This window comes from Asparagus officinalis, chromosome 6 (assembly GCF_001876935.1).
Source record: "Asparagus officinalis chromosome 6, Aspof.V1, whole genome shotgun sequence".
NCBI lineage: Eukaryota > Viridiplantae > Streptophyta > Magnoliopsida > Asparagales > Asparagaceae > Asparagus > Asparagus officinalis.
In genome coordinates, this window is record NC_033799.1 from 35,311,842 (window position 1) to 35,383,930 (window position 72,089).

Genomic DNA, 72,089 nt, shown 5'->3' on the forward strand with positions numbered 1-72,089 from the left:
CTCCTTTGGTAATCTTCCATTCATGACCTGAGAAAGTTATACAGTAACCCTCTCTATCAAGCTGTCCTACGGAGATCAAATTTCTTTTAAGGCCAGGAATATGTCTCACTCCTTGCAGCTTCCATGTGGTCTGATTTGGCAATTTTAATCGGATGTCTCCCTTACCAACGATCTTCAAGGTTTCATCATCTACTAGATGTACCTTTTCGAAATCACCGCTGACGTAGTTCTCCATGATTTCCCGGCAAGGCGTAGCATGGTAGGATGCTCCTAAATTAAGAATCCATGATCAATCGGACCATTGACGCTTAGAATCATAGCATCACCTCCTTCCTCGGTCACGTTGGAAAACTTCTATGCGCCGGTATTTTTCTTCGATGCCCGACACTCCCTTTTGAAATAACCCTTCTTGCCACAATTGTAGCACTTAAAATCTTTCTTTCCCGATCTAGATTTGCTTGTTCTAGAATTTGATTTGCCGTGATTTGAACTTCTTTCTGAAAGCCAATCTAGAAAATGTTACTTTTACGGTGAAGTGAACCACACAATAATACTGAAGCAGAGACGTGAAGCTGAAATTGGCACGAGGAAAGTGAAAGAAAGGGAATGAGCGCCCAAATGAAAACTCGTACTCTGAAAGTTTTGATGTTGTAGTTATTGATGTATTGCTTATATATGAGATGCACTTGGTAAGCGGCCTACCTACTTTTTATTAATGGATGTCTTGAGTGCTTTAGTTGTTGAAATGCCCTGAAAATTTTAAAGATTAAGATCGAACTATGTTTGTGCTCAAATCTCTACAGAAAAGAATGGTTTCAGTTTTCAGGGTGCCTCGTTCTATTTTCCATTTGTTAGTGGTGTTATACTTATAAGGAACATAAGTATTTCTTCCCACATTTTGTGAAATAATTTGTCGGGATGTTTGCTCATTTGAGAGCTTTTGAGGTAGTAGCTGGTTGACTTGGCAGTGAGGTATATTGTGAAGGTGTTAAGCATGAAAAGGAGCTAAAAACGATCTTTGCTAATAGGACAGAAAATAAAAGGTTAAAGCGGAAAGCGTTGCTATAAGTGGGTGTATGGGGTTGATATGTGCAAATAGGACAGAAAATAGAATATCGAGGTGGTGCTATTAGCTGCTTTGAGTGGGATTTTAGTGATTTTATTATTCTTTGTCTGAGCAGACTACATACTATGTATATCAAGTATATTGTACCGCTCATTATAAGTATATGACACGTCAAATTAGAGGTACGAATTGGATTATCTTAATTAGTTGAATGAAATATGGTGATACGGTGTATTGAATATCTAGACGATCATCTAAGGTTTCAAGCACAAACAAATGAACCCGTATAGTGATTCCGTGCATACTATTCTTCCTAACAAAAAATTTCCCCTTTCTACCAACCAAATCATCAAGAGAAAAAGTAAAGAAATAAAGTGAAATAACACCGCTACAAAAAATTTATTTATTTAGGTTTTTTTTACGGTGCGATCCTAGACTATGAACTCCTCACTCTAGAATGTACAAGTGAATTGAAAGTATGAAAGTCACATTTTTTTTTCAAGTGGAAAAATGTATTAAGTGAAATACATCGTTTACTTACAAAATTAAATTATTATTGAAAGTAGATATGTAAAGATAATACGACAATATCATTTTATATTTTATAGTTATTAATATTATCCCCCAATGGCGTCGCAGCGACGCCTAACCCTAACCCTAACCCTAACCCGCCATTTCCGATCTCTCCTCTCCTCATCTCCTCCTCCTTCTCTCATCAAATCTCAAACCCTAACTCTTCGATCTCTTCACCTCTCAACCCTCAAAAACCCTCACTCCAACTCCATCCTCCCACTTTATCAACATCAATCCATCGATCCTCCTCGAAGTCACCATTTCTCTTCTCGACCTTCGGATCCATTGGGAGACGATGATGAAGACGACGAAGAGGAAGAAGAAGGAGAATACGAAGAAGAAGAAGGAGATGATGATGATGATGAAGGCGACGAGAGCTGCAATGGATCAGTGAAGACATTTCGAGCGAGTCGGAAATTTGAGGAGGAGAAAGCGAACGAGGCTGCTGATATCGGGTACAAATTGATTGGGCCGCTAGATCCTTCAGAGCGGCCGTTTAAACCTTGGGAGCCTGTTTTTACTGTTGTCCAGGTCTGTGACTTTTGACATTCTTTTGGTTTTAAAACTTTACAAGGTAGGATGCTCCTAAATTAAGAATCCATGATCAATCAGACCGTTGACGCTTATTTCTCCCGCTAAATTAAGAATCCATGAAATAACACCGCTTCTTCATCACATGTACACACACATGCACCTATTATTCATCATAAGCATGCTCATGTGTATAGATGTGATCATTGTGGTCGTCTTGGTCATTTGGCCAAATATTGTTTTGATTTAAAAATTAAATCTCATTTGCCAACCAAATTTCTTAAGTAGACCACCTTTGTTTAATGATGTTTCTCATTTGCAAAATAATTCTAAAAGACAATCTTTATTTGCAAATGTTCCACGTGCACCTTTTAATGGTCAACATAAGCAAATGCTTCCTTTCCATTGTACATATTACAATCGGAAGGGTCATTTGAGTAATTATTGCTATGACCGATCCCGTGCACCATATATGTCCAAGAGGGTTCATAACCCTAGGACTTTGAGCTTTAATGATAGGGGTCATATCCCTAAACAAACCGGCACCAAGAATACTTGGGTGCCAAAATAATTTTAAAGCCAAGAATTTTAGTATTTTTTCTTTTTCTTGGTTTCGAAAAATGTATTTTAAACTTTTATGAAAACAATTCCTTTTATTGGTTAAAATCTTTTGTTTTCATGATTATTTGATTTACTTTCATGAGAGGACTACGTTTATATAACCCTCCGGATTTATTGGGTGTTTATTCCCAAATCATGTTTACCGGATGCTAAAATGTTCATATGGGTTAATACTAGCTCAAGAGCTAGATAGGGTTGCCTCTCTTGATTTTTTGAAAATCAATGATGATTTGGTTTCATGATTTAAACTTTGATTTATGAGATTCTCATGTCTTCCTTCTTGTGATTTCATAAATCTTTTTTATACATGGTTTTTATGTTTTTGATATGAGACAATATGTTCATCTTGATATATTTATATATGTTCTCATTATCTCTTGAATGTGAGTGATTTTTGGCATATTATTTATGCTTGCTCACATGTTTGTCATGATCTTTTATTGTTTATATTTCATATGGCTTTTTTGATAGGGGGAGCTATTCCCTATATTTGTTTTATACTCACCTATGCTTATTGATAGGGGGAGCTTTTGTTTGATACTCACCCGTGCTTATTGCTAGGGGGAGCTTTCGCTCTCTTATTCTTTTGTCCCCTTTTTGATGTTGTCAAAGGGGGAGAAATATTGTGAGTATATTCTTTCTTGTTTATATGCATGATGAATTATAATTTATATATTCATTTCCTTTCATGCATATATCCTTTTTGTAAATTGTTTGTCATCATCAAAAAGGGGGAGATTGTTGGCCTTCTTGTTTTGATGATGATTTACAAACAATTTACTACTAATGTTGTTTGTCTAGTATTTGTGTTTTCGTATTTATTGTAGACAAACAACGTAGTTGGAGGATGGATGGATTGCGCCATAACGACGATATCAAATGGAGGTTGGCGGAATTGTGGAGTGAAACATCGTACAATTCAAGTTCAAGATCCAAATTACAAGCTTCTTCCGCAAAGTTTACCAAGTCATGCTCATTGAAGACCTTCATCAAGCTTGGGTATATTTAGTATAGGTTTATATTATGTGTGTTAAATACGTTAAGCTCAATATTATATTCACACACACATTTATTAGTTTCTTAGTATATATATATATATATATGTAACAATAAATCCCAGGAATTTTCCACTTGAAACTCCGAGAAATGATTTTGTCGGATTCATCTTCAGCTGATGTGCTCGCATGATTTCGAACATGGTCTTCAGATCTGCAAGATGATCGTCTCTGCATTGGCTCTTTACCGCTATGTCGTCAACGTAGCACTCGATTTTTTTTCGGATGTGTTCGTGAAAGATCGTGTTCATTGCACGCTGATAAGTTGCACCTGCATTCTTCAGGCCGAAGGGCATCACTGTGTAGCAATATACCCCCAGTGGTGTTCTAAAGGCAGTGTGCTTCTCGTCGTCCGGGTGCATCTTGATCTGATTGTACCCAGAGAATCCGTCCATGAAAGACATCCGTTCATACCCGCAGGTGTTGTCGATCATAACATCCGTGATAGGAAGTGGGAATTCGTCCTTTGGACAGGCGGCATTAAGATCGCGGAAATCGATGCATATCCGGACTTTACCATTCTTCTTGGGAACTGGAACAATGTTGGCTACCCAATCTGGGTGTTGTTCTTCCCTCACAAAACCTGAGTCTATAAGCTTTTTAACTTCTGACTCGATTGATTCCATGATCTCTGGACGAAACCTACGTTGTTGTTGTTTAACGGGTTTTGCGTCCGGATCAATGTTGAGACGGTGCACGGCAACCTTCGGGTCAAGGCCAGGCATATCTTCATAGTTCCAAGCGAAGACATCTATATATTCTCGGATGAGAGATATAAGGTCTTCCTTCTCGGTGGATGATAGGTCTTCGGCTATAAAGATGGGCTTGGGGTCAGACTCATCTCCCATGTTGACTTGGATCACTTTATCTTCAGTGGGTGGTTCACGTTGTTCGAAACGCATATCCCACAGGATATTGAGACGCTTGATCCAAGGATCATCAGTCGATTCCAATAATTCCTCGTCACCCCCTGCGTCTTCGTCTGGATGACTTGTTGAAACCATGTTCACAGTCAAGTTTTTAAAGAAGGGTCCAATACTGACGTCGGACTCGTATGACGATATTCCAGATGACTGGTCATGACGTAAGTAATTACTGATTTCGTTTTCCGAGACGGGGGGAGGTGTGACGTAACCCACGCCCCTTCCGGTTTTTTGATAATAATCCGGAGGTTTTCCTTCAGGAGTGAGAGACATCCGGATCGGTGTTCGTCTTCCCTTCCCGAAGTTCAGGCCCTGTTTCTCATTAAAATTATACCCCATTCGTTTCATTAAGTATTTAGAATTGGGTTCATGGTAATGGAATTGGGGGACCCCATCGTCTTCTTCCGAACTTTCACGTTGGAGTGGTTCGGGTTTGACTTTACCAAAACAGATCGGCTTCTGCCCTCTCCTTTTGGATGGGACTTTGAAGAAAGCCTTCTGTGCGTCCTCCACTTCTTCATCCGAAGCGAAAGATGACTGGATTGGTAAGGTGAGTGACGCCTCGGTGCACAGTACGTGCCATGGGTTGGTACCTGCACTAGAATCATTCTCTATTTGTTTATTGTTAAGAGAGACATCAGACAAGTACGCTAAAATGAAATCTTCATTAATGCACCACTCGCCCCCACTCGGTACATCATTATTACTCTCACCCTGACCCATTACATCAAAGTTTAACTCCCAAGGACAATCTTCATCGGGGTCTGGCTCGATGTCAGCTTCATTACCGCTGTCCACATCTTCTTTCTCTTGGGATTCCAAATAGAAGACGGAGTCGGTGTGGAAGTTTTCTACTCCTCGGAAGGGGTATTTCTCTGCGATCAAGGTTCTGACTTCGCCCTTGTCATTGGCGTACTTCATAACCTGATGCAAAGTAGATGGGACAATGCGGTTTGCATGTATCCATGGTCGTCCTAGCAAAAGGTTGTAGGACGTGTCCGCATCTATGATGTAGCATGCTACCTCAGACTTGAGATCTCCGATCTGGCATCTGAGTTTAATCTTTCCCAGGGGTCGGGTACTGTTTGCATTGAACCCGAAGATTGTAGTCTGGGTGGTGTGCAGCCGGTGCATGGGAATCCCTAGGACCTGCATGACCCTGTAGGGCATGATGCTGAGTGCTGAGCCCGGGTCAACTTGAACACGACTGATTTCGGAGGATCCGATATATCCTGTGTAGTACAGTGGTCGGTCATGTTCATGTTTGACCTGCATGTCTTCTTGCGTGAACGATATGCAGGGTAGACTTCTCGCCGCTTGCAGACATTGCAGACAAGTTTGATCATCAGAGGCTTCGGGAGCCGGGGTGACTTGGGTGATGAAGCTCTCTGTATTCTTCAGGGCTTCAATCAGAGCTTCCTTGGTAGTTTTGGATAACCTTAGGAGCTCATATAAAGTAATCCTGGCCGGTATGTTGGCCAGCTGCGCCATGACGTTGAATTGGAAGGGAGCGCTCGACTCTCCAGTTTCCTGGTGGAGATTTCTGTGGAATCGGAGCTCCTTCTGTTTTCCTTTGTCTACTGGCTTTTTCGGAACAGAACCCCCAGCGTCTTGGGGCTGTTCCACGACCTCTGGAGCGTTCTGGCCATAATCTCTCAGGTAAGCTTTTCCTGACCGAGTGCCAGGATTGCCTTCTGGGTATGCTGCTAGGACAATCCTCTCCTCTTCTGAATCGGTAAGAGGTTTGAGGTGGTCATCATTTTCAGTAATGGAGGGGCTAATCATGTTGGAAGACTTAGCCTTGCCTCCCTTCTTTTTGGACGGGGTGTTCGTCCATTGTTGATCTCCTAGTAGATCAGGGTGGACCCACATGATTTCCCCTTTTGGGGTAGTGAGGGGCACCAACCCCCTGTCCTTCTGACTATGCAGGTCAGCATTCTTCAGGCGCATTTCTCCCTTGCGGATGGGTACAACACCGTTTGCGGTTACCACCGGGGGAAAGTTACCAAACTGGACCGCTATCATGTTAGTAGATACGGTCTTCTGCTCTGGCTTCAGTGTGAGCACATTAGCGTTCACCAGATTCTGTAAGATGTCTTTGAAGACATAGCACTTTTTGGTAGGATGTCCAAGGAATCTGTGATAACGACAATAGTTGGGGTCATCCACTTTCCCTGCTTCATCCGGCTTTCTGATCTCAGGTAATTGCAGCTTGTTGTTCTTTCGAAGCAATTGGAATAATGTATCCACGTGCTCCTCTTTGAACGAATACTGCTTGGGCGCTCTTTGCTGATTTGGCGCTTTGCCCTGCTTGTTCGGCGGTGGAACTCGCGTGTAGTCGGCCGCCAAGGTCTCCTTCCCCTTAGACCGTTGGGCGTTGTTCTGGTTGCGTTGCTGATTTTGCTGCTGCGGCTTGGGTTATGGCACTTCTTCAGCTTTGACTCGCGCCACTATCTCTTCAGCTTGTTCTCCTTGTGAAACTAGTTGTCTCCAGGAGCGACATTCTGCCACCCCCATTTGAGCAAGGAGCTGGGTCTGCAGGTTGTGCCTGCAAGTTTCAACCAGAGTTGATTGGGTCATACCTGAGGGGCATCGTAATGCCATGCTGCGGAATCTCTCCACATAGGCCTTGATGGACTCTCCTTTCCTTTGCTTAGTGGCGAGAAGAGTTGGGACTGAGACCTCCGTATCGTCCTCAAAGAACCTGGCCAAGAATAGCCTTTCCAGGTCTACCCATTTCTGGATAGATCCAGCAGGCAGTTTCATGAACCATTCGAAAGCGACACCTTTAAGAGTGCCGATAAACAAGCGCGTCAGGATGGCGTCGTTTGCTACCACATCCCCAGTTTGGGATTTGAAGTAGTAGATGTGCTGATTCGGCGATCCTGTGCCATCAAACGGTTGTAAGGTAGGGGCCTTAAATTTTGGTGGGTAGGGAGCTGTATCCCACTCAGCAGGGTAAGGCCGCACTACTCCCTCTTCGCGGAGCTCGCTTCGGTTGGCGATTGCGTTGAGGCGAGCCTCCAGTTCGTCCACCTTGGTGGATTGAGGGTGCAGTTCTTTTTCCATCTCCCTCTCACCTTCTGAGGAGGATCCTAGTTGATGAGTCTCACGATCCGAATGTTCGGTCGCTTTTTGCTTTCCCTTTGAAGTTGTTCTCCGGGAAGATTCAGGTTTGTGGCCTTTTTCAGCAATAAGTTGGGCCATCATATCCTTTAATTGGAGAAGTGTCTCCTGCTGCGCCTGGAGCATGACATGATGTCCGTCTACTCTTTTGGCTATATCTTCATGGTTCCCTGTTGTGTAAACGGAGACCCCGCGTGCGACAACGGAACTTGAAGATTGGGATTCGGTGACTGCCGAATGTTCATCGTCGGAAACAACACCCTTGGCCAATCTTTGATAGTTAACCGGAGGGATAGCTCCTGTCCGAGTCCGAGTATTCTGATATACTCCTTCGAATTGGTCACAAATTTCCCTAACAGTTGGGGAGTGACTTTTCTGTGACTCATCGGAATCAGTATACGAGGCCTTCCCTCGACCGATCATGTTTATAGTGACCTGAGGGTATTCCGCTTCAGCTGTCTTCTTCCTGCAGCGGCGTTGTCGTTTGGCAGGCCTAACGACGTTCGTCAATCTGTCGAATATGGACTGCCGAGGTGCGGATGCACAACAAGGGCATTCTGACAGAACTGCCGAGATAAGCCTCTCACATTGACATGAGTGAGCTGCTTGTGCTGTTGATTTTCCTCTCGACAACAATTCCCGCAGATCAGGAACTTGGGAGGAAACTTTCCCCGGACTTGGGGTAGGTGAAATGGGTTCTCGTTGAACGTGGATTTTGAAGCCACACTGACTCTTCTGAACCTGACGGACCTCTTGAAGATCGCGTTCTTGAAGGATAACGCGAGGGTCGCGTTTAGCTTTGGAGACGTTAGGCCGAGGCCTACGTTTAAATGATGAAACTGACCCCTGAGGGTCATGTTTTGGTTGAACGCGCCCCTGAGGGTCACGTTTAGGTTGAACGCGCCCCTGGGGGTCGCGTTTAAGTTGAACGCTCCCCTGAAGGTCGCGTTTAAGTTGAACGCTCCCCTGAAGGTCGCGTTTAAATTGAACGCTCCCCTGAGGGTCGCGTTTAAGTTGAACGCTCCCCTGAGGGTCGCGTTTGAGTTGAACGCTCCCCTGAGGGTCGCGTTTAAGTGGTGAAACAGACTCCTGAGAGTCATGTTCTATTGGAACGCGCCCCTGGGGGTCGCGTTTGGTTTTGGCAGCTCCGCTCTGAGGGCTGCGTTTTGAAGTAACAACGCGCCATTCAGGGTCGCGTTTCAGCTGTATAAGCCGAGGCTCATTGCCACGCAGTGAGCGTTCTTCTTTGGGAACGCTAGGCTCGGTTGGATTTTCAGAAACGCGGTCCTCGCGTTGGGTCAGCATTCGGCTCTCACGTAAGTGTGCTCGTCGTATGGATCTTCTCCGTCGGCGAGCGGCGTTCTTTTTGGCTTGTTTCAAAGCCTTAGCAGCAACGTCGCTGACGTTCACAGGGCCCGTTTCCTCCAAAGGCCGTTTGTGGCCCGAAGAACGTCTTGTTGACGCGGATGTGGGATCTTCTGCCAGCAGAGCCAGTTTGAGTTCTTGGCCGAAGGAGAGGGCTTTCTTCGGCACTTCGACAATAGAATTGACCTTCTTGGAGGTCTCGCGGACATCGTGCTTAGCCTTGGGGCTAAGCGATCCTGAGGATAAGACTTCCTCGTACTTAGCTTGATCAAACTCTACGACAAGAGTTTCTACAATCGTCCCCATGAGGTGGACGTCGGACTGCGCCACCACTTCCTCGTCGGACAAGCTAGTCCCCAGCGGAGTCGCCATCTTTTGTTTGTAGGAAAAATTGCAAAGAAGAGAATAAAGAAAATTGACTTGGATTCCTTTGATCTCGATTACAACTTGATTACAAAAGAGGAGAGAACGAATTTGATTCTCTCCTTTGTTTAAAACTGGGTTCTTCTCGGTAGCGATGGAATGCCTCCTTCGATTGCTCGCGTCGAAATTGCTCTCCGTTGACGATCTGACCGTCTTCTATCTCGTGGGAACGATGAACTTCTGTGGAAAGTTTTATAAGTAACTCTTCAACGAGTTTAAGAACTCTGAACGAGTTAGAACTCTGTGAATAGAGTTGTTAGAACCGAAAATTTGGGTGAACATCCCTCAGAACGTGGGATAAACGGTTTTGGAACCGTTCGACTCATGTTTGAATGAGTCAAACGCCCATTCTGGCGTTCAGAACCCAACTTCGTGTCTTAGGATTGAGACGCGAGGTTGGGTGTTAGCTGAACACCATTGAACGCGAGGGTCACTCGCGTTTATCTTGTTGCCTGCTTGGAAACGCGGGGGTCAGTGTTGGTTGAACCCCTATGAACGCGAGGGTCGCTCACGTTTGGCTTGTGCCTTGGAGACGCGGGGGTCGCCTGCCTTTCCATATTTGTAACGTGGGGATGGCATCCGCGTTTCAGAAGGAGCTTTTTGACTTGTAGCTTCTTCTGTGAAGCGTTGTGAGGACCGTTGTTCAGTAATCCTGGCTTTAGCTGTTATAGGGTATGAAAGTTGTCAGATTGTAGCTTTCACTGTAGAATGTGAAGACTGCTGAATAGAGTTTTCATCAGTTGTCGGAAGTGTCGTTGAATTGTAACTCTTCTCGATCTATGTGAAAAGTCCTTTATTTGCCGCTTTCGATTGTCGACCCGAAAGCTATTTGATTGTAACTTTCGTTGTGAGAGCTTGACGGGAATCAACATCCATAGTGTCTTGAAGACGAATATTTGCCCACAGCTCTCTACCAAGCAACTCACCACCTAAGTCCAACCTTTTCTTTCTAAAATCATTACACTGCTCATCAGCATCTCCAATAGTTGCTAATAATACTATTCATGCTGTTGTCGCAGCCATCAAGATCAATCATCTCAGAAGTGAGGTCGTGTTTGTGGCGATTGTGGAGTTGCGGATGCAGTGATTGGGAAGTCGTCTGATTGTGACCTCCATTGTCGAAGCTTATTTGGATCAGCTATCTATTATGATTTTTAGACAGCCTACAATCCACATAACCAATGCAATCATGTCCATTCTGCTCATCCTTCTCGAATACCAAACCAACATCCACGGCGCCTCTAACATACCGTAGAATCTACTTCACGGCCTCCCAATGACCCTTCCCCGGGGTCGTGCATGTATCTCGATACCATACTTACGGCCTGTGACAAATCTGGCCTTGTACACAGCATCACATACATCAAGGTACCTGTTGTACTGGCATATGGGACCTTCGACATATAATCTCTGTCCTCAACTGAAACAGGCGACATCAACACTGAAAGCTTGAAGTGGAGAGCCAATGGTGTGCTAACTACTTTTGCATTGCCATCAAAGCTGAATTTCTTCAACATCTTCTGCAAATAGCTCTTCTGTGTAAGCTTCAATATCCCCTTCACCCTGTCTCTCTCGATCTCCATACCCAATATTTTTTTCACCTCTCCAAGATCCTTTATCTCAAACTCATATGACAGCTCCTCTTTCAACTTTCGAATAGCCAAAGAATTCCTGAAAGCAATAAGCATATCGTCAACATATAAAAGCAACTATATGTGTTCACCATCCTGTAGTTTGTGCATGTAAACACATGGGTCATATGAGCTTCTCGTGTACCCCTGTCCAGTCATGAAACTGTTGAATCTCTTGTACCATTGTCGCGATGATTACTTCAATCCATAAAGAGACTTCTTCGACTTGCAAACCAAATCTTCTTTTTCTGCAGCATTGAATCCCAATGGTTGTGTCATGTAGATCTCCTCATCTAAATCTCCGTGTAGAAAGGCTGTCTTCACATCCATCTGGACCAAATCCAAATCCAACTGTGCCACTAACGCCAATAAAATCCGAATCGACGAATGCTTCACAACGGGTGAAAATACCTCATTGTAAACAATGCCTTCAAGATGTGCATATCCTTTGGCAACCAATCTGGCTTTGAACCGAATATACCCAATAGAAGATCCCTCCTTCTTCACATATACCCACTTGCAACCTATAGCTCTCTTATCCTTAGGTAGATGTGCAAGTGTCCAAGTGTCATTCTTCTGAAGAGACTATATCTCCTCCTCCATAGCTTCCCTCCACCCGATTGAATCAGGGCTAAACTCTGCCTCCCTGAATGTGGATGGAACCATATCATCAACGACCTCCACTGATAATGCATATGCGACCATGACATCATTATACCTAGCTGGCCGACGAATCACCCTCCTCGGTCTATCTGCTGCAATAGACCCCTGAACATGACCATGTTCCTGAGTCTCACAATCCACTATATCCTCAATTTGCCCTGCTGTCATCCTATCTCCTCCCAGTGTCACCTTTGTAGGAGCCTCAATGGATACAATACTATCTGGAGTAGGTAGAGTCACATCATCCTCCACCTGCTGTGATATCTCAACTGTCTGATCTCCCTCTACCTGCTGAGGGACTCGAGGACTCATCATGTATGTATGTTGAAAAAATTGCAATAAAGAGAATAAAAGAAACTTGACTTGTATTTCTTCGATCCCGGTTATAATTTGATTACAAAAGAGAAGAGAACGAATTTGGTTCTCCCCTTTGTTTAAAACTGGGTTCTTCTCAGTAGCGATGGAGTGCCTCCTTCGATTGTTCGCGTCGAATTTGCTCTCCGTTGACGATCCGACCGTCTTATCTCATGGGAATGTTGAACTTCTGTGGAAAGATTGATGGGTAACTCTTAACGAGTTTAAGAACTCTGAACGAGTTAGAAGTCTGTGAATAGAGTTGTTAGAACCGAAGATTCGGTTAATGACCAAGCAGATATTCTGTTGTTGAAGAATCCTTTTAGGTTTGATCTTCTGATCTCCATTCAAAAATCCTATCTCTAAGAATTTCGTATCCCTTGCCTCTCTGTGCAGTTGAGATCCTGAAGATCCTCCAAACCTGTGCGGTTTAGATGCTGAAAATCCAACCTGCTACCTCTCCGTTCCCAAAAAGCCAACCCTTAACTCAGTTGAGTTTGTTGAGATTTTATAGGTGGATAAGAGGTTGTAACTGCCCTCTAAATCCGCTCCTAAGTGGGCGTGATTTCCTCAGATCGTGGGGAAAACAGTTCTGAAACCGTTCGACTCATGTTTGAACGAGTCAAACGCCCAATCTGGCGTTCAAAACCCCAACTTCGCATCTTAGAATTGAGACGCGAGGTTGGGTGTTGACTGAACATTAATAAACGCGAGGGTCGCTCGTGTTTTGCTTGTTGCAGCTTAGAAACGCGGGGGTCGGGTGTTGGTTGAACCTCAAGAACGCGAGGGTCGTTCGCTTTTGACTTGTTGTAGCTTGGAAACGCGGGCGTCGCCTGCACTTCCAGAATTGTAACGCGGGGATGACTTCCGCATTTTAAAAGGGGTTAGTTGATCTGTAACCTCTTCTACAGAGCGTTGCAAGGATCGTTGTTCAGTAATCCTAGCTTTAGCTACTGTGGAGTGTGAAAATCGTCAGATTATAACTTTCACTGTAGATTGTGAAGACTGCTGAATAGAGTTTTCATCAGTTGTCGGAAGTATCGTTGAATTGTAACTCTAATCGATCTATGTGAAAAGTCCTCTGTTTGTAGCTTTCGTTTGTTGGCATGAAAGCTATCTGATTGTAGCTTTCATTGTTGGAGCTTGATGGGAATCAGCGAATATTTGCCCACAGCTCTCTACCAAGTAACTCACCAACTAAGTCCAACCTTTTATTTCTAAAATCATTACACTGCTCATTAGCATCTCTAATAGTTGCTAATGTAATATTAGTCATGTTGTTGTCGCAGTCATCAAGATCAATCATCTCAAATATGAGGCCGTATTTGTAGCGACTGTAGAGTTGTGGATGCAGTGATTATAAAGTCGTCTGATCGTAACTTTCATTGTCGGGGCTTAATGGGGATCAGCTATTCATTGTGATTTTTAGACAACCTACAGAATCCCCTCCAAAGTTTTCGAAAGTTCGCGGTTGACTGAGACGAATTTTCGGAATACTTTGGATCCCAAAATTTAGTGGGTTGATTGTTCACTCCATCTGATCGGGCCAGACGATTTCAACGTTGTTGATTGTAATCTATCTGTACTCCTCCAATAGACTCCCCAGCAGAGTCGCCTGTTTCTTCTCGACCTTGGTCACCTTGATGATTGCTGTGGCCTTGGTAGTCAAGAAGCTGCTATTATAGCTGTCCAAATACATAGATAACTTCTGCATTTAAGAATTGGAACGCGTGGGTGAGCCTCGCGTTTGGAATTCCAACCAACTCGAACGCTAGGATCGAGTTTGGGTGGGATTCTGGCCTCGAATCCCGTCTGTTACGATTTAACAGCTCACAGCTGTCTATAAATAGACCGCTGGAGGTCAAATCAAGAGTCATTCGACTCTTCTTGAAACTCTAACGAAAATATTCGTTCTCATCTCCGGCGATCTATTCCTCTTCTCCTCCGACTAAACTCCATGGCACCTAAGAAGGCTATCTCTTGTCCTTCCAAGTCCGACGTCGCCGCGGCTCAGGGGTCGGCGCCGTCTGCTTCGGCCGGCGGCGCTACTGCTCAGGCGAACGTGCCGCTCCAACTTCCTTTGATCGGCGGTGAGTACGACCTCTGTGGTCATTAAACTTGCTTCGGCAAGTTCTGATCTTTGGATCAACGAGGAAACTCGTTTCAGTAACGCGGGGCTGGACTCCGTCGTTTGGTATTTTTGACGAGGGGTTCGACCTCCACGTCTTAGATTCTTGACGTGAGGCTCGACCTACGTGTCTGAACTTTTTGACGTGAGGTTCGACTTTCGCGTCTGAGATTTTTGACGCGAGGTTCGACCTCCGTGTCTAAAATTTGCCTTTGCGTTGTCTAACTTTTTTTTTATTTTGCAGTGCGTCATACCAGCGAGCCTCTCCCTTTTCGCCACCATTTTGGGCACGAAGGTGGTGTGGATCCGAATATGACCTTCAACCTGCACCAAGAACTCCCAGTTTTCCGAATTAAGGAAAAGAGTCGCGTGGAACTAATCACCCAAGCTTCTCCTGAGACCCTTAGGATATTGGTTACGGATGCTCGACTTGAAAATCTGAGCTGTAAGCCAATAGTCAAACCTGGATTCCTCTTCGGGGATTTTGTTGACTTCGAGGCAGGCGATGCTTATGATAGGGACTACAAGTGGCTGCGGAAAGTTGGAGAATGCAACCTCTTTTTGCCTAATATGGAGAGGATGTTCCCCATGTCATACTTCCAGTGCGCTTCCATCTCCAGACGCATGGATTGGAACCTCGTCAAGGATCAGGATGGAATTATTCTCAGGACCCTAACTTTTCAAGGGGTCCACACACTTGGTTACAACAGGCAGGTGATAGCTTTACGGCCAGGTTTATTTGCTAAGGAGTATCCCGTCGGCGAAGTGGCCAGTCCGGCGAATGCCTTTATCAAGAAGTTTCTGGCAAAGAAAGGAGAGTTTCCCGCGCAAGGATTTAGAACTCCTGGCTGGGTTCATTCTCCGGTGATAGGGTGGTGGACCCGGATGACCAAGTTCGTTTTGGAGGAATTGGAAGTCCCTCTTGCTCGAGCTGGATTGTAGATTCCTGTGCAGGCTACTAAGTTCGGGATTATCCAGAGCCAACTGTTAACGTGATAGTTTTGTGGATCTGTCATCCTATTGAAGCGGATTTGCAGATTGATAGACTATCAGAGGTGACTGTTAACGTGGTAGTTTTGTGGACCTGCCATCCTATTGAAGCGGATTGACAAGTTGATGGACGTGGTAGTTTTGGTAGATTTTGTGGTTGACAGAGGTATTCTATTAAACATAACAACTCAGAAAATTTATTACTCATAATCCAATGAACTACCTGTTTGTTGGAAAGAAAAATTGACTTGTATTCCTCTCAAAATCAATTATAATTTGGATTCCGATTACAAAAGAGAGGAGAATGAATTTGATTCTCCCCTTTGTTTAAAACTGGGTTTCTTCACGGTGGCGATGGAGTGCCTCCCTCAAATGCTCACGTCGAGTTTGCTCTCCGTTGACGATCCGAACGTCTTGATTCACTAGAACGTAGTCTTCTCCTCACGATTTGACGCTGTGGAGAACTTGCGTGGCAAGTCTTAAAAATAACTCTTAACGAGTTAATAACTCAGAGCGAGTTTATCTCTATGAAAGAGTTGATTTAAACCGAAAGTTCGGTTAATAAGCCAAGGATAAAGAAGCTCCTGTTGTCGACCTCTAAAGCTCCAGTCGAAGAACGAATGCTCTTCTTTACTGCCAATCCTCAGATCCAAAAGGCCAGCCCTTGACCAAATTTCCCTTTGTTGATGAGAGAAAATCCCCCCTTTAACTCAATTGAGTTTCTGATATTTATAGGGGGTTACGGGTGGTAACTGCCTCCTTAATTTGCTCCTCAATGGGCTGAGTGGGGTGTAACCACCCCCCTCTTAAACAGCTCCCCAAATCGTGGGGAAAACGGTTTTGAAACCGTTCTCTTAGTGCTTTGAACGAGTCAAAACGCTAAAAACAGCGTTCTGGGCCCGAACTGTGCGTTTCTGGACTGAAACGCAGAGTTAGGCCTGAAAACGCACAGTTGGGCCTGTTTAAAGGCTGAAAACGCACAGGTCATGCTGTTTTAGAGATGAACTCTGCGTTTTAGGCTGAAAACACAGAGTTGGACCGCAACTCTGCGTTTTAATGTTATATCACAAGGATAACCTCTGCGTTTTGAGGTTATAACGCTGGTTCGACCTGTGCGTTTTGACTCTGTAATGCAGAGGTGAACCTTAGGCGGGCTTGGCGAGCTTCAGGCTAAATATAATGTTCTGACGAAGTCCGGTCTTGCAGACGGACTTCAGAACATAATTTGCTATGAAGAACAGGTCATAACTTTCAAACCGTAAGTCAGAATTGGACGAATTATATATAAAAATCGGCTATCTCGACGAGACGGGGCCATCTGAACCAAGCCAAAGGCTTTGGTTCGCTTCCTCCATTTCGCCAAATTCCTTACGGTTTGAGAGATATCTGCATTCTAATATGAAGAGACCGTCAATTTGTAGTCTCTTTTGCTAGAGCTTTGCACAGATCGTCCTCTTGTAATCTTCGTCTTGGCTCCTTGAAAATATGAGAGTCGTCAGGTTGTAACTCCCGATGTTGATTGTGAATGCTGTTGAATTGGGGCCTTCATTAGTTGTTGTGAAGGTCGTCAGATTGTAACCTTCTACGTGAAAGTCCTCAAATTGTAGCCTTCTGGAAGTCGTCAGATTGTAACTTCCATCATCGGTGTTTGATGGGGGATCAACTATCTATTGTGATTTTTAGACAGCCTACACTACCAATAAACCAACCCCCAGTCTTGAACAAGTGCAAGGGGGAAAAGAGAAGACATGACACATCGCCTAATGAGCCATCATCTAAAGAGTTTGACTATCAGAGGTAACTGTTAACGTGATAGTTGTTGGACCCGCCATCCTACTGGAAAGGATTGGCTTTAGCGGCCGTAGTATCTTCCGGTTCTGACTGGGAAGAGTGAGCTTGGTCCGATTGCTCAGGAGAAGGTTGGGCTTGGTCCGATTGCTCAGGTTGATCCTGCCTACTTTGTTCTTCAACTTTGATCCTGGTAATAATCTTTTGAGCCTGTTCGCCTTGAGAGATTAGTTGTCTCCAATAACGACATTCTGCAACTCCGATTCGGACTAGGAGTTCGGTCTGCAAGTTGTGTCGACAGGTCTCTACTAAAGTAGACTGTGTCATACCTGACGAACACCGGAGAGCCATGGTTCGGAACCTTTTGACGAAGGCTTTGACGGATTCCCTCTTCTTCTGCTTAGTGGCAAGAAGGGTATGAATGGAGACTTCTGTATCCTCTTTAAAAAATCTTGACAGGAAGAGTCTCTCTAAATCTGCCCACCTTTGGATACATCCGGCAGGTAGTTTCCTGAACCATTCAAAGGCAACTCCCTTGAGGGTGCCAATGAACAATCAAGCCAGTATGGCATCGTTTGATATTACATTCCCAGTCTGTGACTTGAAATGATAAATATGTTGGTTTGGTGATCCCGTGCCGTCAAAAGTTTATAGCGTTAGGACTTCAAATTTTGGAGGATAAGAGGCTGCATCCCATTCGGCAGGATAGGGTCTGACAACTCCCTCGTCTTGGAGCTCGCTTCTGTTGGCCATGGCATTGAGGCGGGCTTCTAATTCTTCCATTTTGGCAGACTGGAGATTATACTCGTTCTCAGTCTCTCTTCCTTCATCAGAGGAAGATTCCAGGTTGTGGGCTTCTTGGTCAGAAGCTGTGTCATCAACCATCTTACCCTTCCCTTTGCTTGTGTGAGGTCGGGATGAAGACGTTTTTCCTCTCCGGGAAGATTCTTGCCTGGGTGGCGAATATGTCTTCTGAGATTTGGCCTTGTTTGCGACGATTTGAGTCAACAGGGCCATGAGTTTATTGATGGCCTCTTGCTGAGATTTGATCATGGCCTCCTGTTCATCAAGTCTCTTCGTGAGATCTTCATGGTTTCCCGTCATATAAGCGGGGCTCTCATGTTCAACAAAAGAGCTTGATGATTAGGACTCTGCAATGACTGAGTGTTCATCATTAGAATTGGTTCCTCTGGCTAACCTCTGATAGTTGATAGGGGGAATGGCTCCTATTCGCGTCCGAGTGCGTCAGTAAACTCCTTCAAACTCGTTAGTGATTTCTCTGACGGTCAGCGAACGACTTGTCTCAGAGTCATCGGAACTAGGACCTGAGGCTTTCCCTCTGGCGATCACATTGATAGTGACCTCAGGATATTCGGTCTCTGGAGACTTCTTCCTGTGCGAACGTCGTCGTTGGTTAGACAAAGCAACGTCCGTTAATTGGTCGAACACCAATGGTTTGGCCGCATATGAGCAGCATTGATATCCTGAGAGGACCATAGGAATCAGCCGTTCACATTGGAATGAACGAATGACTTGCTGCATTGGTCTTTCTCTCGATATGAACTCTCTCAAATCTGTTGTAAAGATTCGAGGAAAATTACTCACTGATCGTGAGGTTTGAACTGGAACCCCCAGTCCATGATTGGACAGGACTGGCTCTTGGTGAATATGGATCTAGTTGAGATGCCTTGAATCCATAAACTTCTTATATCCGTCCCTCAATCTAGTCGTGCTACGTAGAGTATTCGGGGGTCTCGTTTGGAATACCCCCCGGCGGGGATGGAATACCCCCCGGCGGGGTTCGGGGTAGCGCCCCGAAGCTCCACGGTATATACCAGGTTCTGTATTGGATTTGGAACTTGGGACGCGAGGGTCGCGTTTGGCTCTTGAGACGCGAAGGTCGCGTTTGGCACTTGAGACGCGAAGGTTGCGTTTGGCACTTGAAACGCGAAGGTCGCGTTTGACACTTGAAACGCGAGGTCCGCATTTTGGTTTGGCAACATGAGGGTCGCGTTCTTCATTGTCGACGCGAGGTTCGTGTTTTGACTGGGAAACGCGAAGTTGAAGTTCGCACTCAACGAAGGCTTGAGGTCCGTGTTTTGGCTGTAAAACGTGCCATTGAGGGCCACGTTCAGTCTGGTTCTCACGAAGCTCATGTTTGGGCTCGGGGTCGTGTTTAGGCTCACAAACACGAAGCTCGTGTTGGTTGGAGGATCGACTTTCTTGGAGTTGTGCCGAATTTAATTCTTCTCCTTCAGAGAGGGGACTGTATGAACAGTGCAACCCCTAGGGGAGACATCCCTTTGATGAGTCGGTCACAACTGTAGCTTTAGTCTCCTTAGAAACTTTATGGATCCTACGCATAGCTTTGGAGCTAAGTGATCCGGAGGAGATAGCCTCCTCAAACTTAGCTTGATCAAACTCTACCACGAGAGTTTCGACGGTCGTTCCAGTAAGAAGAACATCGGATTGCGCCACTACTTCTTCATCAGAGAAGCTTTTCCCCAGTGGAGTCGCCATCTTTTGTATGTTGGAAAAATTGCAATAAAGAGAATAAAAGAAACTTGACTTGTATTTCTTCGATCCCGGTTACAATTTGATTACAAAAGAAAAGAGAACGAATTTGGTTCTCCCCTTTGTTTAAAACTGGGTTCTTCTCGGTAGCGATGGAGTGCCTCCTTCGATTGTTCGTGTCGAATTTGCTCTCCGTTGACGATCCGACCATCTTATCTTGTGGGAATGTTGAACTTCTGTGGAAAGTTTGATGGGTAACTCTTAACGAGTTTAAGAACTCTGAACGAGTTAGAAGTCTGTGAATAGAGTTGTTAGAACCGAAGATTCGGTTAATGACCAAGCAGATATTCTGTTGTTGAAGAATCCTTTTAGGTTTGATCTTCTGATCTCCATTCAAAAATCCTATCTCCAAGGATTTCGTATCCCTTGCCTCTCTGTGCGGTTGAGATCCTGAAGATCCTCCAAACCCGTGCGGTTTAGATGCTAAAAATCCAACCTGCTGCCTCTCCGTTCCCAAAAAGCCAGCCCTTAACTCAGTTGAGTTTGTTAAGATTTTATAGGTGGATAAGAGGTTGTAACTACCCTCTAAATCCGCTCCTAAGTGGGTGTGATTTCCTCAGATCGTGGGAAAAATAGTTCTGAAACCGTTTGACTCATGTTTGAACGAGTCAAACGCCCAATCTGGCATTCAGAACCCCAACTTCGCGTCTTAGAATTAAGACGCGAGGTTAGGTGTTGACTGAACATCAATGAACGCGAGGGTCGCTCGTGTTTTGCTTGTTGCAGCTTGGAAACGCAGGGGTCGGGTGTTGGTTGAACTTCAAGAACGCGAGGGTCGTTCGCTTTTGACTTGTTGTAGCTTGGAAACGCGGGGGTCGCCTGCACTTCCAGAATTGTAACGCGGGAATGACTTCCGCGTTTTAAAAGGGGTTAGTTGATCTGTAACCTCTTCTACAGAGCGTTGCAAGGACCGTTATTCAGTAATCCTAGCTTTATCTGCTGTGGAGTGTGAAAGTCGTCAGATTGTAACTTTCACTGTAGATTATGAAGACTGATGAATAGAGTTTTTATCAGTTGTCAGAAGTGTCGTTGAATTATAACTCTTCTCGATCTATGTGAAAAGTCCTATGTTTGCAGCTTTCGTTTGTTGGCATGAAAGCTATCTGATTGTAGCTTTCATTGTTGGAGCTTGATGGGAATCGGCGAATATTTGCCCACAGCTCTCTACCAAGCAACTCACCAACTAAGTTCAACCTTTTATTTCTAAAATCATTACATTGCTCATCAGCATCTCTAATAGTTGCTAATGTAATATTAGTCATGTTGTTATCGCAGTCATCAAGATCAATCATCTCAAATATGAGGCCGTATTTGTAGCGACTGTAGAGTTGTGGATGCAGTGATTATAAAGTCGTCTGATCGTAACTTTCATTGTCGGGGCTTAATGGGGATCAGCTATCCATTGTGATTTTTAGACAGCCTACAATGTACGCCTCATCGAATGTGACATCTCTGCTAATAACTATCTTCTTATCCCGTGGGTCCCATAACTTGAAGCATTTAACTCCATCTCTAAATCCCATAAAGACAACTTTCCTCGTCCTCAGATTTAATTTACCATCGCTGACATGGTAATAAGCTGGACACCCAAATATTCGAAGTGACTCATAGTCACTAGCCACCGAACCAAACCAACGCTCCAAAGGAGTCTTCCCATCTATCGCAATACATGGCAACCTATTCACGATATGGCTCGCATAAACCAACACCTCGGCCCAAAAGGATCTAGGCAATCCACTCTGCGTCATCATACATCGCACCTTCTCTAATAAGGTACGGTTCAATCTTTCAACACCCCGTTCTGTTACGGTGTCTCACGAACTGTGAAGTGTCGCCTAATGCCGTGATCCCGACAAAACTACAGAAACGGATCACTCTTGTACTCTCCACCGTTATCTGAACGTAGAATTTTCACCTTTCTACCTGTCTGCAGCTTTACTTTCTTTTTCCACTCCATAAAAATATTCAGGACCCGATGTTTATGCTTCATAGGGTATACTCAATTCCTCCTGGAATAATCAACAATGAAAGTGACAAAATAATTGGCCCCACCAAGAGATGTGTTCTTGGAAGGACCCTAAACATCTGTATGAATGTAATCCAATATACCTCGGGTGTTGTGAATAGTGGTGCCAAACTTCACTGTAGTTTTCCTTCCAAGTACATAATGCTTACACAGCTCCATCTTGTAGGTCTTAGCACTTTTCAATAGTCCCTGATTTGCCAATGACTGTAGGGACTTATCATCTGTATGTCCAAGTCTCATATGCCATAAAGTGGTAGTGTCCTCATCTGTAGTGATAGAAGCTGCTAGACCTCCTGTAATTGTCTTGCCCTTCAAGTAGTATAAGTTATTTTCCCTAACACCTCGCATCACCACCATGGAACCATTCATGACCTTCACTGTAGCATCATCTAAGATCACTCTATATCCAGCTGCCTCTAAAGTCCCAAGAGAAATGATGTTCTTCATCAACTGCGACACGAACCTTACTTCCTTTAACTCCCTAATCACTCCGTCATGGATCCTAATCCAGATTGAACCAATACCACCAATAGGGCATACACGATCATTAACTATAAGCACGACATCCCCTCTTTCCAACTCCTCAAAGCTGGAGAACCAATCCCTCCTAGGGAAAATGTGATATGTAACTCCTGAATCCATCATCCACTCCGTGGAATCAGCATAGAAAACCGACGATAGTGCATGACACGAATAGCCCGAAGAATCTGAATCTGAATGCTCAATAATAGCTTTTGCAACATTCACTTCTGAAGCTTTTACAACTTTCCCCTTGTTCTTCCCGACTTTTTCCTTCCACTTTGGGCAGTCAATCTTCCAATGTCCTTCTTTTTTATAATACCGATATTGGTTTCTATCAACACTCTTATAAGCACTCCTATTCTTTGACTTTGAGCTGTTGAACTGGTGGCGGTTTGGATCTCGGCCTCGAACAGCTAATACATCTCCCGATGCCTTCTCGGAGGGTTCACCATCACTCTTTCTCAACTCATAATTCACCAAAGCCGAGGTCACCTCCTTGTAGCTAATAGTAGTTCTTCCATTGATCATAGTTAGAACGAATGTACCATAATCATCTTCCGGTAACGAACACAAAAGTAACATCACATTGTCTTCATCCTCAACCATGATATCCACATTGGCCATATCTGAAAGTAGCTTCGTGAAATTGTTGACATGCTCCCTGATGGAAACTCCCCTCTTCATCTTGAACTGGTAAAACCTCTTCTTCAAGTGAAACCGATTCTCAATGCACTTAGTAAGATACTTCTCATTGAGTGTTTCCCACATTCTCTTCGCCGACGTCTCGTTCATCATGTCATAGATAATATCTGGCATCAAGCATGACCTAATAACTCCACTGTTTTTGTCAAAAGTTGTTTTCATTGATGATTTCATTAAAACTTAAATTGTTTACAGGAAATTACAATGAAAAATTAAGAAAATTACAACTCTCTTGGAAAATAACACAAAAATCGTTTATCGACTTTTGCTTTGTGGGACTTTGCCTGTGCCGGGAGTGCTTTGACTCGTGGACCGCCAAATCACAGATCGTGAAGGGGACTTAGTGATTCTTCCTTCGTTTATCGAAGTAAGAATTTGAAGTGAAGATCTTATCAAAGTAAGATGATCACTCTTCTTAAGATCAAGTCGAAGCTCGAATCTCAAGGAATCACACCAAGAACTATTTTGTCTGCTCTCTCTGCTCTGAATTGCTCGATAAAATGCTCGATCCTCGTCAGTAATGACCCTAGGGGGGGTATTTATAGCCTCTGGGACATAACTAAAAAAACTCAACAAACGACAAAATTAGGCTGGCGAGATAGTGTTTACTGTCTCGGCGGCCGAGACAGTGTTTGTTGTCTCGGCCTCCGAGATAGTAAATACTGTCTCGGAAAATCCAACTGCCTGGCAGTTTTTACTGTAACTGTTTTCCCACGTTTCAAACTCCATTATTTTGGCAGTTATTCACGTGATTTTCGCCCACGATGTTTCCCACGTCCCTTGGCAGTTAATGTGTGGCAGTTATTTAGGTATTTTTTTGACCATTTCAAAGCTGTCTCGTTGGCGAGACAGTAAACACTGTCTCGCTGCGAGACAGTAAACACTGTCTCGCTGCGAGACAGTAAATACTGTCTTGATTTTTCTAAAACAGTATACGATCAACTCTTGTGATTTTTGAGTGATCTTCTCTATGTTTGGATATCTATTAGCATTTTTTAATGCCTACAGATACGCCCTCCAAAGTATTCTAGACTCATTCTTTTATAGAGGAGTCTGGGATACTTTGGATAAGATAGATTTTACTTACGATCCCTTCAATGCTTGGTTGAGTAGATCGTGTAGAAGAATCCATAAAATGGCTTCGGCTCTTGATCTCTTCATCCTTTAACCTATTCAGTTCTTTGTAGAGTAGCTAATACTCTTCCGGTACTGCGTTTATCGCTCGACCGTTATCGAGATCTTGAATCGAAGCTAGTATCTCTTTGACTTTTGTCACCAAATTGATATTTGTATGTCCCTCGAGAGTTTGTCAGGTTATCCTTAAGAATATTCAGAATAATATTCTCCAGAAACTGCCTGTCGAATGTAGGAAAACAGTTTAGACTCGTGGACCTATTGGAGTATCCATACGTATCAAAACAACAAGACATCACCTATGCGAGACAGTATATGTTGTCTCGCGGTGCGAGACAGTATATGCTGTCCCGCGGTGAGAGACAGTATGTGCTGTCCCGCGGTGCGAGACAGTATGTGTTGTCTCGTGCGAGACAGTATATACTGTCTCGCACGGCGAGACAGTGAAAGCTGTCTCGCACGGCAAAGTCGGGGTTATAAAACCCCGACTTAGGGTTTTTAGGGCTTTTTTCACGTCGATTTTGCAGTAATCTTTGGGCGATTTTCCAGCGATTTTCTGCAAGTTTTCTGCTTCTTCTTCTCTTTTTCGTTTCTGATTTGTGTGGAGCTCTTGTTTGGGGAGATTTTACTCGGATTTGATAGGTTTGTTCACCCTCTTTCTTTGAAATCTCAATCTTTCTTAAGTTCCATCCCATGCACATATGTATTGTGATATTTTGCTGATTATATCCTCAAAACCCTAACTTTCTTGTTGGATTTTGACAGGTAGCATATACTTTCGTCATGTCGCCGCGTAGATCTCGAGTTCCCCGGGGCCGTTCGACTGTCCAGTCCCCTGAAGAGGCTGGTCCCGCTGTCACCGCTTCACATGGGGGTATATCTCTCACCCTTTCATCGATTTATATACTGTATTTTGTCAATTTCATATGTACATAACTGTATTTGCATGCAAATCCTCGTTTGTATCCTTTGAGATACATTCGTGAAGAGCCGGTATCCTCCTTTGAGGGGATCGACGCTAAAAGGTGTTTGTTTTGCTTGGACAAAACACACTTCAGAATATACATGGGCGATTTCGTATCCTCTCATGTGTGTTGAAAGGTTTTGATATGCCGTTATAATGCTCGTGCATAGTAGCGCATATCTCCTTTACACATGTGGTAGATAGAAAATCGTCACACCTGTTATGAGGTGGCGATTATATCTTATGGAATAAGATATATTGCCTTCTCTAAAATTTTAGGACTATTCTTACACAATCTATGTGTATGCCTTTTTTTATCAGTCCATTTTCCTTCTGCAATCTTCACTACTATGAGGTTATGGGCCAAAGTAGTGTAACCCACGCCTATTATGAGGGGATCCCGTTAATTGAATCAGCTCCCCAGTTCAAGTCAGACTACAGCGAAGGGGCTAGAGAGTTGATCCGACGAGGTAGCTGTCGTATTCTACGATGATTAATCACGGATACAACCTTAATTTCAGAGCAAGACTCGAATCAATGCATAAGGAAGCCAGACTTCTTGTTTGGTGACTCTGTAAGAGATCCAGAGATTGTTTCTTGTAGACATGCACAGTGGTTACATGAGAGCGGGTCGTTATTCTTGTACTTGCCCTGGATTCCTCGGGAGCATTCACTTTTAAAGTTCAGAAACCTGTCAGTTGAACGTGAGATGTTCTGAAGATTGACCGAAAACCATGAGCGTATTCACTGTGGTTTCATCGGGAAGGAAGCCACCCCGGGTTCCAGTGACAGGGCTTCTGTGTGAGGGCTTCATCCGGGTGTCTTAGGCCAAGATAATATACCCCAGAATGAAAAGGCAGCACAGGCAAACACCGTGAAGAATCGGTTAGCCGTAGTGGGAAAGAAACTATCCAACCAGAACTTCAGATGTTATGGATGGGTCCATTACTCTGGAGACAAGTGGTGGACCAGAATGACGCGATATGTGTTGAATCGTTGGATGCGAGAATTGGCAGAGTTAGGGTTGTCAGTCCCGATCCGTGCCAGCATGTATGGTCTGCAGATTAGTGTAGGTCATTTCCTTTGTTTGTTCGAGATTTACAATCCTGACACCAATACATTCTTTACCAAGAATGGTCATTTCCTTTGTTTGTTCGAGATTTACAATCCTGACACCAATACATTCTTTACCAAGAATGGAGAGCATGGGTTACCATTGCATGAAATGATGAAGGTTTCCGGTTTGCCCATAGGCGATGTCCCATATCAAGAATTCTTCCCAACTGTCAGTCAGCTGAATAAGATGAAAGATCGGTCAACCGTAACCCACGACACTTTATGGGAATTGACCTGTCATTATCACATAGCTATGGCCGAGATGGAGACTAAAGCTAAGAAGAGATCTCCCCGGATTAGCTTGAAACAATTCGCCGATTATTTGTTCAAGAATCTTGATAATCGTTCATAAGAAGTGTGCGGGTTATCTCCTTTGACTCCGAATGAAATCAATCGGCTGTTAGAGAAAACGAACGCACAATCTTACACCTCTCACTCAGAAGGCGGATTTCCGCATGGTACTAAATTCCGTTCTTATTTGTAGCAAGCTGGTGTTCCGATTCATCCTACCACCCTGCTAGCTGGCTTTCTGGCCTTATGGTTGAAAAGGTGTGTAGTTCCCCATCAATCCTATGATGATATGCCAATGGAAGTGTTGTATCCAGCCGTCCAGTTGACTACAGGTCGCAAATTATCCTTGCTTCCTGCCATGGTGGCTGCTATTCACAGTGGATTACGGCAATTAATCTCCGTGTTCACTCAAGAGAAAAAGAAACCCTCTGCCGGCATATCCGCTCCAAAGCTGGAACTACCCTATACTTATCTGATGACCTGGTTGGTACTTCACCGGCCAGATTTAATGGAGGCTCTTGAGACGGTGGATCCCAGCCTTCCTCTGTTACAGACTCTTGAGGGTTGCAAATGGGTCAAACATCGATGGGCGGATATAACGAGGCAATTCAAAATTCACAAATGTTGGGAATTTTTCCCTTGCTTCCTTCGATTCTCCGGTACGTACAATACGACCTTATTAGATGCTGAAGACCCAAGGCAGAATCGCACCATCTTAGATGTCGGGTGCTTCAGATGGCTGATGAACATTCGGCCTGGTTAGCTATTGTTCAGGGTAAGAGATGTTTGTCATATTGAACCTTATTTTCCATGTCGATTTGCCCGTCAATTCGGCTATGATCAAATGTATGTCGGCAACCCAAACCGTCACCTTAGCTTTCGAGGTGGACTTATCGATGAGGCGAGGGCTTGCTTTTGGAGCATTGCCGGTTGCACAAATGCTGAGTTCGATCTCCCTTTGGAGGTGCCGCCCCTACGGATGACCTTTCTCTATTGTAAATGGCTGATAGCCGCCAATATCGTCACTCGACATAGGAGAATGTTAGACTCAGAAGAAGAAGCAGCCCCGCGGCACACAACAGAAGCGACCCGTGAAGCTATGATGTTACCACAAAGGAAAGAGGCTGCCGAATCATCCAGAAAGGGGAAGGAACCGGCCCGCCCAACTGATAGTGAAGAAGAATTTGATAGTGAAGAAATCAAAACTTCTGAGGGAGAAGGTGAAACTGGTTCAAGTTCCGGAGAGGACTCGTAAACCCTCCCATCGTTCCTGCCCAACCGCAAGATGCTCCGAAAAGAAGGAGAGAGAGAGTCGTCATGACTTATCCTAATCGGATGACGGTAGAGGTCCTCAGTGGAGATGAAGAGGAGGAAGAAGATACAATACCTCTTGCTCATCGGCGAAGATCACAATCTTCCACTCAAGCTCAAGCTCAAGTCTCTCCCAGAGTTGAACTACGCACCAAACATCGCCATGAAGGATCTGGGATTCAGGATGAATCACGCCCATCAAAAAGACGAAAGAATGCCGCTTCTAAGGCACGTGTTCGTCTTCCCACTTTAGAGGAGACATCTGCTCGTAGCGCTTCTTCAGATGAACAAGGTAACAACTCGTCTTTATTGTTCTCACACTTCTTAACGCTCGAACTCACTCCATACTCGACTTCTGTAGGGAGTCAAGAAGAGGGAGAATTTCGAGTTGAAGCTGCTTCTCCCGGCGGTATGGAAGCTGAGGCGCCCAGCTTTGTCCAACAAATGCAGGATGCTCTGAGAGATGAAATAGCTGGTGTTCCACCAACTTCTGACATTGATCCATCGGCTTCAGACACAGGTACTGATCTTTCCCCATTTGGAAGGCAATTCCGAGAAATGAATGAGTCGGACCGTGTGCCTCCTCTAATGACTTGTGCGCTTTGTCTCCTTTTAGTCAAACTAAAAGAAGCAAGTGCAGGTAGTGGAGCTCTCGAATCCGTCCCGGTCGACAAAGGTAAAATTAATCTTCGTTTTGAGCACATTCGTCTAAATTTATATGTTATTTATGACTCAACACATTCTGTAGATGCCATAATGAAAGAATCTATTGGAGAAGAGACCACACATGCAACAGAGGTTGAGGATTTCAACGAGCATAACCTCGATCTCGATCTCTCAGATAGTGACCATCAGTATATCTCTGACTTATTATCAGGGAAAGCTTCTGATACAGTCATCGGATCAACTGTTGGAGTTGATTCAACAGAAGTGGGTCCTTCTGAGGGGTAAGCCCTTTGTTCTGTAAAACTCCGTATATAACTATATATATATATATATAATATATATATATATTATATATATATATATATATATATATATATATATTATTTATATTATATATAATATATATATATATATATATATATAATATATATATATATATATATATAATATATACTTATATATATATAAATATATAATATATATATATTATATATATATAAATATAATATATATATATATATATATATATATATATATATATATATGTATTTTTTTAAACAATTATAGGACCAGTTGCTGGAACTGGTATAGCTATAATCATCGGAACTTCTGATCAATCTGAGGGTCGTGACCTCTTGTTATGGGCGGGAACTGAGGTTGATTTGCAATCATCAATTCTCGAATCTTAACCTACTACTCCTGCGAACCCCATGATGATAGAAATTACTGTCACCCCCCAACTTAGTCCGATCGCAACAAAAGCGAGACCAACTGAAGAAGTTAGTACGTCGGCCGATGTTGTGCCTAGAGTTGGTGAGTTTTACCCATCATTTGTTTCAAATTTCTGATTAAGGTTCCATTATACTCATTGTGGTTCTCTTGTTTGCAGCATATTCTCCCAAGGAACCTCTTAATTTGGACCCGGGGTTCTATGATGTTTTAGTTGAGAAATCGTCTGATGTAGCGGGTACGTCAATGGCTGTTATTCCTGAATCAACCTTGGTCATGCAGGAGGCCGTACTAACATCCTTGGGTGAACAAAGTCATGTTGAGGGCTCTTCCGTCGAACTCAGTATGCTTCAGCTCGTTGTCATGTATTCATATATATGTTCTGTACTAACTTCTTTGCCCTCATCACAGCTCCTTCATCATTATCAAATCATATCCAAGCTCTGTTGGCAGACGAGGATCCGGATAAGGCTGTCATTTGCTCTGATCTCCAAGGCTTCATCTCCTTTTTGAACTCTATGGTCGATCGCATTCTCTTCAAAGGATCGTATTTTGAGAATTTTAAAAAATCTCTTGAGCGCTATATATCAGGAATCAGAGAGGAAGGATACAATGAGTTAGCCGATTCGATCAACGCTTATTTGGTCGACTTGAAGCAACATGTTGAACTTCTGAAGGCTCTTCGCACCAAAGGCGTACCCTCCTATATTGCTTCTCACATGGACTCCAGGTTGCAAGTGTGGCGTAATTCTAAAAAATCAGCTAACTCCGAACTCCAAAAGCTAAGAGCCCGCAGTAATCAACTTAGGGCGAGTGTTGCCAAAAGAACACAAGCCAAGGTCGATTTGCACCGGGACTTAGAGTCGAGTCGAGCGGAAATAGCTCGCTTAGAAGAGCAACTTGTAAAGGCCAAGGATGCTCATGAAATTTTGGAGTCTGAGTTGACGAAGCTAACTCAAGTTGAAGAAAACCTGTTTCAGCAACTGAATCTTCAGGATAAAATACTTGCTGAAAAGGAACAAGAGGTTGCCGAACTTCAAAGTGTTGACGAAGAAGCTTTCAAAATCAAATTGACGGCTGAGCTTGAACAGGCTTATGCGATAGAGCTTTCGAAACTTGAAGATCAAATTCATCAATATAAACTTTTGTAATTGGAGAACATATATTTTTGTAGCTTTGTTTGAATACTCTTGGTCAATATATTGAATCATTTTGCTCATTAAGATTTTATTATGATTACTCATTCTTGTTTAGAATAAATAACCATAATACTTATAGGATTTTTAACAAATCCTCAGCCATCAACGGATTTGATATGCCTTTACCGACTACCATTTGAGTCGGACTAGTATGTGAATTATCTAGGTCCGTTTCACATATAACGTTGGGCTAAAAGAATTAAACTTTTTTAGGCTTTGAACTACAATATTGAATATGTAGGCTACATGTGTTAGATGTAGGCTTATCTCTAATAAGGGATTGAGATAACGTCCCCCATGCATGAACGACATGGATTTTAAAATGTAAATAGGTTGTGTTTCCTATATAGGATAACGAACTCGATATTATAAAGAAAGAATTGGGTATTCTATCTTTCAATCTCTTGTTTGTTGGTAGAGATAAACCCAAAATCGGAGAAGAAGATCTTCATATTCTATTTCCCGGTCTCTTGTTTGTTGGTAGAGATGAACCCGAAATCGGAGAGGAAGAATTTTATATTCTATCTCCTGGTCTCTTGTTTGTTGGTAGAGATGAACCCAAAATCAGAGAGGAAGAATTTTATATTCTATCTACTGGTGCAAAGGAAACTCGAAGCGGGATTTCCACTTAGAGAATCTGGGTTGGTTTGAATAATCCTAACTGTCGTAATGTTTTATTATTCAATTCAAAAGTGAATCTTTCGTTCACGATATGGATCAAAAAGAGATTTTGGTTGTGGTCCTAACTGTAGTAAGGTTTAACCAAGTGAGAGTTTTGAGGCGATCCTAACTGTAGGAAGGTTTGATCGCTCGATTTGTGGGCCTCTCGTTTATTGAAGGAATCGAGAGGGTATTTTGGCTTTGGTCCTAACTGTTTAAAGGTTTGACCAAATGAGGGTTTGAGACGATCCTAACTGTTTAAAGGTTTGATCGTTCAGTTTGTGGACCTCTCGTTCATTGAAGGAATCGAGAGGGGATTTTAGCTTTGGTCCTAACTGTTTAAAGGTTTGACCAAATGAGGGTTTGAGACGATCCTAATTATTTAAAGGTTTGATCGTTCAGTTTGTGGACCTCTCGTTCATTGAAGAAATCAAGAGGGGATTTTGGCTTTGGTCCTAACTGTTTAAAGGTTTGACCAAATGAGGGTTTGAGACGATCCTAATTATTTAAAGGTTTGATCGTTCAGTTTGTGGACCTCTCGTTCATTGAAGAAATCAAGAGGGGATTTTGGCTTTGGTCCTAACTGTTTAAAGGTTTGACCAAATGAGGGTTTGAGACGATCCTAACTTTTTAAAGGTTTGATCGTTCAGTTTGTGGACCTCTCGTTCATTGAAGGAATCGAGAGGAGATTTTGGTTTTGGTCCTAACTGTTTAAAGGTTTGACCAAATGAGGGTTTGAGACGATCCTAACTGTTTAAAGGTTTGATCGTTCAGTTTGTGGACCTCTCGTTCATTCTCGTTCATTGAAGGAATCGAGAGGGGATTTTGGTTTTGGTCCTAACTATTTAAAGGTTTGACCAAGTGAGTAGTGGGAGTTTGAATGATTTTAATCCACGACAGATTTTGGTGTACCCTTCGTCGATCGATTTGATCGGTGAGGGGTTTTGTGAGGAAAGATTAACTGTTTACAGATTTGAATCTCATCTCAACAAAAGCTGTAAAAGAACTTTATGATAATCAAAAACATATTATTTGAAAGATCAGTTTTATATTTAGAACAATTAACTGATCTCGGGTTATCCCGAAATATCCTATACAGTATTCTCTAGGAACTTCCCGTTTTGCATAGGTTATCCTGAACGTATTACGGATAATATTTTTTCAGGAACTTCCCATTTATTAGCATCATTAATTTATTGCCATCCTGGGTAATCAGGCGGTAAACACCATTTGAATAGACTGTTTCTATTACAAACGGTCCTTCCCATTTGGGTTCAAATTTTCCTTTCTTCTTGGAGTTAAGGATCATAGGCCGTCTTTCAGCTAGGACCAAATCTCCTTCTTTAAAACTCCGTTGTCGAACCTTTTTGTCGAAAGCTCGGGAAATTCTGGCTTGGTAGAACTCAATATGCTGTTGAGCTTCTAAGCGCTTTTCGTCGAGCATCTCGAGTTCTTCGAGACGTTTCTGATGTTGTTCTTCGGTTGTCATCTGGGTTGCGAGAGCAATCCGAAGAGATGAAATTTGTATTTCTAATGGAAGAACGGTTTCACATCCGTATACCAACGAATACGGGGTCGCTCCCGTCGGTGTACGTACCGTGGTACGATAGGCCCATAGAGCCGCACCAAGCTTGTCATCCCAATCTCGTTTATTAGTTTTCACGAGTTTTAACAAGAGATTTATGATTGTTTTATTGAAGGCTTCAGCCAATCCATTTGTTATGGGATTGTAAGCCGTCGACGAAATGTCCTGAATTTTGAACTTCTCGCAAAATCTGATGAAGGCGTTGCTGACGAATTGAGGACTGTTGTCATGTATGATTCGTCTTGGGACACCATGTCGGTAGATGATATGGTGTTTGATGAATGCAATGACGTTACTCGTTTTAACTTCTCTGAGCGGAATTGCTTTAGCTCATTTGGAGAAGTAGTCGGTAATTGTTAGGATGAACCGATCACCTTTGACTGACGGGGGATTTATAGGGCCAACAATATCCATTCCCCCGGTCTCAAACGGCCATGACGTTGCTGACGGGTGTAGATGCTCTGGAGGTTGGTGCATATAATTTGCATGTAATTGACATACTTGACATCGTCGGGCGTAGTCAACTGCATCCTTTACCATAGTTGGCCAATAATATCCAATTCTCCTAAGTCGGTCGCAGAGTTTAGGACCGGGTTGATGTGCACCACATGTCCCATCATGCGCCTCTTTGAGTGCTTGTTCTGCTTCCTTATTGGATAGACAACGGAGTAATAGACCATCGTACGACCGTCGGTACAACATTTGTGATTCAGCGTTGTAGTAAAATCTCAGTGCTCTCTGCCGAATTGAATCCCTTTCTTTCACGTCTTCAGGTAAGATACCGTGTAGGACATAATCAATAATAGGGAAACACCAATCTCGAACTTCGGGTTCAACTCTTGTTGAATATGCTTCTTTGGCAACCGAATCGTAGATAGGAACAATAAGTTGGTGAGTTCTCACTGTAATTAATTAATCTGTCTCGGGAGGCTGAGCCAGAGATACCGACAATGCCACCAATGCGTCTGCGTATGTATTTTGGAGACACGGAACATACTCGATGAAAAAAATCTTCAAACGAGTTTGCCATCTCAATGGCCACCTGGTGGTATGGAATCAGGTCTCGATTTCTGACTTCATACTCTCCTCGAATCTGATTAACTACCAATTGAGAATCTCCAAAAGCTTCAAGGTATTCGACCCCCAGCTCTTTGGCAAAATTGAGTCCAATTATCAATGCATTGTACTCGGCTACGTTATTAGAGCATGGTTCGGTCAACGAGTATGCTCTAGGTAAGACATGCTTTCCCGGGGAAACTAAAACGACCCCCACTCCTGAGGAGATTTTAGAACATCCGGAAGAACTCGCCACGTTGGTTGCTCGGGAAGCCCCATCGAAGTATAATTGCCACACTCGTTGATGTGAGGTGGTATTAACTTCGTGAGTTTCATCCGGCAGATCGTCGTACAACTCCACTACATCTTTCGTAGGGTTTTCCACCAAAAGATCGCAAATAGCTCGTCCCTTAACTGATTTTTGTTGTTTGAAATACAAATCATATTGTGATAAAAGTAGAGCCCACCTGGCTAAACGCCAATTCATGGAGGCCGGTTGGGTCATGAATACTCGGATTGGATTTATGTTGGAAATGACATAAATTGTTTGTCCAACTAGATAGTGTCGCATTTTCTGGATTACAAACACTAGTGCGAGGCATTCTTTCTCGATCATTGGATAACGAGATTCAGCTCCAACCAGTGTGCGACTCAAATAATATACAGCTTGTTCGTGACCGTTATCGTCATCTTGTACGAGTAATGCACTTAATGAATGGCTCGTCGCTTTGACGTAAATCAAAAACGGTCTGCCCGATTTCGGTGTAGTGAGGATAGGTGGATTCGCCAGATATGTTTTAATATCTTTGAATGCCTTTTGGCATGCTTCATCCCAAACGAACGACACGCCTTTCTTCGCGAGTTTAGAGAACGGTTGACATTTTCCAGACAAATTTGATATAAACCGACGGATATATGCCAATTGACCTTGCAACCCTCTGAGTTCTTTAAGATTTCTCGGGGGTTGTAATTCATGTATCGCCTTAACCTTATCAGGATCAATATGAATACCTTTTGTGGTGATGACAAATCCAAGAAATTTACCGCTGGACATTCTAAGGAAGGACTTAGTTGGGTTCATCTTTAACTGATGAGTCCTCATAAGTTCGAACATTGTCTTCAGATCGTTAATGTGGTCGCTTTTATTACGACTCTTAACGACCAGGTCATCAACATAGCATTCGACGGTCTTCCGAAGGTGCTCTTGAAAGATCTTCGTCATTGCTCTTTGGTATGTAGCTCCGGCGTTCTTCAAACCGAAAGGCATAACAGTATAACAAAAGACGCCAAGGGGTGTTCTGAACGCTGTATGTTTTTCATCGTCCGAGTGCATCTTGATTTGATTATACCCAGAAAATCCATCCATAAATGACATTCTCTCGAACCCGCATGTGTTGTCAATGATGACGTCCGTAATCGGTAGGGGAAAGTCGTCTTTAGGACAAGCGGTATTCAGGTCTCTAAAGTCAATACAGATTCTGATTTTTCCGTTCTTTTTAAGGACTGGAACAATATTGGCCAACCATTTAGGATGTTGTTCTTCTCTGACAAAGCCCGAATCAATCAGTTTCTTGACTTCGGTTTCTATTGCCTCCATAATCTGCGAACGAAACCGTCTTTGTTGTTGTTTGACAAGTTTAACATCCGGTTTAATGTTAAGGCTGTGCATTGCTACATTTGGGTCGAGTCCCGGCATATCTTCGTAATTCCAGGCAAAAACGTCGATATACTCTCTAATGAGGGCGATTAGTTCCTCTTTCTCACCTGGTGGAAGATCACCGCTAATAAATATAGGTTTCGGATTATTTTCGTCACCCATATTAACTTGGACTACTTTATCCTCCGTAGGAGGTTCTCTTTGCTCAAATCGATCACCGTATTGGATATTCATGTAATGTATCCAGGGATCTTCCCAAGTGGGCAACTGATCATCTCCTTCTGTTGTGGAAGGATCAACCGTTGCCATGTTCGACATTAGGGTTTTAAATCTTTCTCCAATGCTCATGTCAGAATCCCAGGTTGACGCATCGGACGAATACCCGCTTCTGCTTATTAGCTGACTAATGATCTGCTAGCAATCTTCATCATCAGATGACGAAACATAACCTAGACCCCTTTTATAGCTGTAATAATTATCAGGTCTCCCTTTTGGTACGTAGGTAGGATGGGGTGGAACCCTGACACCTTGACCAAAATGAAGACCTTCACCGAGCGAGAGGTCATAGCCTTGGCTCGTCATGTAACCATTTGCTTGTGAACTGTACTGAGAGAAATGTCGCCCGGGTTCTTCATCATCCGAATTAGTGTCTAAGAAAAGATCTGGGGTAGGGGATGGTTCCCCTTTCCCGAAAACTATTTCTTTTTCACCTCCTGTCTTTGCGGGTAGGATCATAGTTGTTCCGTATGAACTTTGGACGTGTTTCGTCATCGTACAAGATGAACGAAGTGGCATATGTAGACTAGGGTCGTCATACAATTCCTGCATTACATCATCGAGACAACGCGAGTACTCTAAATCATCATTTATTATTTCATCGGCAAGCTGCCAGTTACAACTTTCATCTGACGAATTACCACCGTCAATATCGATTACAAGAGGTTCAATGTCATTTAGCACAAGACCGTCACTATAATTGAGCCCAGCTTCGGTACTAGCTTCCTCTCCGCTGTCCGTACCATGGGCCGATGGTTCAGTATCGGATTCAGCACCATAAAGAAGGGAGTCAGTAAAGTAATTTTCTAACCCCTTGAATGGTTGCTTATCCGCGACCACCGTCTTGACCTCATCATTAGTGTCGACATATTTCAAACACTGATGGAGGGTAGAGGGAACTATAAGATTACTGTGGATCCATGGACGACCCAACAGTAAATTATAGGAAGTCACTGCATCAATTACATAGCAGGTGACTTCAGACTTCAAGTCTCCGAGTTGACACTTCACCCGAATTTTTCCCAACGGTCTTGACCCACTAGTATTAAATCCGTAGATGACAGTTCCCGTGGAGGCTAGCTTGCTGGCGAGAATTCCGAGGTGATACATCAATCGTAGCGGCATAATGCTGACAGCGGAACCCGGGTCAACTTGGATCCGGTTGACAATGCTCGAGCCAATATATCCGGTGAAATATAGGGGCCTATCATGCTTCGAGTTCTTAAGTTGCATATCTTCTTTTGTGAAAGCAATGCAAGGAAACTTTATGGCTGCTAAGTTGTAGTGTTGAATTGACGACTCTGGCTCCTCAGAGATCGGCTTAATCTGGGTAAGAAATACCTCAGAATTAGCTAAGGCTTCCTGCAAAGCTTCCCTGGTATCCTTTGAAAGACGTAGTAATTCGTACAATGTGATCCTTGCTAGGATATTAGCCAACTGAGTCATGACATCGAAGCGGTATGGTGCGTTCAAGCTTTCCGGTTTGTCTCGTCCAACCGGTCGATTGAAACGAGACTGCCTCGAAACTTGAACCTCTTTATGTTGGGGTTCCTTCCCCTTTTGCTTATCGACTTTTTGAGGTTTTTCGGTTACTACGGGTGGACTTGTAATCACCCCCAGCCCCGTCAAAGTCTTAGTAGGCACCGCTTTCACCACCCCTTGCTCAGCTAACTGCTCGGATGCACTCGGGTAGTTAAAACTGTATTCGTTTCCACTTCTAGTAGCAAAAACTTCCTGCTCTTCTTCCGAAAGTGGTAAAGCTGGAATCTCTTCATCATTCCTCTCAGGAATTGCCGAGGCTCCGTAACAGGACTTCGCTTTTCCCTTACCTTTTAACTTCTTCTTTGATGTGGATGTTGTCCACTGTTCACTCTCAAGCAAATCCGGATGAACCCAAAGGATTTCGCCATTGGGGGTCGTGTGAGATACAAGCCCTTTTTGGCGTTGTCCATGAGGGTCATCGTTGATGGTTTGCATCTTGACCTTTGATACTGGTTCGGCTTGAAACCAGGATAAAGGAACTGATCCGAAGCTAATGGACACCGCATTTGCACCTACTTTCTTCTCCTTTGGTTTTGGTGTCACGATACCGACATCGATTAAGGTTTGTATTTTGTCTTTTAAGACATAACACACCTTAGTGGGATGGTGGACCCTTCTGTGATATGCACAGTACTTCGGATCATTAGTTTTCTTTGCTTCTTCTTGGTTTTGTGACCGGTGGAAGCTTGATCTTGTTGTTATCCAGCAGGTATTTGAAGATGACCAGAACTTCATCATCCTTAAAAGAGTACTCCTTCGGGAATTTAGGCTTTGAGGCCTTAAACTGCTTCAGACGCTGTTGATTCTGATTCGGCGCCAATTGGAAAGATGACTGCTGTGGTTGTTGTTGCGACTGTTGTGATGTTTGATGCGCATCAACGGCAGCCCCATACCCTCTTCCTCTGCCTCGAGAGTTAAAGTTCTATTTTTGAGGATTATCTTGTGGCAGTCCTCTTTCTAACTTCTTTCTCTTAAGAAAGCGCTCAGCTTGTTCACCTCTCACTTTTAACTCCTTCCAAGATTTAGAAGGCACAACCCCCATGACTTCTAACACATCTAGCAACAAGTTATTGTGACATGTATGTAGGATAAACTCTTCTGTGAGTGGATCTCGGCAATTTACCGCTTTATTCCGGAACCGCTTGACGAAGACATCAACTAACTCCCCGTCCTTCTGCTTCTCGTCCAACAAGGTGCCGATAGAGACCTCGGTGTCGTCGTCTAAGAAATTGGTGAGGAACAATCCTTCTATATCTTTCCAGCTAGTGATACTCCCAGGTTTAAGGCGTCGGTACCAATCGAAGGTAGGCCCACGGAGGGTTCCTCCGAATGACTGGACTATCAAGGCTTCGTTTCCAGAAATAGCGCCAAGATGCGACTTGAAATAGATCAAGTGCTGAGTTGGTGAACCCCTACCATCAAAAGGAGTAAAGTTAATCAAATTAAACTTTGGGGGATAAGGAATCAGATCCCACTCCCTCGGGTACGGGTATGGAATGCCCGTTTTCTTCACTTCTTGGGCCGTCATCAGAGCATTGACCTTGCTCTCAAGATCTTGCATCTTCTTGTCCTCTTCCTCACTCTTCTTTAAGTAAATTTGAGGAGGTTGAGTGGATGATTTGGTCGGACCACTTCCGGAATTGTCTTTATCCAGAGGATGATCAGCAAAGATGGTTTCGTCTTCTTCATTATCCACTTCAGCTATACGTACAGGTATAACGTTACGCTGGCTGGATTCTGCCTTTTGGCTCGATTCCGATTGATGTTGTTGCGCTTGCAAATCTCGCATCTGCTGCATTGTCAACTCCATCTCGGTTTTGATTTCAGCTCTAATTTCCTCGTGTTGTTTAGCTAACGCTTCCTGTAGTATTTGAGCCAATTGATCTGGCATGATTACGAATGATTCTCTAACTCGCCCAACACTAGACGTGGTATCGTCCGACGCAACAGCAGAACAAGTATCTGACAGTTCCTCCTCTGAAGATAACCCCTCGTGCATTCTCTTGTAGTCTCGACGTCGGTTGGCTCTTCTTTGTAACCGCGACATTCTTTGAGATAGACCCCGCTCAACTCTCCCTTCCGGAGAGAAATCAGGGTCAGGGTTGACTAATAGTTGCTTTCCTCTGTTGGTCATGTTAATAGTGACCTCAAGGAATTCATCTTGCCGAATTGTAGGTTTCTTCTTGTTGAAGCGTCTCACTTTGGGTTTTGACGTTTCCGTAGACAGTCTTTGAAATACGGAGACTCTCGTTGAATTAGTTTTAGAGCAACCGCATTCTGTCAATACTGCTTTAATGAGCCTCTCGCAGGAGCAGTGAGACTCATCTTCTCAGACAATTCTTTTTCTTGAGTTATTATTTTGATAGTACAGCTCATCGTTATTGTGATTTGAGCAACCTATCTTTTGTTTTTTGAACCTTGTTAACATACACAGGACGACTAGTTGTCGCCTCTGGGCGATCCAAGATTAAATTCTTAAATCCACCCCCTTGCGGGCATAGAGTCTTCATTGGTCCTAAACGAGAGTGAATTGATATTTTCTCATTTCGGACTTGTTCAATTCTGACAGGAGGGTATTTACGACCCCCTGCATAAGAAACCATCAAAGGTTTATTTGCTGGATCCGGATGTTCTTTGATTGGTGTTTTGCCTCGATCATCAGCGGAAGGACCGAGGCGATCCGCCATTGTGATCTTGAATTTTGATAAGTCTGGACTAACCCAGGGTTTCACTGGTGATGCAGTAGACGGGCCCAAAACGGATGTTTGTGGCGTCTTCGGAATCCAAACTTTACGATTCTTTGGTGGCTTTTCAGACACCACTTCCCTCTTGATTCCTTGTGTTTGTTGACGAAGGGCGCGGGCACGGGTGGCCTTCACCTGATGCCTTTGTATACGTTCTTTAAGGGTTGAACGAGCCCTTTTGAGGATGGTCCATTCCTCCGTCGTAAGTTGTGCAGAAATATGGTTATTTTGCCGTTGAGGCAACTGAACCACTTTATGTTTTCTCGACTCTAGGTCCACATAGTAATGGACCCCATCGGTTTGTTGTAAGGCTTTAGCCAATTGTTGAGCACGGCGCTGGCACTGTCTCTGACGAGCCCTCTTCGTCAGCACCGTTGAGCCATTAATCAACGACTCCTTAATTGGTGCAGAGTCGTTTGGAGCAGGGATGTTGCAAGCATATTCCTCAGCAGCGATCGGGCAAGAATCTTCACCTGCGGTTTTCATCGACACTGCAGACTTGAAAGTTTTCTTGGAAGATGAAACCTTCCTATACTTACGAGGTGAGGAAGGTTTTGAAGATGAGGATGACAGATACTCCTCGAATTTCGCCTGATCGAACTCATATTCGATCTCTTCGTTAACCACAATCTTGATCTGTTACGACACTGCGGCCTTGGCAGCGAGGCCGCTGGCTCCCACTGTGGTCGCCAGTTTGTTTTCGTCAAAAGTTGTTTTCATTGATGATTCCATTAAAACTTAAATTGTTTACAGAAAATTACAATAAAAAATTGAGAAAATTACAACTCTCTTGGAAAATAACACAAAAATCGTTTATCGACTTTTGCTTTGTGGGACTTTGCCTGTGCCGGGAGTGCTTTGACTCGTGGACCGCCAAATCACACATCGTGAAGGGGGCTTAGTGATTCTTCCTTCGTTTATCGAAGTAAGAATTTGAAGTGAAGATCTTATCAAAGTAAGACGATCACTCTTCTTAAGATCAAGTCGAAGCTCGAATCTCAAGGAATCACACCAAGAACTGTTTTGTCTGCTCTCTCTGCTCTGAATTGCTCGATAAAATGCTCGATCCTCGTCAGTAATGACCCTAGGGGGGTATTTATAGCCTCTGGGATATAACTAAAAAAACTCAACAAACGACAAAATTAGGCTGGCGAGACAGTGTTTACTGTCTCGGCGGCCGAGACAGTGAGACAGTTTTTGCTGTCTCGGCCTGCGAGACAGTAAATACTGTCTCGGAAAAAACAACTGTCTGGCAGTTTTTGTTGTAACTGCCTTCCCACGTTTTAAACTCCGATATTTTGGCAGTTATTTACGTGATTTTCGCCCATGATGTTTTCCACGTTCCTTGGTAGTTAATGGACACGTGTGTGGCAGTTATTTAGGTGTTTTTTGACCATTTCAAAGCTGTCTCGCTGGCGAGACAGTAAACACTGTCTCCCTGCGGGACAGTAAACACTATCTCGCTGCGAGACAGTAAACACTGTCTCGCTGCGAGACAGTAACACACTGTCTCGCTGGCGAGACAATAAATACTGTCTTGATTTTTCTAAAACAGTATGCGATCAACTCTTGTGATTTTTTGAGTGATCTTCTCTATGTTTGGATATCTATTAGCATTTTTTGACGCCTACATCCATAAGCTCTACTATTCATCTTCTTCCAAACCTTATCCTCCATATCAGCGGGTTTTTCTTGTAACTCAAGAGTCACCTCCAAATTCTATGCATCCAAGGCGTCCATCACCTGACACATCCACAATCCGAAATTAATCTTACCGTCGAACTTTGGAACATCAATCTTTGTGTTATTGATACTCAGATTCCGTATCGCCTTCGTAAGAGACGAACTTGATGTGCTTGCTTCTCACGTGTTGTCGATCTAACTCTTCAGATAGGAATTCTTCAGTGAATCATTCGAACAAGCCTGAAGCTCTGATACCAATTGTTGTGCGTGGTGGAAGCCTCAAAGCGACACGAATAATCCAAGAAATAAATCACAACTAATAAGCCAAACACAATACCACAGCAAGACAACGAGTTTAACGTGGTTCGACAAGTTGCCAACGTCCACGAGGCAAGGAGAGGGGAGTTCTTACTATTAGAAATCAAGAGAATACAAATAGAGTTACAAATCTTACCGATCAAACCCTAAAATAAAGCTCTAGATCTCTCACAAATCTCCCACAATTGGATGCAACAATCCTATCCCAAAGATTGCTAAAAAACGTCCTTACTTAACCTTAACTAATCAGGATTAGAGTTATATACTAACTCAAAATAAAACGGGTTAAAATCCCAAAGCCCAGCCCAAACTCATCTGCGGTCGACCGCGACGGTAGACCGTGACGGTCGACCGAACACCCCCGACAGAGAATAAATGGCTACAGGAAAACTCACGGTCGACCACGACGGTTGACTGAACCAAACGACCTACAGTGTCCATATGGTCGACTGCCTTCAGCTCCCAGCTCTTCCTGACCTTTGTGCACGTTCGCGGTCGACCGCCGCGCGACCGCCCCCCCCCCCGCCAGTCTGCCTGACAATTTTTTTGGCTGGTTCTTCGTCGCGTTCGCCATTTCTTCATGATTGTGATATATTTTAATTCTAACACTCACCATATCCCCATGTATTGCACACGTTTCTAATTTGCATTCAAGGAAAGAATCGTAACCACCCATTAGATAATCTATAGTTGTGCTTAAGTAGCGGTGGTCCCTCAACTTTTTTTTGGTAGCAAAGAGGATCAGAATCCGAAAGATATTCGTCAATTACCCAGAAAAAAAGGCAATGGCTTTGGGCATCCATTAACAAATTCAATGATGTAAAAACTAAGTTTAATTGTACTTAAATACATTATAGTTTTCCCTACTTTGTACTAATATACCCTTACTAGCTAGTTTTGGCAGCATTTGTACACACTAAAGTTTTTAAACCTTTCACTAATATGCCCTCACTTGTTTCTGACAACACTGGTATTTCCTAAAGCTTTAAAAATATGCACTTAAATACCCTAGAGTTTTTAAAACTTGCACTTAAATGCCCACATGTATGCAAACTTAAGGGTATATATATGCAAATTTTAAACATTTAGCATATTTAAATGCTAGTTTTAAAAACTTGGGTACTTAATGACAAATTTTAAAAATTTTAAGATATATCAGTGACGCTAGAAATAAGTAAGGGCTAGAAATAAGTAAGGGTATATAAGTGAAAGTTTTAATAACATTATACAATAAGTGCTGCGAAAAAACATGTGAGGACACACTGTGAGGACACACTAGTGCAACTTAGGGCGAAGTATATAGGCTATTTAAGTGACTTTCAAAATATGTAAACTTCGACAAATTAAGTATTGAGAAAGGAGTTATTTAGATATTAGTCCTTCAAATATTCAATAATTACATCTTAGTCCCTCGATCCTTGAAATTGCTTACTAGTCCTTCAAATTCCGTAAGACCTTACAATTTGATCCTTCAACGACCGAAATACCTCTCATTTATGTTTTCTCTTATAAAGCCCATATTATTTAAAAGAAAAAAGGTAATTTGTATTGTGGCACCTTACACATTCTTTTCAGTTTGTTTAATATCTAAAAGTTTTTTTTTGACAATTCTTACACTTCCCTGTAACAAAGTTTGTACCTTTTTTAATCTTCGATGCCCCAAACTTGGGTATCAAAGTGTAAAATGGGTAAACTTCGAGGTATCAAGTTAAAAAATATGAAAAAACTTTGGGAGCATATGAAATTTATGTAAAGTTTGGCATCAAAGCGTCAGAAAAAAAAACTTTATGGATATCAAAGTTAAACAATGTGTAAAGTTCAGGGTATCAAACTGTCAAGAAACTCTAGAGCATCAAAGTTAAAAATGTGTATACTTTGGAATTCCGAATTACAAACAACCCTTTTAAAAACCATTGATTCGGGGGCAATCTAATCTTTGAGGGGCTAAATTGCAAGAAACCATAAGATCTGGAGGGCTGCCGAGAATCACCGATTATCTGAGGGGGGCTAATAAGGCAAAAGATGTGAGGGGACAAATATCCCTAATAACCCAGGAAAGCTAGTGCTTTTTATGCGGGGCCCATCAAAATGATTCGGAAAACTCATACGAACATGTGCCTCAAAAGCCGCTCCACCTGTCTCGCTCCGCCCGCTCCGCCGTAGAATCCACCACCCCCCAAACCCACCCAAATTCCCAAATCAAAAAAACTCAAACCAAAAAAGGAAAGAAGCCGAGTGAGTGAGATACTCGCCCACGCCTCTCCTCACTCTCGAAGAGGGAAAAAAAAATGGCCGCTTACAGAGCAGAGGACGACTATGACTACCTCTTCAAGGTCGTCCTCATCGGCGACTCTGGCGTCGGCAAGTCGAACCTCCTCTCGAGGTTCACCAGGAACGAGTTCAGCCTCGAGTCCAAGTCCACTATTGGGGTCGAGTTCGCTACGAGGAGCTTGAATGTTGATGGGAAAGTGATCAAGGCTCAGATTTGGGACACTGCAGGACAAGAAAGGTAGCTTTTTTTTTTTGATTCTGAGGAATACCCATGTTTTTGGTTTTGTTTTTTTCCCCATCTGGGTCTAGTTTTGATTTGAGAGGTAGGTGGAGTGAATTGAGGAGTTTTAGCAGCTTAAGATCTGATTTTGTTTTGAAAATTTGAAATTTCTGGCACCGCAGGGCAAGAAAGGTGTTTATAATGATTTTTAAGGGGCGCCCATGTTCGTTTTGTGTTCTTATTATATGGGTTTAATTTGTTTTAGCTGCATTAGTATGGCTTTGGAGATGCGTTTTCGCTTTTAGGGGGTAGATAGGGTGAATTGAGGAGTTTGAGTAGCCTAGGATCTGGATTGTTTTGAATTTTGTTGCAGATTATTAGGTGAAGTTGTAGAATTGTAGATCTGAGTGTCCGAGAATGGTATTGGAGTTAGTTAAGCTCAAATCCAGCCTTGCTATTTTACTTATTAAAAAAAAAGTTTTGATTTTTACGCTTTATCATGTGCTTAGTTGGCTCATGAAAATTTGAAATGGTGGGGGTAGCTTTTGCTGTAGTTAGAGTATGTAGACGGCACTTTGCAGGATGAAAATATTTCATCTGAATATCCTGAAAAAAGTTTTTTTTGGGAAAAGCTAAAATGAATTTGAGGACCTTTCCTGTACACTTCAAGACGAGTTAAACAGTTTTCTTTTTGAGAATAAGCATGAACATGAGATTTTCATCAGAAAGAATAACTATATTTATATAGATGAAAATATCTGGAAATAGATAGATGAAAGTAGACTTAAAACCTGCATGATCGTTCTACCTTTGTTGCAAAGGTAGGTAATCAAGCCACAACTCGACTGAACATGATGTGCTTCTCCTCTTCTTGATATCTTCTTAATTCCGCTCTTTGAGTTGAAAACACGGTCACTTGGAATTTTTTTTTTGGGGTGGGGTGGGGTCGAGGGGTTAGGGGTGTTCGTATGGTCCAATTGATTAGAAATACCGACTTAGAAGGCAAATTAGCATCCACCCAGTGAACTCTTCTTTGAAACCTTAGCGTGAATTTGTCCTTTGAAAACTTCCATGTTGCAATATCTGACAAGTCATTGCTATTTAAGTGACGAAGGAGATTTAGAAAAGATTCGAGTTATGTTCGTGTAATGAAATTTCTCGAAATAGGGAGCGCACATCCTCATTCCATTTAAATGAATGCATGCATTCCGTTCCATCTAAAATCTAAATGACTGCTTTCGAAATTGAGTGCAGTTAAGAGATCAATATTAAAGTCAAATAGCTGCAGGTAAAGGTGTTGTAGTGTATCATTCTAAGCTCAAGTCTGATATCACAGCGTGGTCTGACCATGTCCAACTTGAAAATAGATACTCGATGAGGATGCTGAAGAAGATATGAGAACACTACACTAAAAAAATGTGAAGCATAGTCATTAATAGAATATGCAAGATGTAAAGATCTTATCTAAAGTTAAAAAGTTGGTTTTCACAAGAAGCATCCAAGGGGTATTGTGAAAGCACCCTAATACCACTAGGATAGAACCCTAGAGGGGGGTGAATAGGGTTTATGCTAATCTAATCCGATTTATGTCAATTTAAAACTCACTAACAAATATGATATGCAACAAGATATATATGCAAGGATATACAAACTAACACAAGGGTGAAACAAGATATAAACAATATAGTGGATGAAATAAACAATGAGAGAATGGCAATAAAGATGAACACAAATATAAGTGCGCCAAGCAAACTCAAACACAAGATATGATCACGGAGTTCGGTCCTCACGACCTACGTCTCCGCTCCTCACACTCAGCTTTTTAGTTCACCGAAAACTTTACAATCACTCATAATGTAACTACACTAACTACCACCTTAAGTGTTGGTCTCTAGCCCGTGTCTCCCTCAAGTGTTAGGAATTACAACTTCTTTCTAGGCATTACCACCTACCGCATTCCTCTTGGGACGAACTCGTCTCTCACCACACACTCCTCTTAGTGTACTAGTATAATACAAAGTGAATCTCATAATAATAACTCAATACAATAAATGATTGTTCTCTACTATGGATAAAAACACAATGAAAGCTCACACTCTAAATCACACAATCCCCACAACCCATACTATGTATGAAAATACAATAAGCTCAATGGTTGTGTGTGTAAACAAAGAGTAAAACAATTATAAACTTAATATAAAATCTAGCTTATGAAAATTAAGATAAAAAATAATAAATAGTTAGAATTGAGTTTAAGAAAACTTCTCTATGATGACAAGAGAGAGGGAGAAGAGTGAATGCTCAAATACCAAAGGATGACTCCACTTGCTCTTGTAAAAGTTTCTTCACAAACAAAACTCTTAAACAAACTTAAACCCCTTAAACAAAATTTGTAAACTCTTTTAAAACTTTTCTCTTCATATTTTATGAACTGAGGAATGTTGGAGTATTTATAGGAAACCCAAAAGCCAAGAAGAAACTAACAAAACCCAGCAAAAAGATAAAAACAAAAAAACTAAAAAAAACTAACCGTTGGGCCATCGGTCGACTGATCAGTCGACTGATGAGCTGACATTAGAGTCAGCATCCAGCTCGTCGGTCAACTGATGACTTGATCGGTCGACTGATGACCTCATCAGTCGGCTGGTTAGTCGACTAAAACAAAGCAAAAACTTTTTGTTATTCCAGACGATTTCTTCAGTCGACTGAACATATTCATCAGTCGACTGATAACACTGTATCAGTCTGACTGAAACAGAAAATCTGATTTTTGAAGTGCCTTTTAAAAATAGCAAATAAATTCTAAAAAATATAAAACTTTGGGAAATGTTTATAAACATGTTAATGAACATGTTACAAAAAGAATTTTTAAAATTGCACTTCACATTTGTGAAAACTCATCATTTTTTAAAACTAGTCCAAAACATGAAAATACGAAACACATTTTTTTGATATTTTTGCTAAACCATGTTTTGAAACTCTATAAACTGATTTTATAGACTTGATAAAAGATACAAACTATTATTGTTAAGTCTATAAACCATGTAAATAAAAAACACAATATTTTTCCAAATCCAATAGAATATGAAACACATAAAAGTGTATATGAAGATATATATTGTTTCATATCTATATAGCTAAACCAAAACATATATGTATGTATATGTATGTATGTATGTATATGTATATATATATATATACAAAACCAAAACGTGTATGTGTGTATATGATTGAGCTTAAGGTACCAACACACATAATATAAACTCCTAAACTAATTACCCAAGCTTGATGAAGGTCTTCAATGAGCACGACTTGGTAAACTTGCGGATGAAGCTTGAACTGAATATTTAACTTGAATTGCATGGCTTCACTCCACTATTCCGCCAACCTCCATTGGATATGATCGTTAAAGCTCGATTCCATTCATCCTCCAACATGTTGTTTGTCTAGAATAGATACAAAACACAAACACTAGACAAACAACATTAGATGTAAATTGTTTGTAAATCATCATCAAAACAAAAGGACCCAACATATTGCTCTTCGTAAATAATCTTCACAACCATTTAGCAATTAAGACTAAATTGAATGCTCTTAAAATAGATCCAATGCACCACTATAGTTTGGGAAAACTCACTTTTAAGTTACCAAAAAAAGGATCTCTTTGCCTCTTCTGTGACAATCCGAAAGAAGGATTGATGGATTCGATCAGTGGTTTGTATAATCCATCCTAGTAGATAGTAGAAGGACATATAATAGAGTGGACGGAGTTAATGAGAATGATTCTATTACCTTGAGAGATGTAGGCAATATAGTGTAGTTAAAGTTAACAAGATACCTTGTGTATACTTAAAGTGAATCAAACAGAAGAGTACACCAAATACGAATGGGCGAGCAAGCATCAATGAGCATTTGTGGAGCTCAAGTCTCAAGCAATGTTCATACAAGCTATCCTATACTGTTCTATTTGGAGCAAGAGAACAAACATTGGTTTGATGGAATACATCCAAATTTATTGGCTCATCAATTGGGCCTTAAGATCTCTAAAGAAAAGGCGGGTGATCTGAAAGCTGGGATATAATTACTAACCATAGTGTTTTACTTCATCGCATATGCTTATGTCTAACAAGCAAGCAACAATATAAGATAAGCCAACACTAATGCACCCAAAATAGAAGAGCATTGATTTATAACATAATTTCTCACCATTTGATTATTATGAAAAAAAAAAAAATGAACCAGACATCAACGCAGCCTCGCTAAAAATGCACCTAAATAGAAGAGCTATTCCAAGAAGCAAGACTTTGATCAAACCGACCAATAAAAAAGTTACTAAATGGATCTATGAGAGATGCAACTTTTAATCAAGGCGCCAAGGTAGAGGATATAGAGTGAGTTCATGTTACAATTTAAAATAGATGTCGTCATGTCATCAATATCTACTTTTGTTGAGGTTGGGCCGGAAGGAGTTGTGGAAGTTGATTGCAAGCCGAAGATTGATTCAAAGGTATAAATATGTCCTCGGGGTTAATGAGATCGGATGAACTAGCTCATAACCAGCTTTACACTCGTTCATTGTCTTAAAGGTCTAAAGCTAGGTGATCCTCTATCTCCATAACTCTTCATCCTCGGGTCCAATGTTCTCATGAGAATTTCCTTAAGAGTGTCAGTGGTTGTCTCATTCAAAGAGTTGATAACTGCCCATGTCATTATGATTTTGCAAACTTGCATTTTGTTGATGTATTCCCGTTGCTCCCGAGAGATAGGTGATCTTTCAACAATCCCGAAGGACTTCTCTATGCCTTTGAATATATCTCTAGCTTGAATGTGAACTTTTATAAATCCTTTGTCTACAACCTCAACAAAGAAGAATATCTTGATGAGATGGCTACATTTATGTTAAATTGTTGAGCGGGCTTATTCTCTATCATATTTTGGCCTCCCAAGTAAAACTATATCTCATTAGATACTATTGACCATCTCTCATTGATTGGGTTGATCAAAGAATTACCACTTGGAAACGCTTGTCCCTCTGCAGGTGGTGGACCCATCTCCATCAGCTTCGTCCTATCTTCTCATCATTCTACCATATGACCTTTTATTGTTTAGAAGAAGGGTTTGTGTAAAACATTCATCAAATTAGCGGATCTTTCTTTCGGACATGTATAGAAGAGAAGGGGATGAGTCTTTGTTTTGTAAGTTGGAAGAGCTTTTATTCGAGAGTCTAGTGATGAATTGAGCCCTAGTTAAAGAGCATTCAATCTAGAATTACTTGTATGGCGTTGAAGCTTTTTTGTGGAGAGTAATAATGCAGAAATGTTGAGTTAGAGGGTGTACATGTTCAAATTTAAATTATGATCTCCTCTTTTTACTAATTACTTTTTGGGTGTAAGGATGAATGTTGCTAACTTTGTTATTTACTTACATTTGATAACGTTATCATACTATTATAAATAGCAGTAAACGACACTGCAATAACAACGCTAATAGCGTTAGCAACCCTTTTGCAACGATATCGCCAAATAGCGGTGATATATATTGCGGAGTATGTGCTTTTCGCTCGCAGAAGCGGCCAATAGTGCGCCACAGTGGTGAATTGTGGGCGATTGCGGATAAAATTCGCCCATGGACCGCTATTAAAAAGTAGTTTCAGATTTATTCTTTAATTAAACCTGACCCGCATTTGCAAGACTTGATGTTTCAAGTCATTACCGATCGTGGTTTTTCCCTCCTGAATCTTCCTACACGATCCAACTCTAAAAAAAACCCTAGCCCTCAATAAGGTCACTGTCTCCCACCTCATCCCGCCTCCTCCCCTGAGTTTCGGCGTTTTCTCGCCGCCGTTTCCCGCCTCCCACATCTTCCAGCACTTGCCTTAGCACCTCATTTCACCACCACAACACCTCCTCTCACATTCTCTTGCCGTGAGCTCGTCCTACTGCAATCCTCTCACCGCTTAGCTCATCTTCTCGAAGATGACGATTCTTCAACTCTTCCTCCATGTCCTTTTCGATATTTTGTAATAGTTACATGTCTATTTCATGTTTAGGAATGCATTTTTAGATCTTCTAGATTTTTCTTTAAGTTTTTTGAATATTTATACATATTTAAGTTAGATCGCTACTTAATTTTGTGCTTTTTACGCTATTTTGCCACAATAGCCCCAAATAGCCTTATTGGTGCCTCACTCACCGCCAATCGACGCTATCCTCTATTGATAATTTTGTGTTATTATTTTTTTGAAAATCATATATAATATATATCTCAACAAAAGGGCTACCTTTTCCTAGTGAATTATCATTTCTTTTATATTTAGCCTATTGTCAAATCTAGTTACAAGAATGGTCCTACACATCGAGATTATTTAGAAAGAAGTTTATTCCTCCATGTTGGTCTACCAATTTCCACTATGTCAATCAAGCAAAAGTTGTACCAGCTGGTTAGCAGGATCCTTCAAATTATTGATCATTTTCTTTATCCTATTTTCTGTGATCATGTATCTATGTTAGTCACATCACTTACAATTTTCCTCATATCCGTTTTGTTTCTATGTGTATTCGATTTCGATGCATATGGACTGTGGTATTTCCTTACCGAACCATGTTCATATTCGTATTAATATATCTGATTAGTAAATGGATACGGATATTGTAAGTATCATGCAATCCATATCTAATCCATTTGCACCCCTACCCGTCATGCATGAAGACTTATGCTCCTAAAGCCGCTTTTATACACCTAATTATCCATGTTTTGATCTGATCGCGTGATCAACACAATCCTTTCTACATGATGGACATGATCTATGTAACTATATCCCCACTTGATTAATGCTGACCTTAGTTATATGGGAAATTCTGGCTTCTCTACCTTGAGAGACCTCTTGAATGCCGCTGTCTTTTTTTTAATAATTATATTGCCTCATGCTCTATTCATCCAGAAGCTGAAGCTGATGAGCGGTTGTCCAGTGAGTATCCTACACAGACAGCCTTTAAAAAACCTTATCTTATACTCACAGTTGGCCGGTAACTGGTAAACATGTATTTTTTTCTCCATTATCATCTTTTTAATTTGCTGTTGAAGTTGATAATCTATCCCTAGTCTTCGATGTGCTGCTGGAAGAGAGCATCTTGATGTGCCATTAATGATGAGGACAAGAATGACATTTCTATATTTGTAATTGAACTTTAATTATTTTAGTTTTTAGTAGTTAATTTGAATTTCGAATTTTAATTTAAATTTGGTAGTTTAAATTTGAATTTCGAATTAGGTTTTAATTTGGTAGTTGAGTGATTTGAGGGATTTTTATTTGTTTCCTATTTTGTTTGCACGTTGTGTGCACGTAGTAGTTTTCTTTATAATAAGGTTGTATGAGACTTGAGAATTATTGAAGAATTGAATATTGAAGAATGAAATATTGAGTTTAGGGTGTGAAACCTGAACCTTGGGTGTGAAACCCTAGGTTGTTCAGTTCTTTTTTGTTTTGTCTCAGCCGCCAGACTCCTCTCTCCCACTCACGTACAAACTCCGAGTTCCGATTCCACTTCTCTTTCCGACGCACTTGCAAACCAACGCTGCCACCCCCTCCTCCACAAACCCCGACTCCCCTCCCACAGCTCTCTTTGGGCATCAACAGAACCGCCGGCCAACTCCCTAACCACAATCAGAGGCAACCACCGGACCTCCCACCTCGACCGCCTCGCCATCCCTTGCCCCCTATAAACACCCGCCTTGCCTCGGCCTTTCCTCCCAACAAAGCTGCCGCCTTTTCCCTTGTTCCTCCTTTCTCGTCACCACGAGCATGAGGCCCTCCCCCTGGTCTCACCGCCGCTGAACAGCACCGACCCCACTCTCCTCTCCCTCTAAGCCTACTACCGGCAGGATCCCTGCCCTCCACTTTCAAGCAGCGCCGCGTCGGTGCACATCGCAGGTGTTTGCGATGAATTTTGCGGCAACCATTCATGGCCACATCGTCGACGCCGACACGCGCACCCTCGCTCGGCTGCGGCCTCGGTCACGCGTCACCCTCGTCGTCATCGGATCTTGCGCCCACTCGTCGTTCGCCCTCGTCGTCAGACAGACCCGCCGCCCGCTTCACCTCTCTCTCCGAAGAACTCACAGAGAAGATTTCGGATCTGGTTTGTTGATCAGACCCGAGTCCAATTCATTTGGATATGATGTTCAGTCCAACTATGGTATAACTTCGTTCTATTATTTTTCTGTTATTCTCGTTTTATTAGTTAATTGCATGAATATTTCAATCTCTAAACTCTTATCATATAATCACTGCTTAAATTATATTGTGAGTTGAGAGTAACTGAACATGTGACTGTTAATTTTGATATTGATTTTAGAACTTGCGAAATTATATTGTGAGTTGAGAGTAACTGAACATGTGACTGTTAATTTTGATATTGATTTTAGAACTTGCGAAATGATAATTAATATTGTGACTGTTAATTTTGATATTGATTTTAGAACTTGCGAAATGATAATTAATATTGCGATTAAAATATTTGGGAGTGGAATTGTTATGATTATCGTTGCACATCTTGTTAAAATCCATCTGTCACATTAATTGTTCGAATTAATTTCCTGTCGAAGATCATCATTGAATTTTGGCGAAACAGTGCGTTATTCGAATTAAATCGCTGATTCTGATAGACCCTCTACCCCGTTTCGCATCAATTAACCAAGTTTCTCCCCCCTTATTGACATATGTTTCAACATATGTTTCATTAGTGTTTTTTTCCCCTTAAGCGGATCAAGTTTTATTAGTGTTAAGAATAGTTGAATAAAACCTAATGCATTGCAACAACAATAATGAATTAATGACAAGCATACAACCAACAATAAAAACAACAACAAAGCTTTTACCATAGTTTTTGGCGCCGTGTACATGAATGCTATCATTTCATTCATTTCATTCAGTTCTATTGATGACCATCTCCTTTGGCGAGTTAACTACTGTCATATCATTTTTAATTGAGTTTAACGAAGTTCTTTTAGGTCCACCTTTAGTACTCTTTGTCCTATAACCTTATTGCTCTCCTAATTGATGTATTTCGAGATTCAGCATTATAATAAAAAAATAGTAAAGAATCACAATACAGTTATACACAACACAATTTTGTGCAGCTCAGGACCTTTGCATCATAACTTTACATGCAATTTAGAATTGTTCCTGCAAGCTTTGGCAAGTATCCTAAAGTACAGAAATTAGTTGTGGGGGCCGCAACTTTTTCAATGCGATCATGATTTTTATGTTGGGTTAGACCAACCACTATGGTCCTGTTGCAGAATTCTAATGTTCATTTGCAGAAAGCATATTGTCTTTTAAATTTATTCTTGTTGGGGTTACCTTTACTTTTACTGGTTAGAACTTATATAAATTATACAAGTTGTAGAATCTTGTAATTGAGAAATTCTGTAAGTTATACAAATCTCTCTCTCTCTCTCTCTCTCTCTCTCTCTCTGCCTAATTTACTAAATAACATTCTATACTTTGCATTCAAATCTATAAAGAATGGGGAAAGTAAGGGTTGAATTTGTCCGTATCAGCTGTGCCCGTAATTGCCAACCTAATGTCTCTATGGTCAATATATGTTAGAAAAACTGATTATTTCTTGATTTCAGGTTATACCGGACAACTAGGGGAAAGTATTATAGGCAATACTACTGACTTGGATGTTTGCCTTATTTATTGCGAAGACATGAACATTATACATATATTTTGATTTTATCTGCAGTTAGATTGTTTTCATAGGTCATGCTAATACACATGGGACAAAACTATAACTAGTCTTTGATTATTTATGAAGCTAATAAGATAAAGTTGTGAGTAGAATATAGTTTGATATCAAAGTCTAGAAGAAAATTGGTGCTGTCCGCCCATGTGGTTGCTTTGCCTTCAAGGTCGTGTGAAGATCTTAAATGTTGTTTATGAGACAAAAGAGATGTAATAAAATAAATAAAGAAGAGTTTACTAGTGTTGAAATAAGGAGGGGGAGAGATATTGAACTTAAATTAGGCTTATTATGTTCTAGTTTTGGTTGAAATAAAATCCTAATATAAAGATCTCGTCACATAGAGAGATTAACTTGAGCAGGGAACAGAAGTACCTCTTGAAGTGCCTTTAAAATAAAGAAAATAATTCCTCACTCTGGTGAATGCATGGAATTTTGTAAAACCACACATTCTTTATGTTTGTGTTTGTGGTTTCTTTTTTGTTAGGATTGCATTCATCAAAGTGGCAAGATCCGGGAAGATATGATCCATAGACAATAGTAGTTGAAGTGTAAATATTCGAAAGTGTAATTGGGGAATGCCTATGAACTTAAATGAAAATATTGTAGGATGATTATAAAGCCAACAATGTTTTCATAGATCATAATGCTGGTTAATTAAGTGATAAAATGAAAAAAAATATGGGTATAGAAAAAAGAGAATCTTGGGATGGATGAGTACAAAATACTGAGAGATGGGATAAGAAATGAGTATACTTGTAAGAAGGGTGGATGTTACTCTAATTCAGGATAAGAGGGAGAAGTGACTTAAGATATTTTGGCTTTGGGTTTGTATAACAAAGGCCAATAATACATGTGGTTACAGGAAATGATAGGATTGTTCTAGTGAAGTAATAGTCATTGGAGTACATCTACACAGAATCAGATGAAGGTTGTGAAAAAAGGATGCAATAGTTATTAATTTAATGGAAGAAAATGCTTCACGTAGCTAACTTGTGTTATCAATGCGTGATGCGCAATGCGGGATGTGAAGTCCATTTACATGCGCATGCGCAAGGCACAAAGCAATGCACTCGCCAGAATTAAGTGAGACGCACACCCCACATAATTTTACAGGACTAGATAATCAAGAATGACAACCTTTATGAATTTTCACATAAAAAATGTGTCAATACAAATAATATCTACTACCAATATGTCAATACAAATAATATCTACTACCACATAAAAAAAGGTCTTAATTCATAATGCTAGCATACCTAACATAGTAGTAAAACTTCTTAAATTCCAAATCAAAAGTCAACTCAAAATGCTATCAAAGGCTCAAAGTAAAATCAAATATTAAATGAGAATGAGTTCGACTCCTTAATCTATTTAATAAAAACCCCTAATGAGTTTAATTTTCTTTTCTGGGTATGGATTTTTATGTATAAAGATCCGATTGAGAACAAAAATAAATGAGGCTATGCCTTGCATGCACTCTGAATGATGCGTCATTCATCGGAGCACTTGCGAGGCGCAATAAGGCACTGTCACATCATATACGAGGAGCTTTGCCACTGCCCCGAATCGTAGGGCGCATTAGGTGCTCGCCTTTGATAACATCCTAAGCCAACCCTAAATTCTTAATTTTTATTTTTATTTTTTTGGGTTAATGAATTTTATATATCATAGCACCTTTATATACATGTATCACATCGGACATACCTGAGTTTACAAATCCATGTGCTTACAGGCTCTCAATTCAATCTTAATATCTCACTGGTACATTACTATGCAATATAGAGGTTGGTAGTGAGAACATATTTTTTTGCATATTTGATAATTCTTTCCAAACATCATTCTCGCTTCCCATGCAGTCTGCTATTATCTATCATGCCATAAGTAATAGACAGTGACTGCCAGTGCAGCTCTATTAACGTCTATGGCAAAGGATCTCCTGTTTAAATGTCTAATAGAACAAATCATCACCGGTTCCCATTCACAACTCCTAGTTTTAAATCCTAGCCAACTCATGATATTTTTCCATATCTCAGCAGATTCTACATGAGAAGAAGAGGTGGTAATGGTCTTCATTAGCTTCAGCACATATTAAGCATCTGTTTGCTAAAGAAATCCCCATTCTGTTTAATCTATCTTCTATTAATGGCTTATGATTAGCCACTAACCAAAGGAAAAATGAGTGTTTTTGCACATTTCACATTTCTCTCTTCCACCTGACGTGGATTTCTGTTTAATCCCCCACACAGTTTTATGCTATTCAGCTAGAGGAAGATCAAAACACAAATCAGTATAAGCACCTGAGCTTTTGAACTTACCAAAGGAACCCCAGTGTTGCATTTTTGAAAGAAACCCGTCAATATACCCCTACATACACAAAGCCTGATCCCTTACTTTCAGAAGTTGCTTCCATAGCCATGGGTCACCCACCTTTGGTTGAACATTCCAAAGATTTTGTCATGTATCCTCCTAATTCAAAGCCAGTCTTCTTTAACATGAATAGTCCATAGGAGCTTCATTGCAGCTGGTTTACTCCACATAGTTGCAGAGAACTCCCCCACTATATTTTTGACAAATTTTATCCCAAGCAACTAAAGAAATTCTTGGAGAGTCATGTGAGGATCCCCATAGATAATTTCTTCAAATAGCATCCACCTGTTTTAGCACTTTTAAGAGAAAGAATATTGTTATGGACCAAAAGAGTTGCACCCCAAAAATACACTCTTAGTTAGATGTTATCTCCCTGCAAAAGATAAATGTTTATCTTGCCAAACTTGAATCTTCTGATTGATCTTTTTAATTAGAATACTGTTATTAGATATGGAGAGCCTTAGGCAATCCTAAATATTTGATGGGGAAGCTTCCTTCTTTATATCCAAGTTCATGGAGAATATGCACTTTTGCATCATCATCAACCCTGCCAAATTATATAGAATATTTATTTGGATTTGCTAGTAGACGTGATAACAAAAGGTCATCAGCTGATTTGAGGTGAGTAGTTTCCAACCTAGACCATGATAGTGAAAGATCTTTTCATTCCTCAACATACTTAATATTGTTAGGTATTCCATACACAACAAGAGAGTCTCCTTGCTCGATTATCAATATTTATCACACATCTTGGGTTAATATGCTTCATCATAATGTTTGACTAAGTCATGGCCCACTAACTTGTTGCTGTAAATCAATCTGCTTTGAACAAATGCAGACTGAGCCTCATCCACAAGGTCTCCCATAACCTGCTGCAATCTATGTGTAATTTGTAATTAGTGCATACTTAGGGCAATCTACTTTAGGGAATTAGGGTTAGTATAGTTAATGTTGTGGTGGTTGTTAAATCTCAACACACTGGGTTATTGGTTAGTCCTTCCTTGAATCTTCTTATTTTTGTTTGTCAAAAAAGAGAAAGAGGAGAAAGTTTCTTTTGATGCTATGTTATGTCCAACCATGATCATGTCGAGATATTACCTTGTTCTTTACTCTGATCAGAAACTCTCCCTATTCATACAGCTAAAGGTGAATAACTAATAATGCACGTAAAAACTGCCAATATCTGCCATTTTGGGGAATTGAAATGTTTGAAGAAATATCTTTCGAAGTTGTGAGAACTATGTTAGTTTAAAACTTTTGAATGTTGTGATTTTTGACATGATATTAGGGCATCAAGTTTCAAAAGTTCGTGGTTAATCCTCAATATAGTCTACTTGAGGTCTTGGGTTCAAGTGTCAATATTGTTAAATTGGAAATTATATTTATTACACCAAATTATTATGTCTTTCTAAGCAATGTTAAAACCTGAAGGTCTAGGTTCGTGTAATGGACGATGTAAGGCCGAGTGTTGATAATTATGTTAATGCAAGCTTATAGAATTTAGTGCCTTTTGGCATAGGCCATCATCAAATGCAGTAGTAGTTATTACTGTAAATTAAGACAGCTTGTTCATATCTTGTTTCTTTTTTTATTATTTAAAGAATATCTTGTCATAAAGTATTTATTCTGTGCAGTATTTTCTAATGAAATATAACTTGTTAGCTTGTCGTTTAACCTTAAATGTTTATACACAAGATGCTATAGTTTCACACGCACATATAGGGTTTGACTAGGCTATTGTTGATAGTATTTTAGATACAGTACTACTGATTCAGATTTAGAACTTTGATTTTAAAATTACAAATTCCTACCATTGGATGGGCTTTAATTCATATGGGCTACATAGAAACAAAATTCACAAAGGTTTCAACATGTTTTTAATCATGTATCAAGTGGGAAAAATAATCATTTCATAAAAAATTGAAAAGTTGATTTTAAGAATATATGATTTATGGTTAAAACAAGTTGAAACCATTCAAGGTCTGGTTTCTAGCTAGTTGACTTGTAGAAGTTCACATCTAGCAGTTCAAATTTGTAATTTTAAAATTCTAATCTGAATTTGAATCAGTATTGCACGTATGGGCATTATGAATGAATACATGAATTGATTTAAATTCAATAATTCCTATAATTCAGCTATCTTATCGGGGGCAGTTGATCATCATATAGCGTTAAACTTGAAATACTATAATTGCAATCATGGTCAGGTTATTTTTGGATTCTGTAATGGAAATTTAGGAAGAACTTCTATTGAAAAACACTTGAACAAACTACTGAGCATTATTAATTAAGGTTAATTACAGATACATCCCTGTACTGTGATATTCTTCCACTTTATCAAACTGTTTATTAGCATTTACCCCATGGTACGGCAATGGCGTCACACTTTCCCCCTCAATTTAGAGGGTAATTTTTAATCTTTTTTCCACTTAATTGGGGGCAAAAAGGTAATTTATCACATGATTCCACATGAGATCTCAACCAAACGTGAGAATAATACTGTCTGGAGTATTTTTCTTCTTCTTTTGGAGTGAAGGTTTTTTTGGGTTTTTTTTTTTTTTTTTTGGGGGGGGGNGTTTAGAGGGTATAAATGGCAGACGGCCGGACACTCTCATAGTGTGGGAGTGGGGGGTTGGGTGGGGAGGGTTGTAAGTGGCAATAAAATATAGTTTAGAGGGTATAAATGGCAGACAGCCGGACACTCTCATAGTGTATAAATAGTGTACAAATTATGTCTTTGTTACACTTGAATCTTGTTTTATAAGTGTATAAGTGGTGTATCTGCAATTAACCCTATAAATTATGGTTTGGTTACACTTGGATCTTGTTTTGTTTATAAGTGTATACGTGGTGTATCTGCAATCAACCTTCTAAATTAGGGTTTGGTTTCACTTGGATCTTGATTTATACTGTATATCAAGAAGTTGGACTTCTATATGGCGTTTATGTGTTATTCACTGTTTGGGAACCCAAAAATACTGGCTTACTCTATTATTGGGGTTAAGTGAAAAAAATCAAAAAGTTTTGGAAGTTTTCTGGAATTCCCAAACTTAATGGGGCTTAAGTGAAAGTTTCATACTTCTTCGGGGTTAAATGCCGAATTTACTGGGGCTTTAGTGAAATTTACCCTTTATCATCCAGTATCTATTTACAATTCTGATCCCTTTTCTTGGAAGCTTAATAGTCACTTCTTCCCAATGTCAGGTACCGAGCCATAACCAGTGCCTACTATCGAGGCGCTGTAGGAGCATTACTTGTCTACGACGTCACTCGCCACTCCACATTCGAGAACGCTGAGAGATGGCTAAAAGAACTAAGGGACCACACAGACCCGAACATAGTCGTCATGCTCATCGGTAACAAATCGGACCTCCGCCACCTTGTCGCAGTATCAACCGAAGATGGCAAATCTTTGGCTGAGAAAGAATCACTCTATTTTATGGAGACATCGGCTCTTGAAGCTACAAATGTCGAGAATGCCTTTTCGGAGGTTTTGACTCAGATTTATAGGATTGTAAGCAAGAAGGCGGTGGAAGCTGGTGATGATGCGGCTTCTGCTGTTCCTGCTAAGGGGGAGAAGATCAATGTTAAAGATGATGTTTCTGCTCTCAAGAGAGTTGGATGTTGCTCTAGTTAGTGCGTGCTTGTTTGCTTGGTGATTTTGTGTCATGTAGTCGTCACTCTTTTCTCTTATGCTCTTAAATCTTTTGTTTTGGATTTGCTAAAACTAAGTATTTGTAGTTTGTTGCATATATACCTTAGGATGGTTTGATTGGGTTTGGTTGCGTTCTGTGTGCGTTTGATTATGGGTTAATGTATCAACTTTATTCCTTAATAGAAGAAATTGCAGCTAAGGATATAAAACACGCACGTTTCTTCTAATTACTATCATCGTTTTAGAATTTTGGATTATGTGCTTAATTATCAGCAATCCTAAATTACGGAAATTTGAATTTAATGATGTGATGCTAGTTTCCTTGTTTCTTTTTTCTGGCGAGAGGTTGAGCGTTAAGTTGGATATGTATTTTCCCTTTTAAGCGGAGGGAAATACTTTGCTTATGAGCAGCACCTACAATATTCATTCATTATCTACTTACATTCAATTGTAAAGTGTTTTCTTTTAACGTCACAGGTACCAGCTCTAATTAATTAATCATGTATTTATGTTAAACACTGATAGTTATGAGAGATGACTTCAACGGGGGCAAGTTTCTTATAACGTATCATGTACGTTACCTCATTTTCCCCCATATAATGAATCGTTGTCTAATACTCTTTAACATATAACATATAAGGTTCCTTCATATTCTAAGGCTCCTATACTAGAAAAGGCTTGGAGATAATTTTACACGCTTAGTGAACAGTAAAAGTAAGAGCACAATTCCTCACGTTGTTGATGCAAATATACATTCTATCAAGACACCTCACATGCAAGCAGAGTAGTGAGTCATACAGGGGCAATAAAATCTTCAAATCGCCCCTACTTGCCTCTATGTATTGCTTTCTATATATTGCTTAGAATGCTCCGCTGGGGTGTTCTGATAAAACTTGTATCCACTAGAAACTAAGTGGTTTTTCTTCCATGGAAATATTTAAATAAGTAGTAAAATATGCAATTAAGGACTTCTTTCCTGAGGTTTGTTGCTCATCAAATTAATTCAGCACTATCAAGTACGGAGCCTCCTCGTTAAGAGTCAACCAAAGTTGCTCATGAACACATTATTCTTGATCTAGATTCTTCAAACTTATGTGCTCCTTCTTGCTGCATTATTCATCTCCTTTTTATATTAATGGTGGGATTTTTACACTGTGCGGCCAACTAGAGATGCTCATCAGAAAACTGACTACTATAAGTTGGCTGTGATAAGACAGTTGAGGCTCGATATTACGGTCAAAGCTTTCTCATGTACGTTGCGTCTGTGGTTTCGTGGGGGCCACACCACGTGAACGTGAAGTTCACATCTTTGATTTCGTTCGGGTACAAGGCATTTTTTGATTTCGTTTCGCGTACCCGAAGCCCAAGTTGAGCTTTATAAATCAACAGTGTGTTTAGCCTAGGTTTTTTCGGTGCAAGGTAATTGGTTGTTCTTTTGCGGCTGCGGCAGAGAGCAAAGAGCACGGAATTTGGCGGCTGCAGGTTGGGAGTTTTGCGGCTGCGGGAAAATTCGCAGCAGGAGTTTTTGGTTTTGAGCAGCCCCATTTATTGAGGATTTTGTGCATCCTTTTGTAGAGAGAGTTTCTGAGGGATTTGAGAGAGTTTGTTTGAGGGTTTGGATTGTGAGTGATTGTAAACCCTAGTTGTATTCTCTCCCTCTATTAGTGGATCTCTCCCCCTCCTTACCCCGTGGACGTAGGCAATTTGCCGAACCACGTAAAATTGGTTGTACTGCTATTTGTGTGATTTGTAATAGATTTTAGGTTCCCTCGACGCGCAGTCCTAGAGCTGACGAGAGGAAGATCAAATATCTCACTTTGATGGGATATTAAGCTTCAGATTCTTGTTCCCTTTGAGAAATAAGAATTCTTATTGCGACCTGACTCTCTTGTTGTGCTGCCGAAGTGCTGTCGAAATTTCCGCTGCGCGCAACAAGTGGTATCAGAGCCCAAATTTCAGATATAGGGTTTTTTGGTGGAGGAAGATTTTGTGTGAAGCTTGGTTCTTGGAGTTCTAGGCTTCGGTGGAGATAACATTAGGAGTTGCCGTTGGAGATTTCGATTTCCTCGTGTGGATAGGAGATCTATTTGGAATCCGATCAAGGGTTCAGTTGAGTGGTTCCTAATTTTTATCAAATTTGTTCTTTCTCTACAATTTGGAGTTAGTTTGCAATGGGAGAAGAAGGTGAAAGCAGCAAATCGATGGCGGGTACAATACAAGTTGGTTTTCAGAATACTAAAATTAGTGTGGTGAAGTATGACGGAAAAATCAACTTTGGTTTGTGGATGAGCGACGTACAGGATGCGTTAAATGCTCAGAATTTGGAAGAGACCATCATGGTCCACGAGAGGCCACCTAAATATGAAGAGGCGGTATGGGAGAAAATGAATAGGAACGCTTGTGGGGTGATCAGGTCCTGTTTGGAACAGGAGCTGAAGTATGATGTGATTGGGGTGACGTCTGCGATGAAGATGTGGGAAATTCTCAACAATAAGTACCTTACGAAGAGTGTTGAGAACCGATTGCACTTGCTGCGTAGGTTATTCAGATTCCAGATGTCCAGAGGCACCTCGCTTGCGGCTCATGTGAACAACTATACGAAGTTGTTGTCGGACTTGGCGAATGTTGATGAGAAGATATCAGATGAGTACAAGGCGATTATTTTGTTGGGCTCCTTACCGGATGAGGAGTATGATACATTCATGCTCACTTTGTTGAACGGGAGATCTTCTATCAGCTATAGTGAAGTGACTAACGGTTTGACGAACTACGATTTGAGGAGGAAGGACAAGGAGACTTCCCGTGCTAGCACTTCAGGCGAGGCCTTGTCGACGAGAGGTAGAAGCCCATATCCGAAAGGTGGTAACAGAGGGAGGTCAAAGTCTAGAGGCCGCCACCAATTAACAAAGAACCAATGTGCATTCTGCAAGGAGCAGGGACATTGGAAGAGAGACTGCCCGAAGCTCAAAGAGAAGGAGAATAGCAAGAAAAAGGGCCCGAAGGCCAATGAGGTGAACATTGCGAAAGGCGATGATTCCGATGATTCGTGCTTTTCTCTACTGATTACTCCGGAGGTGAACCATGTGGATGCATCAGATTGGATGCTTGATTCCGGCGCTACCTTTCATGTGACCCCTAGGCGAGACTGGTTTGCATCTTTTGAGAAAGTCGACGGGGGCGTTGTTGTCATGGGAAATGATCAATCCTGTGGCGTTTGTGGGATAGGTACCGTACGGATTAGGATGCACGATGGAGTAGTCCGTGAGTTGAAGGAGGTGAGATTTGTTCCTCAACTGAAGAAAAATCTTATCTCAGTTGGAGCTTTGGAGGCGAAGGGATTCAAGGTGACTTTTGAAAACGCTGTAGCGAAGGTTACTAAGGGATCATTGGTGGTGATGAGGGGAGTCCGCAATCAGAATTTGTATTATCTGAAGGGAAGCACCGATATTGGCCAGGTTGCTTCGGCTATTTTAGAAGCGGACATGAGCAGACTTTGGCACTATAGATTGGGACACACAGGTGAAAAGTCACTGCAGACATTGTGCAAGCAGAGGCTATTGAAGGGAGCCAAGAGTGGGAAGATTGAGTTCTGTGAGCACTGTGTTCTTGGCAAGAAGACGAAGGTGAAGTTCGGGACTGCCATTCATCAGACGAGGGGCATCCTAGATTACGTGCACACAGACGTTTGGGGTCCCACCAAGACTGCATCACTTGGTGGTAGACATTGGTTCGTCACTTTTGTAGATGACTATTCTAGGCGTTGTTGGGTGTACACCATGAAGCATAAGAGTGAAGTCCTAGATTTGTTTGTGGAGTGGAAAAAGAGATTAGAACTGCAGACTGGGAGAAAGATCAAGACGTTGTGATCCGACAACGGTGGTGAGTACACATCAGACCCCTTTCTGCAGCTATGTCGAGACGAGGGCATAGAGAGGCACTTCACAGTTAGTCATACACCGCAGCAAAATGGGATGGCAGAGAGGTTGAATCGGTCTTTACTAGAGAAGATCCGATGCTTATTATCGCAGAGTGGTTTGGAGAAGATCTTTTGGGCTGAGGCACTTACATATGCGAGCCACCTTATTAATAGGCTGCCTTCATCTGCGATTGAGGGGAAAACCCCTATGGAGATGTGGTCGGGAAAGCCAGCACATGGGCTTCTATCTTGAAGCTTCTCAGCTCTCATCAGGTGGAGAGCGACCCGACAGAGGAGATATCGCAGGTGATGGAGATCGATGCAGCTCTACATTGTCCAGATGGTACAGTATCCATTAGAGTGCCGACTGAGGTGACGCCAGGCGAGCACGACGGTGAGTATCCATTAGAGTGCCGACTGAGGTGACGCCAGGCGAGCACGACGGTGATACGGAGGATACGGGTACTAATGTGCATGATCAGAAACCGACGGCTCAGGTTCAGGATCCTATTGCGGTTCGAAGACAGAGGAGAAACATACAGATGCCAGCACGTGGGTATACACGAAGAAGGAGGGCATTGAAGGCACTCCGTTGAGATTCAAGGCTAGGTTGGTTGCGAAGGGCTATGCACAGGAGGAAGGTATTGACTATAATGAGGTTTTCTCTCCGGTGGTGAAGCATTCTTCGATTCGGATTTTGCTAGCTTTGGTGGCACAGTATGGTTTAGAGTTAGATCAGTTGGATGTGAAGACGGCATTTCTTCATGGTGATCTTGATGAAGAAATATATATGACTCAGCCATTGGGATTCCGAGCTGCAGGGAAAGATAAGTTGGTTTGCAAACTGAAGAAATCGCTATACGGTTTGAAGCAGTCTCCTCGACAGTGGTATAGGCGATTCGATGGTTTTATGATTGGTCATTCGTACACTCGGAGCCAGTTTGATCCTTGCGTATATTTTTGCAAGTTGAAAGGAGGTGCGTACATTTATTTGTTGCTCTATGTCGATGACATGTTGGTTGCCTCTATTTCCAGGTCGGCTATAGATGAATTGAAAGTTCAGCTATCAAATGAGTTTGAGATGAAAGACTTGGGTGAGGCGAAGCGCATTCTAGGGATGGAGATCGGCAGAGACAAGAAGAAGGGCAGAATTTGTTTGACACAGGTGGCTTATTTGAAGAAGGTTCTACAGGGATTCCATGTTAGCATGGATACGAAGCCAGTTGGTGTACCTTTGGGAGCCCATTTGAAGCTTTCAGCTGGTCTTTCACCGAAGTCAGTTGAAGATCGTGAGTTGATGTCGAAGACTCCATATGCGAGTGCGGTTGGGAGCTTGATGTACGCGATGGTATGTACGAGGCCAGATTTGTCACAGGTAGTAAGCATGGTATCAAGATACATGCATGATCCAGGAGTGGGTCATTGGGACGCTGTGAAATGGATTTTGAGGTACATTCGAGGTACGCTCAATGTTGGTTTGGTTTATGAGCGGGACACTAAAGGTGAGCAGTTGTGCATTGGCTATGTTGATTCGGATTATGCCGGGGATTTAGATAAACGCTGGTCTACTACGGGGTATGTGTTCACTTTGACCCATGCGCCGATGTGTTGGAGATGCACCTTACAGTCGACGGTGGCTTTGTCTACGACGGAGGCAGAGTATATGGCAGTTACGGAGGCTGTGAAGGAGGCTATTTAGCTTCGAGGACTTTTGGAGGAACTTGGTATATTGCAGAAGTCCATCACTATTCATTGTGATAGCATGAGTGCTATCTATTTGGCGAAGAATCAGGTTTTTCATGCGCGGACGAAGCACATTGACGTTCGTTATCACTTCGTTCGAGATGTTCTTGAAGATGGCGATGTGGAGATTATGAAAGTCCACACGAAGGATAATCCGGCGGATATGCTCACTAAGGTGGTTCTGAGCAACAAGTTTGATCATTGTCAAAACTTGTTGCATATTCGTGATTGTTGAGGCCGTTGGCGGCCAATTGGGTGAACTACGTTCGACTTGATTCCTTGGGAAAGAGGATACGTAGGCAATCATGTTTGATTCAGCCGGTTTTGGATTAGTTGATTTTGATGGGGGTGAGATTGTTTGGACTCTCGTTTGAGTTCTCGACTTGTTGTGGATTGACTTCGTACTGGCCACAACAGGTGAGACATTTGGTTGCTTTGGTGTCGGCTCAGTTTTGGGAAAACTTTACCGAGGTGGAGAATTGTGGTTTCGTGGGGGCCACACCACGTGAATGTGAAGTTCACATCTTTGATTTCGTTCGGGTACAAGGCATTTTTTGATTTCGTTTCGCGTACTCGAAGCCCAAGTTGAGCTTTACAAATCAACAGTGTGTTTAGCCTAGGTTTTTTCGGTGCAAGGCAATTGGTTGTTCTTTTGCAGCTGCGGCAGAGAGCAAAGAGCATGGAATTTGGCGGCTGCAAGTTGGGAGTTTTGCAGCTGCGGGAAAATTCGCAGCAGGAGTTTTTGGTTTTGAGCAGCCCCCTTTATTGAGGGTTTTGTGCATCCTTTTGTAGAGAGAGTTTGTGAGGGATTTGAGAGAGTTTGTTTGAGGGTTTAGATTGTGAGTGATTATAAACCCTAGTTGTATTCTCTCCCTCTATTAGTGGATCTCTCCCCCTCCTTGCCCCGTGGACGTAGGCAATTTGCCAAACCACGTAAAATTGGTTGTACTGCTATTTGTGTGATTTGTAATAGTTTTTAGGTTCCCTCGACGCGTAGTCCTAGAGCTGACGAGAGGAAGAGCAAATATCTCACTTTGATGGGATATTAAGCTTTAGATTCTTGTTCCCTTTGAGAAACAAGAATTCTTATTACGACCTGACTCTCTTGTTGTGCTGCCGAAGTGCTGCCGAAATTTCCGCTGCGCGCAACAGCGTCAAGAGCAGAGGATTTTGTTTGCTTCTGGATATTGTCATATCACTGTAAATCTTTTCTTTAAATCCCTAACACAAAACTTAGCCTGATGGAGGCGCAACTAACAAGATATTTGTCCACCGGATAGCCGGTGCTTAGAAAATAGACGAAGTTTTTGGCTATGTTTGGTTTGAGAGAAAGGGAGAGAAAAGAAAAAGAAATAGAAAGTAAAAGGAAAGGAAAAGAAAAAGAAAAGAAAATGATATTCTTTTTATTGTTTTTTTGGTCAATGAAAAAATGTATTCATTATACCAAGTATGAAAAATTTAACAGTACATCAGTGTCACTCTTTGACATCAAGAAGTCTGGTAGTAAAACCCAGACTTAACAACCTATAAGCTCTCTATATAGTCCCTAACATGATTTGGGATGTTATCATTCAAAATTTTTGCATAAATTGTAATCTTCACTACACGAAAAAGCTTATCAGGGTCTCTAGCTTTGTGCTGAAATATTCTGAGGTTCCTCTCCTGCTATATTAGATAGACAGCTGCCGACAAAGCCAACCTCTTCAATTTTTTCTTAAATCCAATCCCTTTTAGATTACCATACCATGCTGTTAATTGATTCCACTTGCAAGTTTTCCATCTATAGCCAAGCCAATCCATGATCTTATTCCAAACAGTTGCAGAGTATCGGCATTCAAAATAGAGGTGCTCACAGGTTTCCATTTGATTGGAGCATAGAACACACTGGCTGGTACTTAATAATCTCATTCTACACAGTCTATTCTGTGTTAACAGCCTGGAAAGAGAGGCTAACCACAATATAAAGGAGTGCTTAGGATAATGCTATCCTCCCCAAATAGTTTCAGCCAGTATAGTAGGATGAGCTTGCTGATTTATCTTCCTGTAGACTGTAGAAATACTGACTGAACAATTGACACAACATCCAGCAACAGCATTTAGAAGATTATCAACATTTCCAAATTTTCCTATCAACAAATCCCTCACTCTTAGTAATTGCTTCCACATCCATGAATCATTATGTTTTAATTGAACTTGCCAAATGTTATTTTGCCTTAGGTAGTTTCCATGCACCCATTTGATCCAAAGTATGTCTTTTTTGAGATGAATCAACCATAGGAGTTTAGCAGCAGAAGCATAATTCCATACCTTTGTGGAAAAAACTCCAAGTCCTCCATGCTCCAGATCCTGGCAGATAGAAGACCAAGATACCAAGTGAATTTTATGCCCCCATAGGAATTCAGCACACATACTATCAATTTTCTCAAGCACTTTGATTGACAAAATGTAATTGCTTGTCCAAAAAATCTGAATTCCTAGTATAACTGACTTTATCAATTGCAATCTGCCTACATAGGACAAAGTTCTTCTATTTTGCCAGTTTTGAAACTGTTCTGATATTTTATTAATTAGTGGAGAACAATCCAGCCATGAGAGCCTCTTTGAGATAAGAGGAACACCCAAATATCTTATAGGGAGAACACCTTCTAGGAAGTTGAGATAGGAACTTATCTGAGCTTTCAAATCATCATCAATACCACTCATATATAATGAGCATTTGGCAGAGTTTGGTTCCAGACCAGAGACTTGGCTGAATTCCTTAAGACAGTCATTTAATCTTGAAACTGAGTTCATGTCAGCTTTGCAAAATAATAGGAGGTCATCTGCAAATAGTAGATGAGTAATCTTCATTCTTGAGCATTTAGGATGAAATCTAAATCCAAAAAGTATGAATTAAAATTATGTTGTGATAATTTTCTTCCTCTTTTCCTCAGAAAGACAACCAAACAAGAAAAAATGACTGTTCTTTTTATTGTTTGGTTAGAAAGAATATTGTAAACAAAGTTAGAAAAAAATTCATAAGAACAATCATTTTTTCTTGTTTGGTTGTCTTTATGAGGAAAAGAGGAAGAAAATTATCACAACATAATTTTAATTCATACTTTTTGGATTTAGATTTAGATTTTAAATAATTTACAAAAATAATTAAATTAAATTGTAATTCTGTCATATTTTTAAAAAAATTACAAGTTATTGTACATGTTTACACAATCTTAATTCAAGAAAATTTAGTCAAATTTACGATGACTCTAAATTTGCATATAATCTTACATGGTCTTGGACTTGCAAGTTATTCATAACCTCAGGTGAAGAAAGATGATTCCGAATAAGCTCTAGACAATGATGCAATTCAAGCATAATTATTCAAAATTAGTATCATTCATATCTTAGGAAGTAACAGGTTAATAAACATGTATTTAAAAAAATTTGGCAATTTCCTAACACAAAAACTTGAGTGGCCATCAACATCGAGTTTGTAAATATTAACAAGCAGAAACACAACCACAATTTCGCTAATTAAAGAACAACATTTCTCACACATAATATTTGCAGAAAGAAGAGAAATTCATAATGGAAAATGTAGACTTTATCGTTATGGTCAAAATTAGGCCTGTCCATCTGGGCCGGCCCGGGCCGGGCAAAACCGGGGCCCGGACCCGGGCCTGGGTACCCCGGGTCGGGCCCGGGTTACGGGCTGGCCCGGATTTTTTTCAATTTTTTTTATTTTTTATCAAATTTTTTAAATTTTATTTAAATTTTAAATTATACAAAAAAAGACAAGAAAAATTAATAAAAAACAATAATTTTATTAATCACTTAAAATAACATAAATTACAAATAAAAAATGATAAAAACAAATTCTTTATTAATAAGTAATAAATCATTTATAATTTACAAGTACAAATTTATTTTGGAATTCATCGCATCACAATAGAAAAGTACATCCCAACTAGGTTGACACCTACTCACCTATATCACTATCATTTGTAACTATTTCCAAAATAATTCTTTACAAATTTTAAGCTAAGATATAAAAATTATAATTTATTCTTTATATCTATCTGCTAGTCCCAATTCTTTAAATTTATCTTCAATCCCAGCCATCTGATCGATGCCTTGCGTTCGCTTCTCGTACCTCCACCAATCTTGTAAGTACATCACCGCTTGTACAGTATACGGATCTAAGCATGTCCTGTGGCCGTCGATCAAATGTCCTTCTGTGCTGAGGGCGGATTCCGAAGCTACCGTCAAACCTGCACTGTTAGTAAGTCACGAACCATGGTGGAAAGTATAGGATATGAAACTGATCCATATACTTTCCACCATTGCAAAATATCTAAAGCATTTCCTTGACACTTAACTAAAGAAGCAGATAAATATTCATCTATTTCAGAAACCTCCAATGATGACGATCCAAGTCCAGATCCACCAGTTAGCTCAGCTACCATTGTATACCTATCAAAACTTACACTTTTACCTCGAGATGAGCTCGAAGAAACCGAAGCTGTAGACTGTTGTGTAGCTACACCATGTCTAGTTGCATACTCATCATATAAGGTTTAAAAATAATTTCTAATAGCTAAATGATGAGTAGTAGCAGTAAGGGTATCATATAAGGTTTAAAAATAATTTCTAATAGCTAAATGATGAGTAGTAGCAGTAAGGGTGGTTCCATCCTCTAAGTCTATAATCTGATTACCATACAAGGATTGTAACAAACTTCGAAGGCCAATATCCTTCAAGCATGGATCAATAAGAACCCCCAAACCAAAAATATAAGGAATAGACCTAAAGTACTTATTAAATTTGCTCTCCATTTGAAAAATCATAGGTCCAAAAGTATCATCCATACGATATTTCCCAAATTTTTTTTGAATATTTAAAATTTGTAAAGTAGCTAAAATAATGGTTGGATAATAACAACCAGATAATAACATTATAGCATCATAAAAAACTTGTAACATTTTATTTAAATTACAAATAATTGTCCATTCATCTTCAGTTATTCCATAAGTGCTACCAGAACTAGAACTAGAAGCATAATAGTTTATAAAATCAGTTATAATGTCTTTATATTCTATTGCTACACTTAACATTGCATAGGTGGAATTCCACCTATGGTCAACATCTTTTGGAATTAGTCTGGGCTTTATATTTTTTCTTTTACAAAATTATTTCCATCTTTTAAGTCTTTGTTCAGAAGCATTATGCATATAAGCAACTGTTCTAACCTTTTCTATCAAGGGTTTAATTTCAGTAAATGCACTTTGAACAATTAAATTTAAAATATGACAGATACACCTAATATGAAAAAGATCACCATGACATGACAATGATAAAGTTGATCTGATAAAATCAACAGCTACATTGTTACTACTTGCATTATCTAATGAAAGAGAAAATATTCTTTCTAAAATTTCTAATTTCATAAGTTCTTCAATTATTAAATTTGCAACATTAATACCAGTATGTGACTCTTCTATTATAATAAAAGAAATAACTCTTTTAAACATTTGCCAATTTTCATCAATCTAGTGTGCTGTGATACATAAATATCCAGTTTGTGCTCTAGATGTCCAAATATCAGAAGTTAAAGAAAATTTACAGCTTAATTTTTTAAAATAATAAATTATTTTTTCTTGTTCCTCCTGATAATATTTTAAAATATCACGTTGATAGGTTTGATGAGAATTTTTTTTAAATGCAGGATAAAAACCATCTCTAAACATATCTTCAAATTCATCATCTTCTACTAATTTAAAAGGAAGGTTTTTAAGAATGATAAACCTGATTACGCATTTCCTGGCTCTGGCAGCGTCATAGTTCTAACTACCGAGACTATCAGAAGAGGAGGATTGAGAAATCATAGATTGTCGAATATCACCTTTAGGAGTCTGGCCTTTGTTGTGTTTATCTAAATGGCGTTTGAGGTGGTTGGTGCCGCTCTTATGATGAGCTTGAAAAATCTTACCGCACAACGCACACTTAGCCTTCTGAGTGAGGATCCTACCGTGTTCATCCTTGGTGACATCGATCTTCTCGTAAAAATTTCACACATCGGATCTTGGCCTTTTAGGAGCTCTTGGTGCAGATTCGTCGCCACCGGATTCGGGATTAACTTCGGTAGGAGTAGACCCAGTAGGAAGACTCATTTCAGGATCGGGAGATAGGTTTTT

General features: G+C 41.1%; 2 protein-coding genes across 2 annotated transcripts; one reads left to right on the forward strand and one right to left on the reverse strand.

Annotated features, from left to right (window-relative positions):
* LOC109846053 (uncharacterized mitochondrial protein AtMg00300-like) lies at positions 21,274-22,284 on the reverse strand. Its single transcript, XM_020415277.1, has 2 exons — positions 21,921-22,284; positions 21,274-21,323 (listed from the first exon to the last, which is right to left on the reverse strand). The coding sequence occupies exons 1-2, from the start codon at positions 22,282-22,284 to the stop codon at positions 21,274-21,276; spliced, it is 414 nt and encodes a 137-aa protein (XP_020270866.1).
* LOC109844460 (ras-related protein RIC2) lies at positions 44,097-60,465 on the forward strand. Its single transcript, XM_020413511.1, has 2 exons — positions 44,097-44,501; positions 59,804-60,465. Exons 1-2 carry the CDS (start codon positions 44,281-44,283, stop codon positions 60,234-60,236), a joined length of 654 nt encoding a protein of 217 aa, XP_020269100.1. The 5' UTR covers positions 44,097-44,280; the 3' UTR covers positions 60,237-60,465.

Coding starts and splice junctions, on each gene's coding strand:
- LOC109846053 (XM_020415277.1), bottom strand. CDS start 22,284: ATGAAGAACATCATTTCTCTTGGGACTTTAGAGGCAGCTGGATATAGA. Junction 21,324..21,920: donor CACTATTCACAACACCCGAG/GTATATTGGATT, acceptor TATGGGATTTAG/AGATGGAGTTAAATGCTTCA.
- LOC109844460 (XM_020413511.1), top strand. CDS start 44,281: ATGGCCGCTTACAGAGCAGAGGACGACTATGACTACCTCTTCAAGGTC. Junction 44,502..59,803: donor GACACTGCAGGACAAGAAAG/GTAGCTTTTTTT, acceptor TCCCAATGTCAG/GTACCGAGCCATAACCAGTG.